The 72,089-nt window shown below is 40.8% G+C and overlaps 1 protein-coding gene and 1 long non-coding RNA gene across 7 annotated transcripts; one reads left to right on the top strand and one right to left on the bottom strand.

Moving 5' to 3' along the window:
• Positions 1–24,448: 24,448 nt before the first annotated feature.
• LOC123370820 lies at positions 24,449–28,022 on the bottom strand. The gene is made up of 4 exons (XR_006579574.1): positions 27,751–28,022; positions 26,347–26,441; positions 24,769–24,825; positions 24,449–24,500 (listed from the first exon to the last, which is right to left on the bottom strand). It is a non-coding gene; the product is annotated as an uncharacterized LOC123370820 (long non-coding RNA).
• A 174-nt stretch (positions 28,023–28,196) lies between these two features.
• Positions 28,197–53,935, top strand: MAP9 (microtubule associated protein 9). Of its 6 annotated transcripts, none has more exons than XM_045019219.1 (15): positions 28,197–28,376; positions 28,622–28,787; positions 30,755–30,839; positions 32,763–33,071; positions 35,246–35,478; positions 37,743–37,854; positions 41,784–42,043; positions 42,964–43,022; positions 44,432–44,597; positions 46,047–46,136; positions 47,021–47,188; positions 47,661–47,806; positions 48,700–48,832; positions 49,140–49,214; positions 53,208–53,935. In XM_045019219.1, exons 1-15 carry the CDS (start codon positions 28,270–28,272, stop codon positions 53,328–53,330), a joined length of 2,232 nt encoding a protein of 743 aa, XP_044875154.1. In that variant the 5' UTR covers positions 28,197–28,269; the 3' UTR covers positions 53,331–53,935. The 6 variants fall into 6 exon arrangements, with proteins under 6 accessions (XP_044875154.1, XP_044875149.1, XP_044875148.1 ...); XM_045019214.1 differs by having other exon boundaries at positions 32,688–33,071; positions 47,021–47,185; XM_045019213.1 differs by having other exon boundaries at positions 32,688–33,071.
• Positions 53,936–72,089: the final 18,154 nt, after the last annotated feature.

Here is a 72,089-nt window from a genome sequence, read left to right as displayed (position 1 = left end):
CCACAAGAGTCCACAGTCTTAGGCCTTGTCTACACTACCAAGTTTTGTTGACAAAAGTGATGTCAGCATAATCAAAATCTGAATGCCATATTCACACTTGCTCCCTCTGTCAGCAGACACATCCGCCATTGGGGCACTATCATCGACAGTGTATGCAATGCACTCTGGGTATCTATCCCACAGTCCAGCTTGAAACCTTCTGTCACTAAGTGTCATGGGAAGGCGGAGCAGATCATGCTGCATTTTGGGACTGGGCTTAATGTCCCATGATGCATTGCTTTCTGTCCCAGCACTCCATGGGTTTCTTTTGTGGCATTTTTCAATGGCCCTTCTTTGTGAAAAGGGATGGATCTCACACTACTCTCCTATGCTCTGTTAACTGTCATGAAGACATCACAGATGGCAGTGTAGTTAATCACAAAGTTCCTAACTGAAGAAGACTCCCAGTTGCTGGAATGCTGTGTGATATGGATAGGAGCAACTTTAGATTGCTTTTGGCATTCACAGAACAGCTGCAAAGGGTAGACCGTCGCTTTGGGGCTCAGCACTGAATGGTGGGATTGTATCATCATGCAGGTGTGGGATGATGAGCAGTGGCTACAGAATCTTCAGATGTGGAAAGTCACCTTCTTGGAACTGTGTGCAGAGCTCACCACAGCACTGTAGTGCAAGGACACCAGAATGAGAGCTGCCCTATTTGTAGAGAAGCATGTGGCAATTGCTGTGTGGAAGCTAGCGACTCCAGACTGCTACTGGTCAGTTGTGAATCAATTTGGAGTTGGGAAGTCGACCGTTGGAACTGCATTAATGCAAGCGTGCAGGGCAATTAATCACATCCTGCTATGAAGGACCGTGACTCTGGGAAATGTGCGTGAAATCGTGGACTGTTTTGCAGAAATGGGTTTCCCCAATGGCCGGGCGATAGATGGCACACATATTCCAATTTTGTCACCAGACCACTTTGCGACGGAGTACATCAATAGGAAGGGGTACTTCTCCATGGTGTTGCAGGTGCTTGTGGATCACCATGGGCATTTCACTGACATCAGTGCAGGGTCCAGGAAGGTGCATGACGCCTGCATCTTTAGGAACACCGGCCTGCATAGAAAGCTACAAGTGGGGACTTTCTTTCCAAACCAGAAGATTACAGTGGGTGATGTTGAAATGCCCATAGTGATCCTGGGAGACCCGGCGTACTCCTTACAGCCATGGCTCATGAAACCTTACATGGGAAACCTGGACAGCAGTAAGGAGCGGATCAACAACAGGCTGAGTAGGTGCTGGATGACAGCGGAATGTGCCTTTGGCAGATTAAAGGTGCACTGGCAATGCCTTTATGGCAGGTTAGACCTTAATGAGGATAATATTCCCATGGTCATAGCTGTGTGTTGTACTTTGCATAATATTTGTGAAGCTAAAGGTGAAAGGTTTGCTCAGGGATGGAGTGTTGAGGCAGACTGCTTGGCTGCTGATTTTGAGCAGCCAGATATCAGGGCTATCAGAGGAGCCCAGAGAGAGGCAGTTCAAATCAGGGAGGCTTTGAGGCAACACTCTGAAAATGAGAACCAGTAATGTATATCTCTGTAATTTGTGCTGCAATGTTACATTACATGTTTTCCTAGGAAGTAATGATGACATTGGGGGCCTTACATTCCAGCAAGCACATGAATAAACTGCCTGTGTATGTATTGGTAGTGCCTGCTATCTCAATTTGTAGAAAACAAATAAAGATGTTATCATTCAAAAACTTTGCTTTTATTGCACAAGAAACAAAGATGGTTGGCAGGAAAGGAGGAATCAGGGAAGGGCAGACTTTCACAACTGTGTGTAGGTCCAGCTATCATTATGAAAGTTTTCTGAAGGGGTGGAGTGAAGGGGAAACTGAAAAGTCCCAGAAATTGCAAAGGACTGTGTGTGCAGAGTTTGGGGGGAGCATGGAAAAGAGTTCTGAATGTGCTGCAGAGGAGGGCGGGCATATATCTGCTCAGAATGCAGCTTTATTAAGGACTTTAGCATCTGCATTTGCTCCTCCATGACTTTAATCATCAGCCCAGTAGTGTCCTTAATAAACTCCTGATTTTCTTTTCTGTTCTGCCTTTCGGCTTCCCACCAGTCCTTGTGTTCCCCTTTTCTCTGCATTGGAGTGCAGTACCTCACAGAACATGTCTTTGCTTTCTTATCTGGTGGAGACACTGGGGTGGTGTGTGTAGGGTGTTCCTAAAGGCCACATCTGCCGAAGCACAAGGAACAATGCACAGAAGCATGATTGTTAAATTAATGAACAGCATTGAAACATTTCAGTAAAATACACCTTTTGAAAGATAGCAATCACTTTCTCACTGACCCTTGGCAAGGGCACATCTCTGCAAACCCCAAAGCATGATGAGTGTTGGTGGGTGTGTGTGTGCTCTACATGGGGTAAAGAGCACTCACTCTGCAACAGTTGTGGTGCAGCTAACTAGGGAAAAAATTCTAAACTTCACCCACACTTTCCCACAGGTGGAGCTAATTCTAGCAGACATCTGACTGCTAAAGGTAAGCAGAGAAACAAGGGTATATCTACTACATGCTTCTGGCTTCCGCCCTGCTCCCCATGCTGCTTGCCTGTGTGCCACTTTGATCCCTGCACAAGTGATTGCCGAATAGTGCGGAAAAGTTTCCTACAATGGGGGAAGGAACAAAGCTGCTGTGCCAAAGAACCTTTGGCAGAGGATTACCAAGTACCTTCAGGAAACTTTCCTGGAGATCTCTCCGGAGGATTCCTGTGAGATCTCGGTGTGCACCAACACCCTGTTCCGCCATACTGATTAGCTACACAGAGAAATGTCCAGCTCACAGAAACACAGCCAGCCTTCTACATTTCTATACCCTGAACCCACCTCCACACTACACAAACCACGGCCACTTACCAGGCGTCTCCTCTCCTGTTTCTTGCTCACCGGAGAGCAACTGCTGGGACGGGTTAAACACCTCTGGAGTAATGAACAGTTCCTGGCTGCCTGCCCAACTGGGCAACCATGCCAGGATCTCCTCATCATCGTCTAATTCCACCTCTTCATCAATGACTTCGTCCTCTGGGTTAGGCTCTCTTTCCACTGCCTCCAGTCCTGCCAAAGTATCCACGGGTCTCTTGGCGGTGGAGGTGGGGTCACCATGAGAATAGCGTCCAACTCCTTATAGAACTGGAAGATCTTAGGTGCAGAACCGGAGTGACAGTTTGCCTCCCTCACCTTATGGTATGCCTGCCTCAGCACCTTTATGTTCACTCTGCACTGCAGCATGTCCTGATCATAGCCCTTTTCACACAAGCCTCGAGAAATGTGCCTGTAGGTATCCCAATTCCTACAGCTCAAGCGCAGCTGGGACTGCACAGCCTCCTCTCCCCATATACTGATCAGATGCAACAGCTCCACAGTGGTCGAGCGGGAGAGCATTTGCTGCGATAACCTACCATGGTCACCGCAGCAATGAGACCTTTCCATGCCGAGCCAACAGGAAATGGAATTTTGAAAATTCCTGGGGCTTCTAAGGAGGAGGGGCGGATGGTTGTTTACCTGGCTGCAGGGCAGTGGAGTTCAAATTGCTCACCAGAGCAGTCATGATGGACATTGTGGAACACCTCCTGGAGGCCAATCAAGCGTGGTGTCTATACTGGCACTTTGTTGACAAAAAAAGTATGTCTCTCATCGGGGTGGTTGTATTTTGTCTCAAAAACAGGGCATTTTTGCTACCAAAAGTGGTATTGCAGTGTGTATGCATTCCAGCTTTTGTCAACAAAAGTCAGCTTTTGTCGACAAAACGTAATGTAGACAAGGCCTTAGGCTATTTCTGCTCTCTTTGAAGTCAATGGTAAAACTCCTAGTGAGTTCAATGGTAACAGAGTTCGTCCAATACAAATGCTTTTGAAAATCCCACTCATACTTTATATGCAGATACTGTCTACATGACTTATGATTTATATATTGAATATATGAAATCATATAGGGACTCCTTTTGTATATTATAGTCTGTACACTGAAGTATCATATACAAAAATATATAAGATACTAGATGCATATATAAAATATGCAAATAGGACCTTTCCAAATAAGAAATGTTAAAATCCTCACATAGCTGGTGATCTGTGTAAAATGCACACATACAGCACACCCAAGAAGCCAGTTCATACAGATGTTACAATCCAATAACTGCACATACAGATGGCTGTTTAGATGAGCAAACTATGATGGTGGTCAAATGCAAAGATAGGGTTACATCATGGGAGTGCGTGACTCATCCACTGCTCTGGGCTTTGAAAACTGAGCACATGTGATGGAGTGACTACCCCATACTCCCCTGCAGGATTTAATGCAGGCCAGATGGGCCGATTAACCCATTAGGCAGCTGATTAAGGAGGATCAGCTGGGCAGGAGTAGGCAAGGCCTATAAAGCCTAGGAGAAAGGGAGGCATGAGTGCAGATTGCAATCACCCCTTGGGAAGAGGAAGGAGGCTTTGGGAACTGTAGGCCCAGGAAGAGAAGGGGGAACCAGTGGTAGGAAGAAGCCCAGGTATAGAGCAGTGAGGCCAGAGAGAGAAGGTCCAGACTGCTGAGCTGAGGATCCCTGGGCTGGAACCCAGAGAAGAGGGTGGGCATAGAGGCATTGTGCAGGAAGACTGCCTAGGATTATTGAGGAGCTAAACCTTCCCCTGGAAGGAACATGGACAGTGAAACAGCTGGAGGGCCGAACCATGAAGAGGATGCTGCAGTTCCTGAGGCTGAGAGAGGTGCTACAGGCAAACAGCAGAGACAGAGTGACAGTGTGTAAGCCATGGATTGCAGGGAGGGACTGTCAGCCTCAAGTTAATCCTCAGAGTACGAGGAGGAGGCACCAGTCTGGCGGTGAGTGGTGTGCTCCATGATAGGACAAAACCAAGATCTTTTCTGTTTGTCACTAGTATCTCTTTCATGTGAAAGACTGTCACACTAAAACAGATCCTAATATCCAAGGCTGTGTTTAAACTATTGGTAAGATATTGGTGTGTAAACTATTGGTATAGCTTTCCATAATCCTACACTGGTGCTGTACTACCAATATCTAATTCAGTGTTTTAGGAAGGCCTTTGAGATATAGCTGAATTTTTGAATCTTAAAAGTTGGATAATACTTACATATTATAAATTCACATGGGTGCTTGCAAGATTAATTACTTAATGGCTGTACTGTACTTTTAATATGTGAAGTGCTCTATAATTTTCTAAATACCACTATTACAGGGGGAGAGAAAGAGAAACACACCATATACAACTAAATCAAATGGCAGCTACTTCTCCTCTTCCTGACTTGGGGAACTAGCATTCGGCCACAGCTCAACCTTCTCCTTAGTTGCTTCACTCTACTTCCCTCCCTCTTGTTTCAGTCTACTTTAACCACTGTATAGGCTAACAGTAAATCACTACCCTTGAGGAGTAAGGAGAAAGTAGGGCGGCATAGTGACTCTGAGGAGTGTTTCTAGTCACATTGTTTCCCAGGGCTACTCCTGAGTTCATGCAGCTCAGGCATTACTCCTTGTTCAGGGATGTGCTTAAAGACAATATAACAGTTACTCTCTGCACTGGAAATCTACTGCTAAAAGTTATGCTCATCCAGTTATGGAACAAAAATAGACTATGCGATTTAAGTGACCAATCCAAACAACTGAAATATTGAATACTCATAATGAAGTCTCATCAGCAATCTAGTCTAAGAATTACTTGCCAAAATTAATTAGGGCTCAGTTCTGTCCCACTTACACACACTAAGTAGTACTTTGTTCTATCAGTACTCCCACTGAGATTAAAGGGGCTACTGGTAAAGTAAGGTGGCAGAATATGATATTTGGTGAATAAAGTCAATATAATCATGTTCATGGACAATGCATGAATGAAAGAGATGCAGTTTCTTGAATGAATTATTCATTACAGTGTATGTAACCTGCTCTAGTGCAATCTGATAGTCACAGATAAACCAGTAGGAACCCCAAACATCTAAATAGCATTGCCTCACTGGGATAAATGTATAGGGTGGGATTTTCAAAAGCTCTCAACATTGGCCTAACTATCCTGGCATTAAAGTCAACTGGAGTTATTCCATTGATTTTAATAGGTGCTGAGTTAGGCTAATATTGAGCACTTCTGAACATCCCACCTGTAATGTGCTGGCTGGCTTATATTTGAATCACTGAACTTTGCTAGATGGAATTAGAATTTCTTAAGCATGTGTCTTAAGCCCTAATGTTGCTGGCACAGAAGGGTTTTCTGCTCTTTTGAAAGACGATGGACCCTGACTGGAGCCTGTGACCCTTTATAAGCATCTTTCTGTTTGTTTGGTAGAGAGAATCTGCAGTGAGTCTCAGAGCCCAGGTCTACAGACTCTGGCTTACAGGCCTTGTGCTATGACTCTAAAAACAGCAGTACGCACACTGTGGCTCAGGCTGTAAATCAGGCTCTGAAGACCACCCTTCTCCCTAGGCTTCAGAGCTCATTATCCAGCCTGAGCCCAAACATCTACACAGCTGTTTTTAACACCATAATATGAGTCTGGGTTTGTAGACCTAGGCTCCGAGACTCGCTGCCACAGGTTTCAAAACAATGTATATGTACCCTAAATCTGTATAGATCCAGTGAGTCTATGGATGTCCAGTAGAACCCTGGAGGCTTGGAGAAGCCAAATTAATGAAATTTGCAGAGAGTATTAGAGAAAACTACATTGGATCTTAATAAATCCTCAACTGGTATAAATCAGCAAAGTTCCACAGACTCAGTGCCTCCCAGCGTACCCCGTAGGACAGTATGGGATGGCTCTGCTTCTTAGCACTGGCTGTGCTTAACAGGCACAATTTTGCACCAGATGACTGAGGAGACAGACAAGCAAACAAAAAACAGCACATTGACTTAAAATAATGCAGTAAATAGATGTATGCAAAGAAGAAAATAGTAACAAGAACTGAGGAGAAAGAGAGCCAGTATTTTTTATCTAAAACATACAGTGCATAATCCATTTAGCAATTTTACTGCGGTGCAAATGAGTCGCTCATACCATTAGCAAAAAGATTTCTTGGGAAACATTGAAATGTACCACAAAATTGATTAGCATGTTATTACTACCTCATCTCGATCTGCTTTCCATTATTTTTATTTCACAAAGCAAAGCATGTTTTTATACAAGCCAAAATATTTCCCAGCTATATTTTGCTGAGAGCTCCCAGCTCTACTAGCAGAAATAGAATCTCAGTGGCTGGATAAATTCATGGTGTTTTGCTTATCCTGTGTAGTAATTTTAGCATCTAAACCCCGACAATTTCATAGTTCTGTAAAGCTCTCAAAAATATTGGCTGTGTTGAGAGAAGCTGCTATACTATGGATAATTCAAAGGCAGAAGATGCAATGGGAAAGGCCATGCTCATTCCTACTCTTGAAGTAGTTATAGGAGCTGGTCTCATCAAAAAGAGGCCAGTGACTTTAAAAAAAACAAATATTACATCTACTTACAATCAAGTGGCTGCTGCCTCTAAACATCAGGCTGCAAGTAAACTTTAAAAGTCTCATTTTAAATAGTAAACTTCTGCCACAAGTACTTCAAAGGCAGATTCACTTGAACATGGAAAGAATCTGAAAATAATGGTTTCAGGTCACGCTAGAGATTAATTTGGGTCTTTAAATTTACAAGCACCCATTTTTAAGTATAAATCCATGTTTTGAGACCCCAACACATGGGATTTGCACATATATTGGACCATTAGAGTCCAGCCACCAAACTGGCACATAGATTTATAGATTTTTAAAACCAAAAGGGACCATTATGATCATCCATTCTGACCTCCATAACACAAGCCAAAGAATGTCACCCAGCAATTCCTGTTTGAAACAGAGCATCTTGTAAAAAGACATTCAAACTTCAGGTAATGAAGAATCCAAGGTAATTTGTTTCATTTGTCAATGACTCTCACTGTATTGCACCTTATTTCTAGGCTGAATTTGTCTAGTCTCAGCTTCGAACTATGGGGTCACATTATGCCTTTTTCTGCTCGTTTAAAGAGCCATTTACTATCACACAACCCTTCTTCATGTAAGTACTCTTAGACTGTGATCAAGTCACCTCTTAATGGAGTGAGCTTCTTTTGTCCCTCTATAAGGCAAGTTTTCCAGACCCTAAATCATTCTTGTAGCTTTTCTCTGAACTCTTTCTAATTTGGCCAACATCCTTTTGGAAGTGTGGACACCAGACTAATGTCTTATGCAGAGGTAATACCCAGATCTGGTTGTGACAAATATTGCAACTCCATCTATCTTTGTAGACCACTGTATTAAATTTATGACTAGATTATGTTCTACTCCATGGGATAATTTGGTCAAGAGAAATTGAGGCAGATTGTTCAGTTACACTGGTGTCAATTCAGAATAACTCAGTGACTTCACCAAACTTACTCTTGATGTACTCCACTGTAAATGAGAGTTTATGGGGAAGGGTTACTATAGCACTTCCAGGAACCCAAAAATAGTAGCGGGGTGATTAAGGTGAGTCACTGAGACTAAACAACTCCCAAGAGGTACTACCCCCTGGAGAGGTTTGCCTAGCCTGATTCAAATTGAGTTTTTCCAGAGACTCAAAGAAAGCACTTTTGGTATGAAAAGGCTGAGTATGAACGGGCCCTAGGAGTTTAAACGGGCACAGGGCCTTCTTTGATTCAGCAAACAAGAGGCCCCGGTCCTACTGATAGATTGGAAGAACTTTGGCCTAGTAGTGCCCCATAAGACTGAGGGGCAATGTCTGGCATGTTTAAAGTATGTTTAAATCTGTTTATTTCTCTGTTATGCTTTACCTTAAGAATAATTGTGCTTGATAAAAAAAGCTGTATGGTAACTTGTAACTGCTGGCAATACTGTTCATAGCCCTTGGAGAGAAAGCAATGCATGGGCACTGGTCATTGGATAGACTGGCTTGCTGGAGATATCAACGAGCATGGCACTGGGCTGTGCAGCCTTATGATCCCTGGTTATAAGGGAGTGGTACAAGGGTCCCTGCCCAGAGACTAGTGATGGCTACAGACCTGAGACCTGACTAGGCACTCCTGAAGTGGGCCACAGAGGGAAATACAGGTGCAGTTACCCTGAAACTGTGACAATATGGTGGCAATGTGTATGGGATCTATGACAGTGTGACTGCCATAAGAGTCAACAGCAGTGAACACAGGTATCAGAGATGGAAAGGCACAGAGAAAAGGGGGTCTTGTAGTATTTTGGGGAACAGAATAGTGAAAAGAGAGACTGAAACATGAATTAGGGACCACTGAAGAAAGAGTAGCTGTTGAACTTGTATGAGCAGCAAGATTTGTTTGCTACTGATCTGGAAAAATTGGAAGTGGTAGCCACACTCTGCTCAGATGATCTGAGATGGGTGATGTACCTCCCCCAGATGGGGTCAGGAGAGTTCCCTTTTCCTCCTACTGGGTGTGCAGGGACCAAGGAGATGGTGCCACAGATGGTCCAGCAGAGGTTGCAGTGATGACAAGAGATGGACTTTAAGGCCAGAAGGGACCATCATGATCATCTAGTCTGACCTCCAGCACATTGCAGGCCACAGATGCTCACCCACCTACTCCAGTAATAGACTCCTAACCTCTGGCTAAGTTACTGAAGTCCTCAAATCATGGTTTAAAGACTTCAAGTTACAGAGAATCCACCATTTACACTAGTTTAAACCTGTAAGTGATCGATGCCCCATGCTGCAGAGGAAGGCATAACACCCACTCCACCCCACGCCCAGATCTCTGCCAATCTGACCCAGGGGAAAATTCCTTCTCAAAGCCAAATATGGCAGGCAGTTGGACTCTGAGCATTTTGGCAAGACCCGCCAGCCAGACACATGGGAAAGAATTATCTGTAGTAACTCAGAGCCCTCCCCATCTAGTATCCCATCACCAGCCATTGGGGGTAGCCTGAGATGTGGAGTTAAGAGTGGAACTGAATTACTGTGCAGGAGAGAGGACTGGAGCTGGAGTCAGCACTGGAGTGACACAAGCTTGCTGACCAGGACAAATGCCACCAGCTCAAACAGGAGAAGAGGGTCAAGTCACATCCATGGGACCCAGGAGGAGGAACACAAGGGGTTCAATATTCTTCCTCCTTCCCCCAAGAAGCTGAGATTATGCTGTGCCCCAACTTCCCAGGATGTGGGACAGAGAAAGGAACTGGGCTTTGGGGAAGAATGTTTTTGTTATGTGAATTATTGTAATTTAAAATTATAGAAGGTATTGTCTGCTATACCACCCCGCATAGATGACTTGTGCCTCCCCATACTGCAGGGGCACAATCTAAAGGACATGTGACCACCCCATGTGTCTCCTCTGGCCAGTGACTCCCCCCAGTGCTGTGCCAGCTCAGGGCTGCTGTTCTCTCCCTGCCCCATACTGCCTGCAGGGGGACTCTGTCCTTCTCCCACTACACCTCCCTCTCAGGGTGCTTGGCAGCTCTCCCTGGCAGCTGGGCTTGGGCGGGGAATGGAAGTTGTGGAACGGAGACACTTCTCATGCAGCTCAAGTTGGCTGCTCTGGGATGCTACTCTAGGCAGTACAGCAGCTGCCTAAGAGAGCCTGGCAGGGGCATCAGCAGCTAGCCACCCTTCCCCCCTCTTCACCTCCCCCAACCCCTGCCTGACCTGGCTGCCACAGACAGGGGCCAAGCAAGCTGGAATCATGTTGGAGGGTGGGGGGTGAAGTGACCCTAGCTTCTTTACAGGAAAGAGGTGAAAGATATTGCAACTGCATGCAGTAACTTCAGGGACCACTGTATTAAATTTATGTATGGTATATGTATGATTGTGTTCTACTCCATGGGAGAATTTGGTCCAGAGACAGTGAGGCAAATTGTTCACTGTTACTCTGGATTGACACTAGTGTAACTCCAGTGGCTTCAGCAGATTTACTTGTGATGTACTCCACTATAAATGAGAGTATCATCTGGTCCTCATGTAGCATCAAAAGATTAAGAATATGCAGGCTGCAAAACTACAGAAGCTTTGAGAATTAAGGCCTGATTCTCAAAGAAGCCATGCGCTTCTCATAAGCGCACTCAGAACCTCAGAGGATCAGGCCCTTATTATCTGTTGAACATACTACTTTAGCATATTGGACTGCAGTTAGTTGAAAATGTCACACTGTTTTGTTTATTGACTAGAGCTCAATTTGGCCACTACAATCAGCATTATCTTTCCATGAGAGTTAAATAAACAAACACTACAAATCATTAAGCATTGCCATTTGGGCATTTTTGATTTATGAAGAAGATGGAATTTTGCCTCTAAAACCTGGTCATGCAGTTTTATAGATTATATTTTGATTTTTTTTCCTTCCTATAATATACATCTTTATTCAACTCTTATACAGACTGTAGAGAACTGATGTAAAGACAACCTCTGGTAATCTCAAAACAAATCATCTAGAAAGAACCAGCAGGTGAAATGAAAGATTCAATTAAACAAGGACAGGATAACATTTTCAGCTTAATCTAAACTGAAGTTGATCCAATTAGACAGCTGCAAAACTTCAGATCAGTCAGTGGAGCTATAAGCTTAATTACAAGATGGAAGGAAGGAATCACATTAAAACATGGAAGACCAGGAATGATGAACTCCTAAGCTTCTTTTGCAAATACTGAATTGGACTTAATGTTTAAGATTCTTTACTTAGATTATTTACTTTCAAAGTGCTTGGGGATAATTGTTTTTTTGTATAATGAATCCGATTGGAAACTTGTTTCCATGACCTTTTAAGCGGTGATGACAACACAGTGAGGATAATAATAATGGAGGAAGTCAACATACTTCTCAATCTGAGGAAAAAATCATCCTGTGGGATGATCCTTGTAAAAAATTACACAAAATCCAGGTCATGGAAGCCTCTCAAGTGTTACCATTTTAGGGCACCATCCTGCAATCCTTACAGAGTGAGTTATGTTACCCTTTAGTAGCTAGCCCACAAAAAAGAGAAGGATCTGCAAATACCATCAATTAAAATGGTTCTTTAGAACCAGGCTTGTAAAGTTCTCTCCCCATCTGTATGATTTGTTATAATTATGTGTAGTGTTTGAGGCTTATGCAGGAAAAAGTCCCATTGACCTTAATAGAAGCATTGCCTGAATAAGCACTACGTGCTTGGGCCTTTAGTAGGTCCTTGCCTAGGTTAGTGAGGTGTCTTGAGATATTATTTTTGTTGTTGTGTGGTAGCCTTACCAGCCACTGGGCCAATGGCTACAATGCCTCTAAATTCCAGCTTTTCTATAGTTTCTCTATTGTATAGGGGGAGAGGCATCAAAAGTGATTTTTAGTCACTGAAAAATGCTACTGTTTGAAATAGCAAAAAAAGTCAAAAGGCTGCATGTATTGCTTTTCAAAAAACAGTAATAGTTAATACTAATGTCTAGAATAGTATTCTAGCAACCTCACACATACAAAACAATTCATATTCCTAGAATACAATACATGTAAAATTCAATCATACCAGTGCATCAAAAGCTTTGTCAAATAAGCCCTGAATTCTGGCTGGTGGTCCATATATACACACGCCAGAAAACTAATAGCTGGCATCAGGAACATGGGCAGAAGTTGTCCATTCACAATCTGCCTTCCAGATGTTGCAGAGTTGCCACACTATGAGTCTCCATAATAGAAGCTGAGAAAGGGTTATTTGGTGTGATAAGAAATGATTGTACAAGGCATGTGAAAGGGATGCCGTGTGTGACTGCTCATAGATTCATGATCCAGCTCCTATCGAAGTACATGGGATTGCAATGGGAGCTGGATCAGGCACCAAACAGAATGCTGTAGTGTATTAATAAGTAAGAAGGGCAGTGTGGCCTAGTCAATAGCATGCTGCACAGGGACTAAGAAAATCTGGATTCTATTCCCAGGTCTGCAACTGGCCTCAATAGTCTCTTGCTCTGAAGGACTAATCCATGTGCGCACACACGCATGCATAAACAAAAATGTGTGGTCAAATTCTAACGTGTGTGTGTGTGTGTGTGTGTGCGCGTGCGCACATAGGTCTAGTCCTTCACAGCAAGAAAATATTGAGGTACAATTGCTCAACAGAAATATTGGTGAATGGGAATACTATGAGAATTTTAATTTGAACCCCTAAAGATCCATTTAGGCATTTATTATGCTCCTTATACTGTTCTATCTGAGCATTTCCAAATTCATTTTAAATAGTAGCAGCAGCCTCAGACTCCTGGTGATGAATATGAATAATTGTCTCGCATTGTAAAAGTGCAGATATACTGACAAGGAATACATTTCACCTGTTCGTTTTTCTCCTTGGCTTTAAATTTTGTCATGCAGGTTTGTGTCAAGCGCCGACAACAGTGATATATGATGCATGGTAGTAGGAACTAAGAAAGGTAATTAAGAATGAGAAACCCACGTAGTGAAGTGTTTCCATAAAACAAGATTCATAGTGGGAAATGTTTTTGCTCTTGCCCTTGAAATGGAACTCAAAAGTATCAAACACTCAGATCCATGTAGTTCTACTCAGATATCTTTACAGTTTTCAGCAAGGTTTCTTTCTAATTTGAGTCTACTCTTTTTTTTTTTTTGTTAAGATAAAAATTAAGCAAAAGAAAATAAGTGCATCTGCTTGGTCAGGGTTGGATATTTTGCCATTTCTACAGCAGACAAAATCCTATCGACATTTGCAGCTGGGATTCGAGCTTCAAGAACCTGTGTGCATCATTGCTAGCTAATTTATTCATTGTACGGACATATGTCACCTCATTCATACTAGAGTTGTGATAATGGAAAACAGAGGAAAACAGAAACACAAAATGATGTAGCTAAACAACAAAAAAGCTCTGTTAAAAATCTAAAAGGAACATCAGTTGGTACAGTATTTAAAATGAAGTTACCTTTTGTATTTAGAATATCTTACAGTAATCATAATTCAAGGTAATAAAAATATTTTACAGAAGACTCTTAATTTTCAAATTATTTTAATTAAATTGACCATGTAATGCCGTGACACAAGTACTTATCAGACCATCTAGATAGAGAGAAGGATGGCGCAGTGGCTAAGCTGTTGGCCTATGTCTTGAGAGGTCTGGGGTCAGGTCTCTGCTCTGCTACACATTTCTTGTATGATGTTGGGCAAGTTACTTACCCTTTCTGTACTTTAATTCCCAACTGTAAAACAGGGATAATGGCACTTCCCTTCTTCACAGGAAGGTGGTGAGGATAAATACATTAAAATTAGGGGGTGCTCAATAATACTTATATGCCCACCCACACACCACCCCGTATCATGATCAGTTACTTCAACAAACAAGTGGTGTTTATGATCAATACTTGATTTTACCCATTATGGGCCCAGCTGTGCCACCTTTACTCAAGTTGAGTAGTTAGTCTCACTGAGTAAGGTATTATCTGCAATGTAAAGTACTACTCAATATGAGTAAGGCAAAAATCACATCCTGCATGCAAATCTAATTTTAAATCTTCTATTCTAGTGTAGCCATAATAGCAAGGAAGATTTAGAAGAGAAGTAAGGACTGATTATATGACAAGCAGAGGCAAACATCACTATAATCAGGGAGCATTAGTCGGTCAACCTTTTTTACCATAAATCCATTTAAATTGGCTTTGTTTGTCATATACTTTGTTTAATATACTGGATTAATTTTAATGGCTCTCTCCTTAGAGCTAGAAGGTTGTGGAAAACTGTCCATATCTTTAATCTGAGGTCCTGTTTATGCCTCTCTGGTGATTCTGCAGGTGAAAATTTGTGGTACCACAGCACTTCTGAAAAGTGTAGGTGACAATCTGACATTCTCCCTGAGTGAAACACACTGTAATGTTAAGATTTATTGCTCAGTATTTAATGGTTGATGTGTTTCCCCAGCATTATTTAGCTCATTATTTTATAGTGCACTTAGAGATGCTTTGAGTATGCAAGATGTTTATGAAATTGTTAGGCTTGTCTGTGGTTTCCCTGCTGGCCAAAAGGTATTGGGCCATCTTAAGTCCCGTTCTGCAACCCTTTACTCATGGGAGGAAACTGTGTATATATAAATGGTACTAGTCACGAGACACTTGTCTATAAAGGGACTCCATAGATGAGCAAGGGCTTGCAGGACTGGACACTTTAGCAACACTTACAGAAAGTCTTTTCTGCTGTCACAAACTGACTAGTTTAAAAGTGCCTATTACTGTGACTGATGGAAGTCATTTCTTATAAAATGCATTACTTAAATCACATCGTGTACTCTTAAGAAAAAACTGCAGCCTGAAGAAATATAGCCTTAAAGTATGGGGGGGGAAAACCTAAATTAGACAAACATGAAAAACCTTCCAGTTCTTTCCTTCAATATATCTGACTGCTGACAGCATATACAATTCTAGTTTAATGATCTTATTCATAAAAATTTCTCAAAATCTTTACTTAGATTTTCTTTACCTGTTTACAAATGATAAATATGTAAGAGCAGGAAGAGCACCATAATGCTAGCACAGCTATTATATTTGATGCATGTAGACTCTTCTCCACAGATCCCCATGATACCACATTATCATGCTGATATCATGGTTAATTAATCTGTGCATACATTCACTGATTTTGCTGCTCTGCACTAGAAACATGGTGATGAAAACCCCGGAAATAGTTTCTGTCACATAGAAAAGTCAGGAATTAAGTTTTTCCACCAAGAGAATCACTACAGGAACGACTGAAGATAAAGTTCAATTTAAAGTTGTTGTTTTTGAATTTGACATCTTTCCTTAGTTTTGTTTTCAGATATGCCTGAACATTTTTGTGCCCACCAGCCTACCTTCATGCCTCCAGCTTCCATCCCACACACACCACACGATCCATCATCTACAGCCAAGCACTGAGGTATAACCACATTTGCTCCAACCCCTCAGACAGAGACCAACACCTACAAGATCTTCACCAAGCATTCTCAAAACTACGATACCCGCACGAGGAAATATGGAAACAAATCAACAGAGCCAGACGTGTACCCAGAAGCCTCCTGCTGCAAGACAAGCCCAAGAAAGAAACCAGCAGAACTCTACTAGCCATCACTTACAGTCCTCAGCTTAAACCTCTCCAAAGCATCATCAGTGATCTACAACCCATCCTGGACAATGATCCCTCGCTTTCACAGGCCTTGGGAGGCAGGCCAGTCCTCACCCACAGACAACCTGCCAACCTTAAGCATATTCTCATCAGCAACCACACACTGCACCATAGTAACTAACCCAGGAACCAATCCATACAACAAACCTCGATGCCAACTCTGCCCACATATTTACACCAGCAACACCATCACAGGACCTAACCAGATCAGCCACAACATCACCGGTTCATTCACTTGCATGTCCACCAATGTAATATATGCCATCATGTGCCACCAATGTCCCTCTGCTATGTACATCGGCCAAACTGGACAGTCCCTACGTAAAAGGATAAATGGACACAAGTCAGATATTAGGAATGGCAATATACAAAAACCTGTAGGAGAACACTTCAACCTCCCTGGACACACAATAGCAGATTTAAAGGTAGCCATCCTGCAGCGCAAAAAAAGAAACTGCTGAACTTGAGTTCATTTGCAAATTTTACACCATCAGCTCAGGATTAATCAAAGATTGTGAATGGCTAGCCAACTACAAAAGCAGTTTCTCCTCCCTAGATGTTCACACCTTAACTGCTAGAAGAGGACCACATCCTCCCTGATTGAACTAAGTTGTTATCTTTAGACTGATTCTTGCCTGCATATTTATATCTGCCTCTGGAAATTTCCACCACATGTGTCTGAGGAAGTGGGTATTCACCCACGAAAGCTTATGCTCCAATACTTCTGTTAGTCTATAAGGTGCCACAGGACTCTGTAGCTTTTATCTAGGTCAGTCATTAAATACTGCTTATAGTCTGGACAAACCTTTCTTTGAGAATGAATGACATTTACTCAAAATAACTGAAGAATAAAAGGATACAGTATTATTGCTTCTGGAATTCTGTGATAGAAAAAGGAAGAGATAATAATTCACTCAAAATGCCATTTTGTAATTCAACTAAATTTTGACATGGATCTCACCTCAGAAAAGGATTATTAAGGAAACTAGGACAGAGTGCAGGGAGTTAGCACCTATTGGGAAGCTGGGGATGGGTGAGCGCAAGCCTGTCCACAGCTAACGGCTCCCTGACCCAGATCCCAAACAATTCTAGGGGACAACTAATGAGAAAACAGAGATGGGTGTGAGGGTCACAGGGTGAAAATCAGGGATCCATAGGGGTTCACCAAACAGAGAACCTCAGAGAAGGGAGTTAACACCTAGGTATCGCTGAAGGGACTTCATTACTGGTTCAAATGGAGACTGGATCCTGTTTCATACTCAAGACTCTCCTGTTATATTTTCACACCTAAACTCCCACTCAGGTAAATAGATGCCTAAAGAATCAGAATCAAGCTAATGCTTAGCTACCTCATGAAAATTATAAAGCTTAAAACATACTAAGACACAAGTTTCAGTACAAACACAAAGTATTACAATAACACAGACATGAGATTATGTGCAGTTCTATTTAATATACTACACAAATATTTGTCTTCAGGAAGGATGCTGCAATGTTTTTATACACCAAATGAAAAGGAAGGTAACTAAGTGTAATATATCAAGGTTATATATATTCTGCGAGAATGAATTTCCAAAATCTGATGTGTTATAGAGGAAGGGTTATTTTATATGATGCAGGAAGAGGAGGGAGAGAGAGTGTAATGCTGTATATTTGATTGTCATGAAAAAAATTACTGAGTGTGAATAGGATTTAGGGATTTAAATTTTATTTATATTTGAAAAAAAATAGTTGGATAATTGGGTATGGAATTACAAAGTTAAATCAGTATATCTTTAAGATTCAAGTCATGCAACAACAAAAATCACTTTATACAGTTAGAAATATGCAGCTACTTAAACAGTTTATGTATCTTAAATCTCATTTCCGGTTAACTTTCACCATAAGGAAATAATATACCAAAGCAAATTAAACACTGCTCTGTCCAACACACATATATATTGTTTGAATTATGATATAAGAAGTGAAAAGTTACAATTTGTGTATCATTGTTCTGACAAAATACTGGATCTGATCCTGCAATTCTTATGCACATAAGTAACTCTTTCACAAGTAGCTGTATTTAATTACACGAGCAAGAGTGGAGGGATCAGAATCTCTAAGTAGTCAATACACATCTAAAAATAATCATCACAGCAAATTGCATTCTGGTTGTAACACTCTTTTGCAGATTTGAATTATATTGTATTGATGATGCATCACTGTATTATTTTTTCTGGCCTTAAAAGGTTCTCTTTTTCTGCTATCAGACATCGATGGTGATTCACAAATGTTTGAGCAACATAATTCCTAAATATTTCAGGTCTGTTTATTTTAGTTTCATCAGTGTAGTTTCTGGAATCACCTGGAACAGTTTTTTGCCAATGATCCATGTAAAAACACCTGATTAACTTGAGAGAGAAGAATCCCAATTACTTTGGTATAGTGTCACAAGTCTCAGGACTCAAGCCATTGTTCAACTCCTAATTTTAAAGTATTCACTATCTAGTAATGAAGCTGACATGCCTCCATTATGCTTCTGCATTTAGTTTCCATTGTGTTTCTGTAATTTAAAAATAAGCAAGAGCTTTAAAATACATTTACATTTGTGTTTGGATCCTGCAGTCTTTAGGCAAAAATCCTATTCATCTCAATGTAATTTACATATATCGATGGGAGTTTTGCCTGAGTAACGAATGCAGTTCTGGAACTAACAACTACTACTTTATGCTTTGACAGACACATTTTCAATCCCTCAGTCCTGGGAATTCTGAACTTTATATTCAAATATCTCCTACGTAAATTATATAGATTTTTTTATACTAGTCCCACAGAGGCCTGAAATCGAAGTATTTTTAAAAAATAAAGTCTTCTCTCTTCTTTTTAGAATATGAAAACACCGAGAACTGATATTAACATGCATTTCAGGTAAAGCTTAGACAGCAGTGATAATGTAAAAGAAACATGAACAATATAGACAACTGGCAAGCAAGGAAATGATTTTGTCCCTTTCAAATCATTTGCTGCCACCTTCTGGAGTTTAAGAACAGTGTCATTCTTGGGTTTTGTGTGGGGGTTGTATTTTATTTTATATTTTAGCACTATAACATATTTTTGTCTTTAGTAACAATTGCTGGCATTAGTACAGACAAACAATACATACATTCTCTACTTCAATATTTTTGCCATTTTAAACATGCATGCACAGATTTTTATGTTCCATTGAGAGATGGGATAGTGCAAATCCAGGATTTTAGGTTGTTACATGTTTATAAAATAATTAAATAAGATGTAGATATTTATCTTTATCAATTAAAACAGACTTAGTACATGAGGCATCAGAACTCTCTCATCACTGCTGTACAGTGTTGACTGCTGTCAATGTAGAGCCCTGTACTAATACCATCCATTTTGAAGGGTAAACTATTCCAGTGTATTTGAGTAGGGAGCACTAACTAACCTTTATCAATATAATTTATTTCTTCTATATAAAGGTATCAGTAGAAACTAAAGATTGTGAGCTCACATAATTGAAAAATACAAGCAATATTCTCTCTGAGAAGGTTTGGAACTATGGGCTCTTAAATCTTTTAAGTATTCTCTCAACATTTGAATAACAAATGAAATATTACTCATCACCACACTGAAGATTCAGATGGAGATGAATTGTACCAATATTTTACTACAGTATAAACCCAATCCTGCAGTCCCAGTTCAGGCAAGCCTCCCATTGACTTCAAAAAGCTTAATACTGGAACTAAAGAGACTCTAGTGCAAGATAACTTTTTATTAGATATTAATGGCATCACTGATTTTGCATCTTAAAATTAAAGCGCACAGTGCCCCAACTTCATTCCTTATGACCCCTTCTGTTCTCTATCGGCCTCAATGCCCATTACTTTTAAAAGGTTCTAGGTGGCTAGTAAATGCTGCACAGGCCTCAAAATGAGGATTCCTGAAGCACAGCTAGTTTAGAGCTCTTATAGTCAACAGGCAATTCAGCCTGACAAGAAAACTGCTGCAGATAAAGAAACAAGCCCGTAGATTTTTCTCCCTCAGACACAAATAAAATTGAACAAAGAGCTGGAATCCAGATTGATGGAAGGAATGCTCATCTTTGCTTTAGAGGAGCCTGTCTTCCAGGGCCTCAGACTTGTAAATTGTAAATCTACTGCAGCAGCTCAGCAACACGAGTGAGTTGCAGCACACAGTTTCATTAAAATTGTACTTCAAGCCCAGGCAGATGCTCTACAGTGAAGCAGAAGGAGACAGAGGGAGAGGAGATATAGAGATATCTTTTTCTTATTCTAAAAATAATTCTTGTTCACTACTACAGGAAGGCAATCCTTTCTGAAATGCTTTACCATTCACAAATGACAGAGATTGTCCTGGAATTGTTCCATTTTTCCCAGGGGGGTCTAAATAGGGAAGTCATTCCAAACAACTCTGCGGCCTAGGGAGGTGAGCAAACTGTCAAAAGAATCAGCCTTTTTGGAGCACAGGCACTAGTAAGCTCATTTACATAAGTTTTTTCTCTCCCCGGCAACTCCATAACTGCTTGCCACACAGTTGGAGGGTTTGTTTTATGTTTGCTTCAGCTGCACAATAGCCAGTCTACTGCATAGGTAAGCCTGCTGTGAAGCTAGCATCTGTGACTTTCTATGGCTACGCAGTAGCACAGGTTGAGTATAGTTTCTACAGGATTGCCTTTTGAAATGATTCTGAATTTGTAAGACTCCATCCAAGTTAAAAAGTAAACCAGGAAGCTTCTGATCTCCAAGTGCTAGCTTTGCTTATTAAAGAAGAGCTAAACCAGATTTCATATAAACAACTCAAATAAAATGTGACCATTCCAGATTTGGATAAGCAATCACAAATTCAGGGAGAAAAAATGCTAATCTGCCCATATTGGAATGCCCATTAAGAATTAATATTCAGGATTTGGATATACCTGAAATTTGGGTAAGAAAATAAACCAGCATATAGCAAGTAGAGTGCCAGGTGTCTGGTTGATAAGGGGACCTGACAGTGTCTGGTCAGATCTACTGACACCCAAAGTCTGTTTACTGCAGATGGGGGAATCAGGGAAGCACTGGGCCATCACTCGTGCCAGCCCCTACTCAGCTGGGCCCGCCTCCTACCTGTGTCAGGCAGCTACAGCCAAGCCCCTCCCAAGCAAGGCAGAGGGGAGTGTCCAGGGAGATTGAAGTGTTCTCCTAATAGGAAAGGCAATATACAAAAACCTGTAGGAGAACACTTCAATCTCCCTGGACACACAATAGCAGATCTAAAGGTAGCCATCCTGCAGCAAAAAACCTTCAGGACCAAACTTCAAAGAGAAACTGAGCTTCAGTTCATCTGCAAATTTTACACCATTAGCTCAGGATTAATCAAAGACTGTGAATGGCTAGCCAACTACAAAAGCAGTTTCTCCTCCCTTGGTTTTCACACCTCAACTGCTAGAAGAGTGCCTCATCCTCCCTGATTGAACTAACCTCCTTATCTCTAGCCTGCTTCTTGCTTGCATATATATACCTGCCCCTGGAAATTTCCACTACATGCATCCGACGAAGTGGGTATTCACCCACGAAAGCTCATGCTCCAATACATCTGTTAGTCTATAAGGTGCCACAGGACTCTTTGCTGCTTTTACAGATCCAGACTAACACAGCTACCCCTCTTATATCAGAAAATGAATGACTGTTTGATTATTTCATTTACCAAAGGTAATTGAAGCAGATATTTATGAAGTCATTAGGAGGTAAACTATCTCCAGTTCAACAGGTTAATCATTAATATTTGGAGGATTTTCTTGCCATGCTGTATTAGGAGGAGAACATCACCAGACAGACATTTAAATTGTCTTATTTAACTAAAATAACAATGTTAAGTATTCTGGATTTTTTTCTTGAACAGCAAACATATAATATTTTAACAAAACAAGCATATGAATTTTTGAATTTAGTTAAACATTCAAGTTCTTTACAATCAGGTTTGTTTTTGTTAAAATTATTTTTAACTAAAATAGTTAAATATTTTATTTTTTTTTAAATATTTCAAATTGACTATGTCAGCCAGGTCAACATGAGAAACTTAAAATATTAGCTTCTGCAGCTAAGCCTTCATTTCCCTGTTTGTTCATAATCTGGAAAAGAAAAGGAAGCATTCCTGCTTTTTCAGGTCCCAAATGATTTCTCAGATTGGAATGAATTAGTCCAAAGGAAAAAAATATTCTTTCTACACCGGCAGAAGAAGCTACTGCTGTTAAAAGTGAGATTATCACTTCAACAATCTCTGAATCCAAGTGCTTAAGTGACTTCCACCAGTTCACTGGTGTGATTTTCTTTAAAACATCATCAGCAAACATATATTTCTTGAATGGTTCACCCTTAGCTCTGAAGTTTATTATAGTTGGTATTATGGAGGGATGATTGCTGGATGTCCATGTCATAGCCAACTCCTCTTTTTCAGCATTTAAGGGTTGACCCTGGTACCAAATATTGAGAATATTGTCAAGAAAATGAGCTGAAGATAGTGCTTGTCTCATTTGTTTTTTTAACTCTGTCATTGCATATTTCTCTTTTTAAGATCTCATTCAGTTGCTTTCAAATTTCAACAGCATCAGCAATAAAATAGCTATTTCCCTGCATTTTTTTCAAGGCTACAGAAATAGGCTTCAGGATAATCAGATATGTTCAACATTTCTCTTAAACCCAATACTGAGAACTTTGGCTGTGATAGTGCCATCTATTTTTTCATGATTTTGTTCACAAACTGTCATCAGATTAGCCCAGTTCTTGATATAGTGCTCAAAACAGTCCACTACTGAGTTCCATCACATGTCTTGTGGGAGAGTTAGCTTGGTTCCTCCCACTTTTTTCAGAGCAGCTGCTGTAAAGTGGTTGTTAGGGAAGTATTTTGCAATTTCAACAACATTAGCCTTTATTTCTGGAACAATTAAGTCTTTGGCTAGGAGGTGCATCAGATGAGCACTGCAACTGTTATTAGCTTGGGATTCTCTTCCCTCTCTTCTAAATAATTTCTTCTCATCTTGGATACATTTGCAGCATTGTCTGTGACCAAACTGCGTACTAGACATTTGAAATTGTTTTTCATAGTTTGTTGTAGCTTTTACTGCTACTTCTTGTAAGTATTCTACTGTCTGTGCATTTCCTGATGTATCAATTGTTTCTGTAAGAAAGACATTCCCTTCTTCTGTTGTCACACAAGCACATACAACAGGATTGTAGTGGGGTGGCTACCCGCTCCTGCCCTTCAGGGCTTAAAACAGCCCAGGAGAGGGCTGTGGCTGTGGCTGGGGCAAGAAGCCTGGGCTGCTGGAGGGAAAGCAGGCTCAGCTGTGGCCAGGTCCCAATCAGGTGCAGCTGGCCCCTATAAGAGGCAGTGAGCCAGAAGCCCAGTCAGTCTCTCTCTGCATTCAGAGAGAGAAGGGCCTGGTTGCAGGGAGCTAGAGACAGAGTACCTGAGTGGAGCAGAGCTGAGTAAAGGCAAAGGGACCTGGGGAGCTCTGGCCGAAAGCCTCAGGCTGTTGCCTAGCAGAAGGCAACTAGGTCCTGGGGGTTGCAGAGGGCAACCCAGGAGTAGCCTAAGGCAGCAGGTCCAAACCCAACCTTGCCAGTGATGAGTAGGCTGATATTGCAGTCTGCCCCAGGGTGTGGGGGCTAGATGATGACTGGCAGTAACCTGATACTGAGGTGAGGTGGGAATAGTGGGTGGGGGTTCCCTGGGGAGGGGAGACCCTAAGACTGAAGGGTTCCTGCCAGGGGGCAGCACCAAGAGAAAGGGGCACTGGGGTCCTGGGAGGGCTATGGGGCCAGAGGACAGGTGGATCACCAGCCTGCAGAGGGTGCTCTGGATGCTGGGAGAGCTAATTCCCTGAGGATGATGAGCAGGAGGTGCTGTAGGGGTGAGTCTGCATACCTACAAGGATCATTGTGGACATTGCTCCATACATCAAGACTCGGGTTAACAATTTCACCCTCTAGACCTTTAGCACACTGCTCAATTTCTCTTTATCCAGCAATTTGCCTGCGACATCTGCTCTGTTGGGTGGACTGCATCCTGGTCTTAATGACTGAACCATGTTAATAAAGTGTGGGTTCTCAATCATACGGAAAGGAGAGTTTGTTGCATAAACAAACCGGACAATTTTTTTTATCAATTACCTCTTTTTGTAATCTGCTGGGTTTTATTACAAATTTATCTATGGTTGTTTCTGGATGATGGAGACTTTTTTTTTTCTTTTTGCTATAGGTGATATACATGATGTGACTGAAACACTATCATTGGCAGATAACTCTGAAACTATAGAAGATGATGGTGATCTTGAAGGTGGATAGTCTTCAGAATCCTGGATTCTCCTAAACAAAATAAGTCAATGCAGTTATTTATTATTACCATATTGCTCATTGCATTCACTGACACTCAGTACTACTTTAAAGGTGAAATTGTAGAAGGAAGTTCTACCTATTTCAGCTATCTATTTTTTTATCATAACTGCATCTAAAATGATAGTATCATAGAGTAACAACTATATTTTTTGCTCAAACATGAGAATTTAAGAGTAGTCCAGAAGGAAGACAGGCAGTCCTTAAGAAAGGAGTATGAAATAAAAAAAAGTTTACCAACCTGAAGATACTGCATGTCCAGACATCTTCCTTTCATCATGTTCAGTGCAGCTTCCTCCTGAGAAGGAACACATCTCATGATGTTGTTTCATTTGGGCAATCAGGCCTTGCATTTCTTTTGTTGTATTGTTTACATTTTGCATGCATGCCCGTCTTACCCACAGGTAGAGGAATTCCATTAAAATATTCCCAAACTGAGTCTCTTTTATGGCCTGCTTCCATTATAGATTTTTCCCTTCTAGTGAGAGAATGGTATGAGCTCTCAAATCAGTGAAGGCTACATTCAGAAAGACCTCAAGACTTCTGGAATATGCTGCTCAAACAGTTTAACTTTGTTTCTACTACCTGTCCCTCCCTTCTCACACTTATCTCCAGACTACTTCTCCTTGTCCAGATCTATTCCACCCCCAACAATCTTCTAGTCATTGAACTTAAGGGCATAAGATACAGAGAGGGACAATAGGGTTGAGATGTGTTATTTCTCACCTCTGTATATTTATTTAAAAACATTTTTGCTGTTAACAAGCATGTTATTTCTGGAGAGACAAATCCACAGTTTGAGAACTGCAAACCTAACCATCTCTGATAGTATCTTCTAGACTGAGCACTGAGTCCCATGGGGTAGATAGATTAACCTAAATAATCTTTCTATGCAGATGCCCCTAGAACCCCATAAAATTGGATCCCTAATCCATGAACTATTGGAACTCATTCATAAAACTTTTCTTAAACATTACATGACTATATTCTCACACTATAGAATTAGATTTTATAATCTCTATTCCATTATGAGATCTGAGTTGTTTTAATTGATACATTATCTTTAGATTGCTTTTTTCTCAAAGCATTTTATCAAAAAATCCAATTTAAATAAAAAAAAATTTAACTTGATTTTTTTTAAAAAAAAATTGATTTTTATTCACCCTTGTCTGCACTTGGAATTAGCCTCTATTTCACATGTGAACTTAAGTGCATTGATGTAAACCTCTCATGTAGACAAGCAAAGCAACAGTTTGCACCAGTAGAATTTACCCCTGCTTCTATTGGTGCAAAAGGCAGCTTTCCTTCTTTATACTATGGTTTATGCTCATTCAGCTATTATCAAAGACTGAAACTGGGACTAATTCCCAAAAAGACAGGGCATAAGATACAGAGATCTGCATGTTATCATATTAAGTAGAGCAATGAAAATTCTTCAAAATTACCTGCAAATATTTATTTGAATTAAAGATGGAAGTTACTTAGACTTTGTTGAGCCCCTTGTTGTTCGCTTCCTGTGAATAGTCTAGCAAATTAGTTTACTGAATGTTTGCAGAAGCATTACGTTTTAAGTGAATATAGAAGTACATTGGCAGAAACCAAATGTTCAACTTGGAGATATGCTTGTTTGCACTAGAAACCTTCATTCCAATTGTTGTTCTAATTAAAGGAAAAGAAACAGAGTTTTGAGTATCAAGCATTATTACCTACACATTATGAGTAATCTACAACCAAAAATTATTCTATGATTTCAAATAACTAAACTTGGCAACTTTGTAAACTGCTCAGACCATGCACAAACATAGATTAAATTACTCACAATATTAATCTTTAGAGTTCCATTTCCGCTCCAAACCTTTTCCTTGGCAATCACGCACTAGCACAACGGAGTTGCTTTCAAAACTTCACTCTGTACTAATAAACAAGAAAAAAAACCCTAAAACTGGGGGTTCTGTCCAATTCATTATTTAATTAGATTTTCTTCCTACAAAATATGTATATGCAGTTTGTTTAGGGAAGATTAATATATGCAAATATAATACAAATGTCTTTTAACAATATTAAAAATGTCAGGTTGCTATTAAGATGACTGAAGCTCTGGAATGATTAAAGACAGGCTTATTCCAGAGAGAGAAGAAATCACAAACATTTAATCTGGAGGGAGAAAATGTGAGTATAATAGATTTAATAAAAAGAGAATGATCAGTATCAACATGTTTGTAGTTTTAAATTAAATGGTTTAAAGTGAAGTGCAATGTTTTCTTCAAATATAGATGACTTAAGTATTGCTGCAGCATTCTGAGAATTTGCCTTCTTGCAATCATAAATCTGCTCATACAGTAGATTAGCTACGCTCACAACAGACAGCCCTAGAAGAATTAATGCTCCTTTGCAAATTGACCACTCATTCAGGCATGAATTGTTTTTAGCAAAGGTTGCACTACTACCGTTTTAGAGAAAACGGAAGCTGAATACTTAGGGGTTTGAGTTCCAAATAATTCAATTACATGTACCCATGCTTTCCATCAGCCCTAAGAAAGGGAGGAGTTAGGTTCTGCCTTAAAGTCAGTCCTGACAAATCCCATTGACTTCCCCTGGCTTGTACAAAACATCAGTTAGGGTGAAGTTTGGTCCAAGCAAGGCCTGTGCCCAGCTGCAGCAGACCAAACAGCTTAAGAACCAAATGATCAAAAACAGAGGTCCAAGTGTCATGGGCAAAAATGTATTTGCAACTACATGTTGGCTGTTGTGTGAACAATTATGAAATTCACATAGGTGAACAGCTAGGTGTTTAAATGGCACTTGCATGCACAAACACCAACTTTGCCCCTACACTGGTTATAATTTCCAGTGCAAATAGAGACACAACTGTTTGTTCATTTTTCTATAGAAGCGTTGGGTCTCCTGCTGGAAATTTGGGTTTTGAGATAAAGGAGCAGCAAAGAGTTCTGTGGCACCTTATAGACTAACAGACATATTGGAGCATGAGCTTTCACCCACGAAAGCTCATGCTGCAAAACGTCTGTTAGTCTATAAGGTGCCACAGGACTCTTTGCTGCTTTTACAGATCCTGACTAACACGGCTATCCCTCTGAAACGTGAGATAAATGAGGGTCGTTGTAATTAACAAAAGCTGTAGTGCAGTTGACGTTTAGTTTAATGAAGTTGCACGGGCAGTGGGAGCACACAGGCCTTGCAGAACGTGTGAGGCGCCAGGACTCACTTGGAGAAGGGGAAACGCACTTGGTAAGCGTAAATGGTTAAGACTGATGCAAAATGGGGCGTGTGAAGGCGCAGCCAGTCATTCTGCTCAGCTACATTCACGGCCAGCTCAGCCCAGGGCCTGACGTGTCCCGATCGCCTCCGTTCTCTGCAGCCCTGAAGACACTGACTGTTAAACAAACCCGGCAAATCCGCTGCAGAGGCGGGGCCCTGGGGCTGCCCCACTCCCCGCGCATCCTCCTCGCACCAGCCCTCGCCCTCCCGCCCGGCTCCGGTTCGGTTCTAAGCGGGGCGGGGCGGGGCGGGGTGGGGGGGGAGGAACTGTCGGGGTCCCGGATTCTAGGAAACAGAGCAGACACGTGACCGTAGCCCCTTCCCGACTGGCAGGGGAGGGGGCGGGGCTTTGTCCCCCTAGTAGCAGGGGCTCGGTCTGTGCGGTCACTTCCTGTGTTGGTGGGTTGCTAGGTAACGTGTATGGCCGCGAGGGCCGGCTGGGGCTCAGTCTCCGCCCCTCCGGTCAATGCAGCTGCGACGACGACGGCAGGAGCGGAGCGGCCGCTGCGCAGCGCCTAGAGCGAGCCCCCCTCGGACGGGCCCGCGCAGGCACGGGACAGGCAGTCACGGGAGGTGGGACCCGTCTGTGGAGGGGCGGCTGCAGGGGAGGGGCGGCTGCAGGGGAGGGGGCGCTGCCTCCGGGCGGGCCGGCCCCGGGGCTGGGTTTCCCTGGGTCAGAGCTCGTGTGCGCCCTGCAGCGCAGACCTGCCCGGGGCGGCGTGTCCCGGTTCCGCCTCCTGCAGCGCCCCGGGCAGCCCGAGCGGAGGGTCAGACAGATCCTCGCTTTAATCACTCTGCTCCATTGTTTAAACCCTCAGGAGAGATTTGAGCTCACTGGAGCAGCGAGCTGAGGGCGTGAAAACGAGGAGAACCTGCATAAGAGTCATTTCTCCAGACCTTTTCCCCACCATGTCTGATGAAGATATTGGCACCACTTTAGCGTATACCAAGAGCCCCAAGGTCTCCAGAAGAACCACTTTTCAGGTAAACTATTTTACCCCCACCTTATCTGATTAAAAATCAGCCAACTCTATGCTAGCTAAACTGGCAAACCTCCTAGTGTACAGCTTATCCTAGTAAAAAAAACAACGTGCTTTTATCAGGATACTCTATACCAGTTTGGCAAGTGAAGTAAAAGCACTTTTATGCAGGTACATATACAGTAGAGTTTTTGCCAGTGTAGATATGTCACCAAAAAATCACACCCCTAAACAACATTACTATACTGTCTAAAGTTTCTACTGTAGACCTGGCCTTTGTGTTACTAAGGTTAGCAACAAAAACAACTCTGCTGTCAATATGGCAGAAAAGCAAAAACTTCAATGCATACCCTTTCCTATCTTAAAAGTGGAATTGACATTCTCATTTAGTTTCTGTGTTCTTCTTTAGAAAGATCATACTGAGGTTTTCTTGATCTCCTAAATGTACACAATAATTGTCCTTGATTAAAGTAAAACATCTATTTTAAACCAATTAAAAGCAAGGAACTTCAGACTACAAATCCTGGGTGGGTAACTTTTGCATGCAGCCAGTTTGATACCAATAGCTTTGTATTGGTCATGAAAAGATTTTAGTACATGCTTAACTTCTAAGTCAATGAGATTTGCTATATGCTTGAAGATAAGCACATGCATAAATCTTTGCACGATCAGGGTTTAAGTTTTGAAGGTTGGAGGTGATGTTTCTAGAAGATGCTTCCTGTCTAGTAACAAACTACACAGCAGGTGACTGAGGTTTAGGAGATATACACACACCTAACAGGAGATCTTAAAAGCACCACAAAATGTCTTCAAGACAAAGTTTTTCTTTTCCTCAGTCACCTGCTGTGTAGTTTGTGTAGTGTATATTTATTTGTTTCTTACTTACCCATCATCAGATCCTTTATTTTTGGTGGTAGATGATGTTGGTATTTTCTAGCTAGATTCTATAGGACCTGAAAAGATCTATGTGGCCTCTTTGTGAAAGCACATTAATGAAGATTATATGCACTTTATTGGAGGTTCTAACTGCTTCCATGTTGCTAGTGGCTGGTAATTTTTGAGCAAGAAAACACTCTCTCTACTATTGACTAGCTTAGGAGGGAGCTGCCTAATATGCTTGCTTTTGTGGATCCCATTCTTAAATGCTTATCTCTCTCCATTCATTGTATAGGGAGCCTAGGTACCTAACTCAGGCTTTGTGGATTCCAGTGCTTTCCAAGGCACCTAAAAGTAAGGCCTTGTGACAGCACTGTAGCTCCTAAGTCCCTTTGGATCTGGGCTGAAGTGACTTACCCCATGTCACACAGTAGGCAATATCAGAAACAGGCCATGTCTTCTGACTCCCAGTCAAGCGACTTGTTAACTAGGCAGGTATTTTCCAAAGAGTGGGTAAACCCACTGGGGAAGAGGGAGCACAAAGTTCAAAGGGTCTGGAGGTGTTACTCGAAAGATATACAAATTAAGGCCTGGTCTACACTGGGGAGGATTGATCTAAGATACACAGCCTCAGCTACGAGAATAGCATAGCTGAAGCCGACGTATCTTAGATCAAATTAAAATTACTTACTTTGCATCTTTGTGGTGCGCCGCGGCTCCCCCATCGACTTTGCTTCCGCCTCTCACCGAGCTGGAGTTCAGCAGTCGGCAGGAGAGCAATCAGGGATCGATTTATCGCGTAGCGTAGATGTACCCTAAGATGCATAGACTTTTATTAGTAGTTGGCAAGGATAAGGGGCGGGGGTGGTGGTGAGGGTGTGTCCAATTGGTGGTGTTTTCCTGAAAGGTGCATCATCTTTCAAAATGTTGGGAAACACTGTATTACACCAGTTTGCTCACCCACTCCCCCTCACCCCCAAAGATTCAGATCTATTACTGTCCCAAAACATTTTTTGTTAGTGGGAAGAATGAGAGTTGAACTTGAAGTAATGGATCTTTCCTTCTGAATAAAAGTTATCTATTAAAATATTTCAGAATGAGCTACAAGAAGCAATTTCTGCTCGTGCAGCAAGACAGCAAACTGCTGAATACTCAGATGACTTTGACAGTGATGAAGATGGTATGTTAAATAGCAGCGGTTTTGTTTGTGTTCTCCCCCTCCCACCCTTCGCTGATAGATCACTAAAGATCCTTTGGAGCTAATACTGTTTAATGTACCAAGATTCCACATTACAACTACTCCTAAATTATGTACCCTGTCCTGCTCAATAAAGTTAGAACCAGAATTCCCATTGACATCAGAAGGTGCAAGATTGGACCTTTGTTTTTCCTCAGTCTAGGGTCTATATAATTTTAAAGGATTTTTTTACTTTTTTCTACAGACAAAGCCCTAATGAATCAGTTGCCTCCCTGCTTGGGGTCCTGTCTCTTTAAAGGAAGTTTGGCCTTTTAAATGTCATAAGTTACATTACAATGTAATTTTAAGACACTTCATCCATGTGATACTTGGTTTTTACTCACCACATCTGCCAGATCTTTTAGATTAAACTGATGTGCAAAGGCCCAGACTTTTTCCTTTACAGACAGATTTCACAGCAGGTCCCTTTCTGCATTTGACACGTTACTTTGATACTTCTGTGTTCTTTAGTGCCCCCCCACACACACACTTTTTTTTTTTTAACCTGAAACAACTCAGATCAAACAGTAATAACAGGCAGGGTTCTATAAAACAGCGTTCTTAATCAAAACTATACTTCGGGACAGGGCTGGCACTCTGGGCAAACTTGTATTTTGGTCTCCCTGGCCCGCATGGGCACGGTTACCCCCCATTGCCTCTGGACCCTGTTAGTGGCCCCCATTGCCCTGGGCCCTGTGGGCTCCCCGGGCTCCCCACCCCCCTCTGCACCTCTAACCCCTGCACTGTGCACCCTTTGACTCTAACCCCTGCACCTCCCTCCTAGACCCACATGGAGAAACTGAGGTGGATGCACGGAGCAGCAGGCATTGCTGCTTGCTCCCCCAAATGCTGTTCCTCCATGTACTCCTAGGGGGCTGTGATGTGGGGACCAAGGAGTGATGTCAGGGCTCTGTGCATCCAGGTCAAACTTTCCCTATCTGGGCTGAGTAAGGAGAAGGAGAGTAGCAGCTCCTGATGCTCGCTTCACAGCACAGCCCAGGTGGGGAAAGTTTGACCTGGATGCACGGAGCGCTTAGTATTGCTGCTTGCTCCCCTCCTCACAGCCCCTTAGGGGGACGTGGAGGAACATTGGGCGGAGGAGGGGCAAGCAGTATCCATGCATCACCGCTTCCTCACCCACCCAGGTTCCTACGCCAGGAGTAAGAAGGGAGAAATCTGGGAGCCCCCGCCACGCATCGCTCTGCTGCCAGCCAGGAGCAGTTTCTGACTTTACGCCAGCAGCACACAGCTCTCTGTGCCTGGGTGGTCTACCCCTAAGGCCGTCTCTGCTTCGGGATGTTGTACAGAATAGGGCAGAGACCATGTCTTATTTGCGAAGTTTACAATGTAAATTTCTAGTGGACACAACTAGTGAGTGTAACATAGAGGGGCGTGAGGAATCACAAAAGTTCCAGTGATAAGATCCCATGCTTGCTCATTTTATAGTATATGTTCATCTTTATGCTTCTGCTTGGAGAAGTAGGTTTTTAGAAGGAACTTGAATCTGGTGATGGCAGGAATTAACTAATGAAGACTGGGAGGGCATTCTGTGCATAGAGTTCAGAATAGAAAAAGGCAGGAGACAGGACCGGGAAAAAGAAGCAAAGTAAATCAAGATCAGTGAAATTGGGGCAAGATAATAGGAGTTAAGGTCAGAGATGTTGGCCAGAGCAGAACTGTACAAAGAATTTTCGTATGGTATAAAATATGAGATTGTTGTATCCCTTTTATACATCAAATACAAATCTAATATAGAAGTTGATGAAAATACATTGTTTTTGGGTATTATAGAAGAACGTCCTGAAAATAATTCAGCTGTTGAAAACACAAATAAGAAATCAGTTGCCTTTGATATTACCCTCTCAGATGATGAGACTACTCAGAAAAAGGCCCTTTTGAAAAGTGAAATTGCTGATCACTTGACTTCACTATTATATGAAGAGAAACTTCAACAGATGACAATTTTGAAAAGCCAAAACTTGAGTGGTGACAGAGAAGATGAAACAGAATGTTTATTCATTGAAAAATTAACTTGTCATGGTAATGAAGGTGACCACTGTAATGAATCACATATGGCTGTACTGCAAAATGAAAGAGAAGAAATTACTCAACATGAATTTGAAAACAAACCAGTACCAAAGCTAAGGGAGCAAAGAATCAAAAATATATCTTCAGGTAAAAAGAAGGCACTTGAATATTGTTGCTGCTATTTTTGTATTTGTAGTTTTATAATTTTAAATGAATCTAATGTTGGAAATGAAAATAATGTTAGAATTGTTTAGACTTCAGTATAGGGTGTGGTTTTAATATCTTTAATATCAAAGAGGATCAGAGTTTTTAACTAATTTTTTAAGTGCTCCTTTTAATATTCTGCAACTGCCTGCCATAAGTAACTAGATAAACTGGGATTCTAGGCAAATAGAAGATTGCTGAAATCACATGATAGACTATGTCAGAAAGAGAGAACAGAGAGTAGTATATAGTAAGCTGCACTCTGGGATTTTACGCTGTAGCAATGTCCACAGGTGACATTACTGTGTGGCAAGCTTGTGCGCTGTTGATTCAGACCGTGGTTTGCCATGCAGTAACTTGCCACATATCAATGATATTTTATCTTGAGATAAATCCATGGCCCATTTACTATTAATGATGGGAAAACACAAACTGCAATGAGTGCTGCGTGATGAACAGTAGCAAACATTTTGTAATTCCCCACTTCCACACACACGGTGGCAGCAAAGCTTCAGGTACTTTAATCTGAAAATCTTTCTTTGGACAGAGAGAAGTTCAGACGTCCTTTATCTAAAAAGCAAGCACACAGACACCTGCTTCTCCTCTCCAACAGGCAACCAATTTTAAATTATCTCATGTTTAGACAATTTGATCTAATCTCTGGTCAGTGACTTCCACTAATGAAGATTAAGCTTGGCCTCTTTCTTTGATATTGTAATGGCTTATTGAAGACAAATTCACTTTATTTATTTGGAAGTCATTCCTCCCACTAAGAGTTTAATTAGTGTTTAAACAGTGTGGATGGCCTTGATGAGCCCTGTGCACTGAGATGAATTTCACCCTTGTTTGCACTATAGGGTTTATGAAATGATATTTTACAAAACGGCACTAAGCACACCCATTGTACTTGCACACATATTGTACTTAGGGTGACCAGATGTCCCGATTTTATAGGGACAGTCCCGGTTTTTGGGTCTTTTTTTTTATATAGGCTCCTATTTACCCCCCCGCCAACCCGATTTTTCACACTTGCTGTCTGGTCACCCTAATTGTACTGTTACTTCCTAATGCTCAGACACAAATACTTCCATGGCTAGCTCTGGGTTTGGAAGTTATTTTGGATATGGGTTAGTATGCAGAGAAGCACACCAAGTAACACATTTCAGTGTTCCCTCTGTTCTGAATGAATCTGCTCCTTATGAAAGATGTCAGGCAGGATAGCTGTACTGCCACTGGCTGCTTGGGGATAGCTGTGGATTGGGGAAAATGAGTTTTTGCTTGAAAAAAGGCATTAATTTAGCACCTCTTTGTAAGGCTCTGTAGCTTGTCTGGGAAAATGCTGACTGTAGTGGCTGTTCCCAGGTTCCTCCACCCTGTTCCTTGACAGCACACTTTATTTCTTTGTGACTGCTGAGCCCTGAACTTTTTACAAAAGGGACGATAGATGCATAGAAGGGGGCAAATATCCCAGTAGTCACCTGGCTCCTCTCACCACCCTTCTCACTGCATTTATTTTTTCCCCACAAATTTTATCTATTCTGCCCTGCGCAGAGGGAAGCACATGGGTTCATGTAATAAGTCTAGTGGACTTATAAAAAGAATAGAGAAGGATCACAATGGAAGGTCTTCCCACAGCAGTCCTGCATTAGACAGATGCTGTTTTTGCTGCCTTTATTAGGTTTATCCAGTCTATTAGGTTTGTCTTCCTGGCCCCAGATAAACACCCAAGTATAATACTCAAAGTGTATATCTAAATATGTACAGAGAACATAATAAATTGAAAGATGTACTTCTGGCCTGTGTCTTTACATTGCATTCAAAGCTTCAAAACTTTGGTTAAAATTTCTGAAGACATGTTTTTTAACTCCCTCTTCATATAGTTGGCTGCATTTGTTCTGGTTTTGTTGTTTTCCTCTTCATTGCCGTAAGAGCCTCAGAACATGTCATTCTTTTAAAATAATATATCCTGGTAATTGACCTGCTGTGACTGCTGCTTATTTACTGAAGATAGGGATTCATCTGAAAATGTTAGTTAAACCTAAACTGACAAAATAATATTCCAAACTGAATAAAGTATCTTTAGTGGATGATGTTGAAATAACAACATTTATTGTCAGCTGAGAATGTCAGCATTTCTGCACTGGATGATCGTTATAAACCATCACCTCAACCAAGAAGTGTCTTAAGAAAGAGCAGCCATGTAGAAGACAAAGATGTTGCCAGGGCAGAAGATAAGGCTTCTTCTAGTTACAGATTATCTTCATTTTCTGCACCATCCTCCCTAACTAGGCTGAGTGACAGAATAACAACATCTGAGAAAAGGGCACTTGCTGAAAGCCCTAGTCCTGAGGTAAGAGAATTATTGTAGTATCTATTATATTTGTGCATAGTTATCTATTTTTTTCTTCTACGTATGTTTTGCCTATTCTAGACTGTGGAATAACATAATCTGCATTAGAGGCTTTTTTCCAAACATCCTCTTTATTCACCTGTGATTGTGATACCATTTTCCATAACAAAAAAAATAGGGGGTGGGGAGAGGGTGAAAGAAGTATATTTAATCAAGTTTTCAAGCAGCATTGCTCCTTGGATTGAGAAAGTGGAGCTTCTGTGGGAAATAGTCTCCTACATCTGCAACTTTGAGCATTCTGTTGCTTTGGAAAGGTTCAGAAAAGGGCAACTAAAATGATTAGGGGTTTGGAGAGGGTCCCATACGAGGAAAGATTAAAGAGGCTAGGACACTTCAGCTTGGAAAAGAGAAGACTAAGGGGGGACATGATAGAGGTCTATAAAATCATGAGTGATGTTGAGAAAGTGGATAAGGAAAAGTTATTTACTTATTCCCATAATACAAGAACTAGGGGTCACCAAATGAAATTAATAGGCAGCAGGTTTAAAACAAATAAAAGGAAGTTCTTCATCACGCAGCACACAGTCAACTTGTGGAACTCCTTACCTGAGGAGGTTGTGAAGGCTAGGACTATAACAATGTTTAAAAGGGAACTGGATAAATTCATGGTGGCTAAGTCCATAAATGGCTATTAGCTAGGATGGGTAAGAATGGTGTCCCTAGCCTCTGTTCGTCAGAGGATGGAGATGGATGGCAGGAGAGAGATCACTTGATCATTGCCTGTTAGGTTCACGCCCTCTGGGGCACCTGGCATTGGCCACTGTCGGTAGACAGATACTGGGCTAGATGGACCTTTGGTCTGACCCGGTACGGCCGTTCTTATGTTCTTTTGCTGTATCTCTTTATTGATCTACAAGGAAGTAGTTCTCAACTATAGGTCATTAGTATTGGCAGAATTTGATCTTTATTTTTTATAATTTCAATGGATAATATCAGTGTTTATTTTAAAGCGTTTTTCCAATTTTTATTGATTTTAGTTTTTCATGGTTTTGCAAAATTATGGGTTTTAAGCAATTTTTTGTATTTAGCTATTTAAATTTTCACTGTTGCAGGAAATTATGGATGGAGCCAGACAATGTGGTTGGCGGTCAGACAGTAATTATTTGACAGTAGACCTTAAGGTTCAGAAAGTTAAAGCTTTATAGCCATTAAAACATAAATTGTCAACATCATATGTCTAAATATACAAAACAAATAACAGCAGTGCTTGTTTGTTTTTTTTACTTTACATATCTGTAAATTTTTATTATTATTGATGTAAATATTTTTAGTGGATTTGTGTGTGTAAAGTGAAATTGACATTTACCAGTAAAAATCTAATCTTTCCAAGCCTAGAGGTATGTTGTTATAAAAAAGTTCTATCCCTTTTCATGCGCATTTTTCTTCACCAATGTAACATGACTAAGTTGTATGTAAAGATTTCTTTATGCTGTGAACAGAGACCTAAAGATGACTGCATTAATTTTGTTTTCTCAAAATTGGTGGATGATGGTGTGGAAAGAAGGTCAGAGGGGACAGGATCCTTCCTCCATAAGATAGAAAAATGCTCTAGGCAGTACACCTAGGCAGTTATCATGTCATGCAGAACCTTTCCACAGAGGAAGGGTAGTGGCCTATGTTGAGTCTCAAACTGACTAGTATATATGCTACTTATCAGCAGTATTCAGAGGAACAGCAGCAGGTTGAACACTACTCCTTGTTTTTGTGTCCTGCCACTGGAAAAGTGCCTAATTGTGCCTGCAGGACTCTTATGGCAGAAGGTACAGCTGACAGCATCTTTGCTCTTCTTTGGCCATGTCTACTGCTCCACATTTGGGACGAAGGGGGTGTGACTAGCAATGCGCACCAAAGTCCTGTTCTGTTTCTCCCCTGTGTGAATGTTGCAGGCACAACTAAAAGGTTCCTAGTTTGCATTAACATCACTTTTTTTGACACCCCTATAGTCCAAACTGTGGGGCAGTATAGACAAGCCATCGACTTCATTATTAAGGGCAGGATTTGACCTTAATGTGTGGTGAGTTTACACTCTTTTTAAAATCCGTTTGTTTACCGTTACATCTCCTTTAATTTAAACAGTAGCCATATTTTTCTTAAGGAACTTTAAATAAATATTGCATAGAAAAACTATGTTTTAAAGCAAGTTAACTGATTTTGATTTGGTGTGAATTGTTCATGTTCCTTATGCTGTCACTTTCTGCTTGAAGGGTCCATGGCTAACAAGCTCTCCACCACCATTCCCTATTCATTTTCATTCAGCTGATGAAATATCTGGAGACTCCAGTTTGTTAATGTGTGGCGAAGGCTCTCCTTCAAAAGGTAGAAATCAATATACTTCATATAGAAGCATTATACTTGAATATGTGCAACCAGTGAAATAATGGAATTGCTTAGTATAAGTAACTTTTAAGGGCCTGATACTGCTGTCCATGATGTCAGTGTAGTCTGTTTCCCTTGATAGAGGTGGATCCAACCCCAAGTTTATTTTAGAAATCTGAGACTAGCTACAATATGCATCTCCCCTGTATTATGTATTATTGGTGTCAGTTTGTTGCAGAGGAGTAATCAATAAGGTTACATCTACACTACACACTGCTTTTGGTGGCCTATAGTATACATACCCATGTAGCCCCACCCTAATATAAATAGTAGTGTAGCCAGTGGGGCATGACTTAGGCGAGTAAAGACATACCGAAAGGATGTGGGTGGTATGTGAATACATACCCTACACATTTTCTACTTGCCCAAGTTGAGCCTTCCTATCTACATTATTATTTTTAGTAGCGTAGTGTCCTGCTGCCTTCCTGCTTTGAAGCCTTTTCCCCTTCATGGAAAGACTCCCCCCCAGTGGGGGGAAGGTTCTGGCAGCGGGGAGGCATCAGGATTTACCAGCTGCCTCCCTCTTGCAAGAGCCTTTCACTGACGTGTAGCTACACACCTCAGTGTGGGCACAGCCTACTTTTTCCTGGAGTGTGTAGCTACATGTACACTTCACACTGCTGAAAGTGGTGTGTAGTGTTGACATAACCTAAGGTGGCTTCTGGAAGTTTACTATAGTTACATTAACAAATTGAAATCATAATTGATGTTGTTTGCAGGTTCTTTGTTACAAGCAATTCTGAATAGTGTCAGAAAGCATGATACGTAAGAACTAGATAAACATTCTTTTTAGGGAGACAGACTAAAGTTTGAGAAATGAGCTCCTACCTTTGCTCATATTCTGTGTACTTAACACTGTCTAAACATCTTTGAGACTTGCTTAAACTACTGCTCCTGAATTTCCCTCACCATTCCAACCTAGTCACTTTCTTCAATTAATAATCTCCATTTGCCTTCAAATCTCCCTCATCCTCCTTCACCCCTTCCAGGCACAGATCTATTTTACCAACTGACTAGATAAACTGTTGGTCACCATTTCATGTATAATGGGAGGATGGTCTTGTGGAAATTACAATGTCTGCATTCTGTGCCTGATTTTGTGAACTTGCTCAAGTTACTTATCCTTTCTGTATTTTTGTTTACTATTGCTTAAATATTACTTTGTTTCCTCATTGTACAAGACACAAACATACCGAGAATCCATGCCCCAAAGAATTTACAATCTGTAAGACTGACACAGATAGATAAGATGCACAGGCGGACTCATAGAAGAAATTAATAGAGTTTAAATGGGGCCCCGCTATGCTGTGTGTTATAGAATGTGTATAAAAGGTAGTCGTCCTTGCCCTGAAAAGTTTACAATGTAGACAAGATGGACAAAGGGTGGAAAAAAGGATATAACATATAAACTGAGGGATGACTGGTAAGTGTCATGTAATATCTATATTTTAATTTGTTCTCTTGGGTTGAAGAATACATTTGATGTGAGTTAATGCTTGTGGGCATTATGGTGAAGCAAGTCTTTTGGACAGCTTTGAACATGGAGAGGATGGTGAGCCCTGTTGTGCTTGATTGGAGAGGTTTTCCGTGCATGGAAGGAAGAGATGAAGTAATGAAGATGAGGGCATCTGTGGAACAAAGGAAGAAGGACAGTTATGACAGACAAACAATACTGAGATTTAGTCTGGGGCAGACTTGTTCAGAGCATTGAAAGAGAAAATGAGAAATGTAAACTTGATACTGTAGTCTGTAGATAAGGGAACAAGTGGAATGGTTCTAAGAGGGAGTGCTATAGTCTGATCTAGCAAGGAAGATATCACAATAATGGTTGTCTTATAGCATTTTTCAACTAGAGATCTCAAAGCACTATGGGAAGATAGTACTGTAATCTCCATCTTCCAAACTGAGGCACAGAAGTAAAGTGATTTGTCCAAAGTCAGTGGCAGAGCTAGCAATAGAACCAGGTGTCCCAGCTTGCAGTCCAGTGCCCTGTCCACTAACTCCATAGGACAATGGCAAGTGTTGCAGTTTAATTTTTGTAAACTCGTTTAATACCTATAATTGGAAATTATATGCAAATAAAATATGCAAACTTAACCACAGAAGACAGAAACTTGTTTATATAATAATGCAGAAATTGTGCACAATTAGAGTTCTCTTTAGTAAGCTGGACTTTCCAGTGACATAGCTTTCACACCTTCAAATTAGAACTTGTCCAAATGTTACCCTATAGAAGCCTTATAGGATACAGAGATCTCCAATTCTTTGTCTTTAGATCACGCTCTCCAAATTGTAGGCCCAGCCCACCTTCCATAGCTGCAGTGATCTCGTAGCTAATTCCCTGTCACTTCCTCCCTTTCAGAATTCCACCAAAAATGTGCACAGGAATGTAACTTGAGAGTTACTATGGCTTCTCTTGATATTTGTTGTTGTCAGAGTGCTACCGGTGTGGTGCTCTGCTTTCTCCAGTGTTGATATCCCTCGGCTGCGTGCGTGTGTTCCCTCTGTGTGCCGTCCCAGCTCTTCGAAGATAGCTGACACAGCAGACCCGAAGAGAACCCCCAATAACCACAGAGTCTAGTAAGATGCAAAGTCACGTCGGCTAGGTTTATTGCGATCTTGGACACCATTGCAGTTCCCTGTAGATTTCTTAGTCTAATTCAGGGCATACTACGAGAAAGTGCCTCTTGGCAATGGACCTGGCTCAGTCAGTGGCGGGACTTTCCACTGCCCCCTTGGCCGGACAAAGACACTACCCCAGGGATGCATTCTTATACACAGGTACAAACAAGTTACACATCACTCCTGACGTATTGAGGTGCAACCCTTCTATGTAGCAAGGTATAACCCCTCTACGTAGTAAGGTGCCGCCTCTCACCTTGTGCATGTTGGTTTGAACAAAACAACTCTATCCATCCTATTACCCTTTTGGCCCTGTCATTGGGATGGGTCAGCCTGTTCCTTGTTGTTTGTGTGGAATGTACAAGTATGTCAATGTTCGGCTATCTAGTGTTCAGTACCTTTTAGGTACGTATCTTCTTGCAGCATCAGCCCTTTCCTTGCCAGCTTCTGTGAGCAGGGCCTGCCTCTGGCTCACAGCTTAACTTTGCTTTATGTTAGCAAAGTCTTGACCATTACTTTAATTTAGGCCTCAGGCCTCATACCGGGCCTCTGATACCAAGGTTTATATCTTAGGGCCTCCTCTTACTACATTTGTCTTTGTGTTTTACAGGTATAGAAATCCTATATTTATCACAGTGTAAATTACATTAGGAATACTCGTTTAAAGCCTTTTTAAAATGAATGATAATTAATGATTATTCCAGTTAGGCATACACTTAATCTTTGATTTGTATTTATGATGGCATAAAAAACCGCCATCAACTACTTAGCAAAATTTTCCTGTTCCAAAGGGGAAAATTTGTATATGAGTCAGAAATAGCATACAAAGTGTTTTCTGCCATTGTTTTGCAAAAACCTCCGTAATACTTCAGTGAACACCAGAGTAGCTCTTGATGTGATCCAAATGTTTCTTGCTGTTACTTTGTATGTTAGAAACTTGTCTGGATCTGATCAGGTGACTAGTAGTTTACAGTTTTGCTGAACTGTTTTATCTCAAAACTGCTGCTACTTGCCTTAAAATAAAAAAAATACATTTGTTGCATCAGTAATATTAACTTGTAATATGATTTTTATGTATACTTTTGTAAGTCATTAAAGTATACAGAAGATAATTTGTCTTGTATCAAGCTTAATAAGCTTTTTCATACATGAATATTCTAAGTACCCTATAGAAATTTTTTCTTAAAAATTACATCTCTTGATGTCTCATTTCTCATCTCCCATATTGGTTTTTTGACTTGCTTTAGGCCAGGATCAAACAGAAGATGATGACTGCAGGGATTTGAAATTGGAGAATAATGGCAGAAAATCCCCATCTGTGATAGAACTAATGATGACTACAGTGTATGAGAAAACTAAGAAACTACAGAAGTCAAGTGATTACCAGCTTGAAGAAAATTTGCAAACATTGGAAGAGAAATTCATTGCTGATGGCATAAAGGAAATGTCACTGAATGATAAATCTGAAGACATGGCAGAAGTGAGCACTTCAGAGGACTCGGACAAGGTATCTTTTAAACATATAATTTCGTATCATAATTTATAACAACGTCCTGGAAGCTTCAGTGAAAAGTTATCATATGAAACTTGTTGGTTCCATCTTGTATATGTACAGATATTATTTTATAATAGAATCAATATTTGAAGCCACCCATTACTGCCTGGTTTCTGGTATTGATTCTGTTATAAAATAGCATCAATTTTGAGAAGATGAGGGGAACATACATTCAATGAATATTTAAAAACAAATAAAAGGTACCAAACTTAGGGCTTGCTGGCCTTATTTAAATCCACATCTAGAATTTAAAATAAACCGGGTCAGATCTTTAGGGGGTATAAACTGGCTTAGATCAGTTGAGGTTAATATATCAGCGGAAGGTCTAATTTACGATGTTTTCAGTGCTGTTCACACCAGTGATTTGTATAATGCATATAGTAAGTGTTAGCTATAGTACAAGGCAAAAAGAGAACATATTTATACTTAGATTGAAAGCTTTTTAGGGCTGGGACTGTCTTTTTGTTCTATTTTAGCCCAGCATGCTGGGGTCCTGGTCCATAACTTGGACTGTTCAGCACTCTGGTAATACAAGTAATGAATAATAACTGTATACTATCTACTTTCTCTTTCTATATTAAGACACTTTTAAAATGTAATCCCGACTAAATACTGATGTTTCTGTGTAAAGTACTATCATGGAGATTATGGTATACTTTATTTTGATCTTTATTTATAAGATCATGCTGGACTTCATGTTGGCTACATTTTGTTGATTATAATAAGCACAAAGAATGGCAGAAAATACTTGTTCACCTTCCTTGCATTCATATTTTGCACTCCTGTATTTTATGAAGCCTCTGATACAGCATTTCTAGAGTATATGCTGCAGAACTGTATAATAATTTTATTTTTCCTTTTCGGTTTCTTAGAAAGAATTTGAATATAAGGAGACACTTTCACAAAAAGTGAGACCTTCTTCATCAAGCAGGTAAGTAAACGATATTTATATGTCAATGTTTACAATCTGATCCCATCTGATATGATCTCTTCCGAAAGGTAAGATACACATGATCGACACACACTGGCCACTCATTCATCACACCCATCATCGCCCCGTCACCAACATCTGGCCTTCTGTGGAAGGGTGCTGGAGGAGGGGAGATGCAGATTTTTTGCAGGGTGACAAAAAGGTGACTTCCTCTTCCCCTGCACAGCGTCCGGAGACCCCAGATTTCTCCCCAGCTGCAGGAATCTCTGCAAACTCTTCACCCCCTCTGCTTCTTGCACCCATCGCTCCTCAGCTGCAGGGGGAGGGATCCTTGTACAGGGAGCTGGTCCCCCATCCACTCAACCCCCGTGCATCCAGACCCCCTCATACCCAATCCCTCCAACCGAGTATCCCCCACCCCTGCTCCTTTACCACCCCAATGAGCCACCTGGATCCCCACCCCACTGAGCCCCAACCAGCTGCGCCTGGATCCCCACCCCACTGAGCCCCACTCCCCCAGCATGTAAACCCCCCCCACTGACCTCCCACGCCCAACCGCCCCCGCCAAGCTCTATCTCCCCACACCCAGATACATACCCCAGCTGAGCCCCAACCACTTCACCTGGACACTGTTGCACCCGGAAACCCCGAACAAGCCCCTGTGCATCCAGATTCCCCCCCTGTCCCCCCACTGAGCTACCCGCACCCAGATTGCCCCACACAGAACCCTCTCAACCCACACCTGGATCCCTCCACACTTGGATCTTACATTGCTGAGCCTGCCTGCCCACACCTGGTGCATCTGGCACAGAGGGGCCGGGCCCTGGGGTGTTTCTGGGGCAGGTCCGGTCCTTGCTCTGTATCAGGGTTGGATGCAGCCTCATCGCTGAGTCCGTATCCCAGGGGGGAGCTGCACAGTGATCTCCCACCTCTGTGCAGCCAGTGGCCTGTGCTCCCCAATCCCATGCTAGAGCCTCCACATTTATTTGATAAATAACATTTGCAGCATTTTTAATTTTTGGCACAGAATGCCCTCAGGAGTAACAGTTTGTACCTGTCTCAACATGTTCTTGTTAGATTAAAGTATATAGGGCTTCTAATACTTTTGAACTGAAATTATTGTGTTTGTGGAGTTCACATTCTCTACTGGGTTGGCTAGCAGATTTTTTGTAGGTCTTGCAGGTTGTTTTAGTAGTGATAAAATCCATGTGAAAGCAGAAATGGACAATTCAGGCTGTCTCCTCCTCTTCCCCCCCCCCCTTCTCCCCCCCCCCGAAAGATATAAGCTTGTGAAAACAGGATTATAAGCAATATCTTGATGTAACTTCAATGAGAAGGCGCTCTGCTTGGCATCCACTATAAGAAACTGAAAGCTTATTTTGATATATTTATGAATTGATGCTTCACAGGTCTCTGTCCTCTACATACTTGAAGAAAGCTGGGAAAACCATCCCTCCATCTACAACTACATCTTCTCAATACTTGGGAACATTAAAGGTCTTGGACAATAAACACTTACAAAAATATAGTGCTGAGCTTGACAAAGCAGATAGTCTACGAGCAGCTGTTTATCAGGTAAATTTTGGCATATCAAAAGCCTGCATGAAAAGATCCTACCAATAAGAATAAAAGCCTGTTAATTGTACTCAATATCTGTATGCACCTTTCTTAAATCAAGACTTTTTTTTTTTATTCTTAAATAATTATGCTTCACTACAAAGGGTGGATTCAGATGAGAAAGAAACAAACTTATCTCTCTTACTGTTGTGGCAAAATGTTTTTAAACACAATAGATGGTCTCCATTATTATATTTGTTGTTTTTTATTTTAAATATGTATCCTATACATTCTTTTCTCTGTATTTTCTGTTCCAAAGGCACATTTAATGGGAAAGGTAAAAAGAACTTGATGTCAGATCTTAAATTTTTCCCTCGAGCAGCATAATCTATCTGAATTCTGCTGCCCTCTATAGTAAAAATGAGCATAAATCTCAACTGTGGTCATAGCCGTCTATTGATCATAAGTTATTTCCGCATAAGGAAAATCATATTCACTTAACTTAACAGTTTAATGGTTCTAAATGTCATGCTGTCTCAAGTATTTTGTGTTCATTGACTCATACCCACTTTCTAAAGTCAAATAGTCTTCATTAAGATATTTTAGCTTCTCAGTACAGCATACTAAACACATGAACAAATGTACAAAATTTGACCCTGATCCTGAAAACACTCCCCCACTTCTAAAACTTTGTGGATGTCTATATTCTTTGAAGTCAATGGGTTGAGGACTTTTCATTGCAGATATTTCTGAATTAAACATATAATAGGTTAGAGTTTTTTAGTAAATTTTGGGATCTTATAGATCCTAAATGGCTAAAACGTATTCTGTACTTTTAAAACAAAAATCACCCAGGGGAAACCTAAAATAGTGGTTGTAGATATTTTGTATTAAAAGGTTTAGTAGCTGCAGCTCATTCTTGTACATGTATAAATGGGGATGCTTCCTTTGCTCCCCAATAACTATTTTTCTGATGCCCTATTGAAGATTTTGAGACGTAGTGTTATGTCATTTTGTATTGCTCTGCTCTCCCATCTCTCCACCCCCCAAGATTTTAACATTAGAGGTAAATCAACCAGTTAGCTCCTCCTTCTTTCCTGCCCTTCCATGCTCACATTCTCTTTCTTTTATTTCCATACTAAAATCTTTTTGTTAAAATAGAGTTATTAATTTCTTAAGTTTTATTCTTAAAAGTTGAAACCTTTTATCAGAATATTTTTTGTGCTGCAGATCCTCAGAATGTGATTTAAATGACACCTCACTCCTCCAAATGGGCTTATTGCTATAGTAATAGTTTGCATATATAAAATGATGATGATTGTTATATATGAAAACAGAAATACTGTCAGCATTGCATATGGTCATTACACCAGATGTTGCTTTATCAATAATACTCAGTTACTTTTTGGTACAAGATCTAGTTACTGCTTAAAACTCTTCAGCTACAGCTTTTCCTTAATCTTATAGGATTGGTTGGAAAAGAAAAGAGTCTTTCTACTGGAACTGCAGAGAATTAAAAGGAACAAAGCAGAAAATTTAAAGAACGCAAATGAAAAGGTTTGTGTAAATTTAAATATTTGATTAAATGGGAGCTAGCCAACTGCCACTCTGTAAAGTAATGTCATTACAATATTTGTTGTGGTGTATTTTAAAAAGGAAAGAAATACAGAAATGAAATAGTGGAAATCCCCTTCATTGGGGCCACTTTGCAACCACTCAACCATCAACAAGCATCTCTAAATCCATCATAGCGAGCCACAAGAAGATTGCTCCAGTTTATGTGGAATGGAGCTGATGTAATAGCTCTTATGTGTCCTGATCCTTGTGGCTGCCACAGGGAGTGTGGCTAGGGAAAAGAGGGGTGTAGCTGGTGCTTCCCTGAACCCTTAGAATTCTTGGATGCCATATAAATTAAAGCTATCTTTGCAGCTCCCTTCATGTTTTACTTTGTGCTTCTTGACTGCAGCCAACAGCCTGGGTCCATATTTGTATTTTTATTATGATGATTATGGGATAGTCTGTATTTCAGCAATGAAATTTAAAAAGTCATGTGTCTGAAGATTTTCATGCTGTCTTGGTTCTTCTATATTCAGCTGTACGTAAGCATCTACATTTAAAGCAACATGTATGCAATTATATTATATTCATTTTCCTTAGGAAAAAATGAAGAGAATTTATTATTTAAGAACAAAGTTTTTTATACACAGTCTTCAGAAGTGAATCATAGTAGTTTTTATATCTATCAGTCTTGTAGAAAACAGCCTCATATTATAGGTCACAAAAATTGGTCATGCTTGAGCAGCAGTTCAAATCACAACTGAACCACTGATTTAGAATGTCTTCTGCAAGTCAGTTTTCTTTCTTTTATTTCTTTGGCTAACACTACATTTGAGAGTTTAGGAAATGCAACATTTTCTGAAGTATAAACTTTTCTTATGTAGAAAGAAGCTACCAAGAAAGAAGAAGCAATTGCATCTTTTGAAGCCTGGAAGGCAATGAAAGAAAAAGAAGCAAAAAAGAAACTAGCTGAAAAAAAGAAGCTTGAGGAGTTGAAGAAACGGAGAGCAGCAGAACAGAATGAAGAGAAAAAAGAAGAAGCTCAAAAGGCAGTGAGAAATCTATACCTGACAGACACTTAGCTCAAGAGAGTCCTTAGTAAAAATGTAGTTAACAACAAGAGATGGACCCAAACTATACCCCTAGAGCTGGATATCCCAATCTTTGGGAGAATTTATGTCTAGACTGTCTTCTTTGTAGCAGGGGCTAATCTCTCATCCTATGCACATACACACATTTTATCTATTGACATTTAGGTTTTTTTAATGTGAAACACTTTGTTCCATATACATAAAATAGTTAATCAACGGAGTAACATGTTGGCAGCAGAAAGGCTTTTCTAATGAGCTGGGAGTAGTAAATTCTTCTTGCTCCTTGTAGCAGTATCTTTTGTGGAGCTAAAACCCTGTGAATGAGCAATCCAAAGGGGGATGGGTAGGAAAGAAAAAAAAATCTATAACGTAAGGGAAGTTTTGGAACAAAGATGTTATGCAACTTTGCTAATGAACTTGAGGTCTTCTTTAGGCATTTGAAAAATGGAAAGAAAAGAAAGCAGAATATTTAAGAGAGCAAAGTAGAAAGGAAAAACGAGCTGAAAGAATCAAGAAGAAGAAAGAAGAGGAAGCTAGTGCAGAAAAGAAACGAGACAGCATGTCTGCCGTTGATAAATGGTACTGCTACAGAGGATTTAGTTACATAACTGTGAATGAGCCAGCACCTATGTCTAATCATTTTGCAGGGAATATTTGGCCTGAGGGTCTTAATCTGCAAGGGGCTGAAGATCCTCAATTCTCACGGAAACCAGTGGGAGGGAAGGGTGCTTAGCACCTCACAGGGTCAGGCCTATTGTTCCCAAATGTGAGTGTGGTAGCTTTTCGTTCTCATTTGTCCACTTTATAAAACTTGCCATACAGCTTCTATTCAATCGGCTAAATTGAAAGTCTCTTCTCAAGAAAGGCCAATGATTTGAAAAGTATGAATGTTGCAAATCAAAAGTGAGGTACATTGGATAGTATGGAACCTTGTACTACCAATCCTATGCTTAATTAGTAACCCAGGATTAAAAAAGCAGGAACTACAATTTGGGGTTTTATATAGTCTGTTGTGTTTCTTGGAAATCTAATGAATGTCTGGACAAACCAGGTATATTCACTAGTACATGAGATACATGTCTGCTGGATAGATTTTTTTTCTAATGTCACCAAGAAGTGTGCTTTGTACTTTACAGAGACTGATTCCTGAAGAGGTTATAGTCTAATTTTAGAGATGACACAAATGTGAGGAAAGAGAGTAGGAAGAACAAGGATTTCAGTAACACTAAGGGGCAATGCAGCTTATACATGTGTATATCTTGATGGTTCAGAGGATTTGTGCATGTGTGGGTGGCCTTTGAAGATTTTTTTTAAGCTTTGTTTGTAGTTTATCCTCAAACCATGTTATCAAATTTGTCAGTAGACATAAATGTCAATTCTTGGCACTGTTCACAATGTTTGATTAACCAGTCACATTTGCAGCATTTTTTTTAATTCAGTGAATAGTATCTTATATTTCTCTCCATATTTAGGAATGAGAAAAAGGAAGAATTTGTAAAACAAAAGAAGACAGAAAAAATCCAAGAGAAAAGACATCAAGAAATAGAACAGGTTGAAAGAGAAGAAAAAGATAAAAGGGCTATGGAGGAATATGAAAGATGGCTGGTAAACATATTTTTTCTCACTTTAATACATTTATCCTTGTGGGTTTTTAAACAAATAATGCGTGTGAATAACTTTTGAATTATAATCTTCAATGTTTTTCATCATGTTACGAAAGTGGCCAGGTGATGGCAGTAGTATACCTTTTTATGCAGTTCCTCTGAGGGTTATTTTAGCAAATCACTTAAAAGTGCAGTGTATACGGCATCTGGCATACACGGGATATAGTTTCCCTGTCTGTGTGCCATAGAGTTCTTTGCATTGTACAGTCAGTGAAAGTACAGTCTTCTCTTCTCCCATTCACTGTCAGGAAGAGCCACCTCTGAAGGGCCAACTCAGCACAGCACAGAACCAGCAAAGGCTAGAAGCAGCGCCAGCTGCAAAAGTGAGTGCATTTAGATTCAAGGAAACAGCTTTAAATATGGGGAGCTGTATAAAGCAAAATCAATAAGAACAGTTACATTGAAGATTGCCTCCATTTGATAGGAAGAGATGACCTCTGATGTGCTATTGTGGGAAAAAGTCATTAGGAGCCTTTCCAGTCCCACAAAAACCAACAAGTCAAGATTGCTTTACTACCACTCAGGGGAACCCTACGAGACAGATGCTAATGCACAGGAACATACCCTGTGCTCTCAAAGGGTATGATTTGCTGATTAGGAGAATGTCTACCTTCTTCTGCCCCATCCCCACCACCACCTGTGGTGATGCTGTTGGCAGCACACTGAGGCATCAATCCTGCAAACAGATAGTCCCACTAAAGTGAAGCACCTACTTACATGCTTAAAGCTGAGTATGTGCAAGTGTTTGCAGGATCGGGTCCTAACTGGCATGCTTGTTGCTGCTCTTCTGAACGGGAGCAGATTGTACCCCACATCACATCTCCTCTGTCCATTTTCTGAAATCTTGCCCTTGGCTGTGGCTCAAGTCTCTGTATTTTGGAGGTCACATCAGCCAATGTTTCTGTTCATCCTTGCTCTGCTGGCCAGAGCAGTATTTAGGCTTATATAAAAACAATGAGAATGTAAAACTTTCACTTTTTTTATAAATTTAGGGAAAGAACACTTGTGTGACTCAAGTTGTCAATTTATTATCTAGGTAACTAGGAGGATTTTTGTATGTACCCAGATTATTGGTGTCAGTAGTTGTAAGAAGGTAAATAAGTAAAAAAGCATTCTATTAGAAGACAAGGAACGTCATGAAAATCTATTAATTCTTCCCACTAGCAATCAGTAAGGGAAAATAGTTTTGCGAATTAATTAAATCTTTCAGCTCATGGAGCAAATGGCATCCTTTATGGATAGCACAAAACAGGAATTTAAAAGTCCTCTCTAAATACTTCTAAAACATCAAAATAGAATAGAACAGGGAATTCTGTTGTTAATGAAGTGTCATACTGTGACATAGAGTTCACTGATTGTGTGCATGCTTATCTCAAGGGAAGGGTGTGGACAGGACATTTTCCATCCTGGAATTTAAAACTCTAGAAATGGAGATGCTGACTTTTTGTTATTAACACTTTTAAAACTCTAACATGAAAAAGATAACTTTAATTTTCCCCTACAGTTAGTCCAGTAATTAAAATTCTGTTTTTGTGATATTATTTACCTCTTAGCTACTCAATTTAATAGCAATAGTGGTTTGATTTCCATTTTGTTATACCATGGAGTCTTCTCAATACCTGAAATAGATTAAGAGATGCATGTAGGCATATTACAATATTTGCAAGCATATATACTGAGATCACACCTGGTTCTAGCTGGTGAGTAGTGAGATTTCAAGTAAGCACTCTTTCAAAACTACAGCTCTTGGAGATAGTATAGCCAGTTTACATATCCTCTAAGAAGCTTGGCCCTTATTCTGAGGGTTAGCACTGCTAAACACCCAGTTTTTAACATTATTCATCTCATGATGCACCTTATACGTTTATATACTCTAGGAGTTGTGGCAAATTGAATTAGATGGGTTTTACAGATTTGTTATTTTTTGTGTTGGAAATAACTCGGGTGATTTTACAGATTTTTGAGGCTTGTTTTGAAAAATTTAATCTGTTGGAAAACTAGCCCAGTAGTGGTGTAGTAGTGCTCAGCAATGTTGAAACATGGGCTTTACTACTATTCCTTTTATTTTTCTCCCTAATGCTTCATTAACTGTGTAAAACAAAATCATTATGTTGCAACCACACTGCCATGGGATATGGTCTTGTCAGATGTTGTAAATGAAGAAAAGTTGCACTGACTCAGTTCTGTTGAAGCAAGTGTGCAAAAACAGCAATGTGAACATTGAGCCTCAGCCAGCAGCTCAGATTCTCAAGTCCAGTCAGCCCCCTGGACTGCAGCTTGGGTGACTAGGCCAAGTCTCCTCTGGACATGCAGTATCCCTACTGCTATTTTTAGCATTCTAGCTCGAGCCCTGCTAGCGCAAGTCTGTCTGCCAGGCTCGGAGTCTCGCTCGCAGCTGCAGTTTAAACCTACCCCGAAACAGGGTCCTTGAAACAAATATTATTTAATATATGGCTGGCTGCTGCTGCTATTTTGTTTCTTGCTGTATCGGTTCCATAATTCTGAGTATGCTTCCCACAACACCTGTGTGCACACAACCCTCTTATTTATTATTTGGAGAGGAGGAAGGTTTTTGGTAAGTTATTTCTCATGCGGTTGTGAGTAGTGCTGAGGACTATTTGTGCAAATGGCCGTGTTCGAAGGGTGGGAGAGATGATAGCAGAAGGGCTCTCTTGGCAGGAATTGCTTATCAAATTCTCTCTTTAAAAACCAGCCAAACAAAAACAAGAACACTCAAACTATAAAAAAAATTCATTAATGCAAATTAAGGTTAGGAACTGAAACATCAAGAAATTCTTAATTAGCTGCCCAGACCAGCTTTAATGCTCATCCTGGAGTATATGCTGTGCAATTGGGTTTTTCCTTAAACAAACAATACAGATTCCAGAGTGACTGCAATTAAGTTAATTCTGAAATTCATCTGCAGTATGTGTGAATATATTCCAAACAGTGTGCACTAATCATATATTTATTCCATTTTAGAGTATGTACCCATCCTAAACTCGTATGCAGCTCACTATTTCAACAAGAATATAAAATTTTGCCTTGACCGTACAAACTCTTTCCTCCTCAAACCACTACAGCGTTCCCTTAGAAAATCCTAAAGAAGTAACTTGCAGCTTGACTGAAGGTCAAAAAGCTCAGGCTTTGTCAGTCAAGTGAAGGTTTGCATTGGAGTGGGGAGAAGAGAGCAGCGGCAGCTTGTAGAGGCAAAAGTTAAGTCAACTAGTCTGGAACCTCAAAGCTTATATTATCACTTGGGCCCAAGTTATTCCTTGCATCTCTCCATTGATTTCAGTGGAATAATTAGTTGTGAATCTGGCCCAACCAAACTGCCCATCCCTAATTCAAAAAGCATTTTAGAAGGAGTCAGAGTTTGGGAGTTCATTGACTGCCCATTTTGAAACTTCTGTTGAAAACCAAAGTTCTCTGCAGAATGAATTATAAATATTTTGCAAAGGAACAAATTAAAAATTTCACATAACGTGAAATTATTTTTGCAAACATGCTGCTCAACGTCATTGTTCTAATTTCCCAATGCTATGTTTGAAACGATAAAAAAAAAGTCATTAGAACCTTATGACACTGTTAGCATGACATTAAAACGATAGAGATTTGTTATAGCTAAACTGTTAAAAACATGTTTTATTACAGCATAGTGCCCAAGTAATTTAGAAAGCACTGAAAGGTATAGACATCAAATGCCATCCTTTTTTATTGAAAACAGTATTTAATATTGGAATTCAAGAGTCCTGTATTTGAGGCATTAAGATGCGAATAGTCAATTGAAGATAAATACAGAAATTAGCTTGCTGTGCCTTATATGTCATGCTCCGTGTTTGGGTAGTGCACAGCATAGCTCAGCTCCAAGCACCCACCTGAACCTGGGAGAAACGTAAGTCTGTAGCATAGATGTTGCACTGCTCATGCTGTGTAGCTGTATTTCTATAAGGGATGCTAGGATGAGCTTCCAACCACAACTCCCTATTGCACATTAACATTACCTCTGTATCTTCTGTATAATACGATTCCAGGATTGTCGCTCAGACTTTGTGTCACTATGAAGTGTACACGGTCTGAGTCAGGGTGAAGAGAGCACTTTTGGTTTAAAATATCTCCAGGTTCAATCATCGCTGGGATTTGCAGTCTGTTATGAGCCATTGTTTAAGTTCTCAGCCATTTTGATCTTTTTTTACAATTTCTGAATTGTACCCATGAAACATCATGGACTTTCAACTAATATCTTTTGTAAAATAGTAATTATTTAATTTTTCTTTGACACAGTACTTCTCTGACACAACTGCCTCTAATTTCAGGAAAAGAAAGAGAGGAGAGACCAGATTGAGAAAAAACAAAAGAAGCTCCAGGTTATCCTTGAGGATGAAACCCCTCCTCCATGGAGCCCACCTGGCAAAGCTGTGTCCTCAAGGAACTACTGAGATGTCCATTGTCCTTTGTGAGGAAAGTTCATGTCCGAAGTTCTGACATTGTCTAATCATCAATATTTCACAACTGACTTTAAAGTGAATTGATACTGGCTCTTGCATCCTTTCTTTTTTTTAGGGTGATTATTTTTAGACTCCTCAGTTGGAACAACTGGGTGTATGTGCTAAATAGCTCAATTGTTCTTCTCCATTACATTTCACCAAAAGATTAATTTGTGTAATTTTTTTGCATTTAATTTCTTGGTTAAACTTTGTGTCAGTTGGCCCCTTTTGGTAAAAATTCATGTTCAGGACACACAGGGCCAGACTCTAACACACCCTTCTGCATACGAGTAGCACTTTACCCCACAAATGGTGCCATTGAAGTCAGTGGGCCTGCCTGTGGATTCAGCCTGAGTAAGGATGCCAGAATCTGGCCCAAAATGAGTGGTCAAGCAAATGCTAGGTATGTTCCCATACAAAGTGCAGGGTGAAGAAGTAGAAAATATTTTAAACCATCATTCAAACATAGCTTCAGAGGCAAATTATTTACAAACTGCTAAACAATACCTGAAGATTGGCAGGGGGAATAAATACACTAAGCAAAAGGAACTTAAAAACACAAGGCTTTTACTGTATGATGAGACTTGCAATGTGCGGTTGTACAGAATGCAAGGGTAACTTAGACTTTTGCAACCACACAAATATCTTATGTTTTTTTTCAGTTCGAGTTTAAAAGACTAATAATGCTAGCCCCAGAAAAGGATCATTCAGAATTGTCCTGACTGTATTTAACTGAAGTAAACTTTGTCCGTGTTGAATCAATGGTGCCAGGTCTACTCTGTGAAGAGGGCCAAAGTATATTTTTATGATCCATGGGCCTAGCCTATAATATTAGGGCTATATGCTACCTTGAGCCGCAGTAGAGCTTCTACTGATGTGCAAAGATTGATGCTAAGGTATGAGCCTTTTGTACTAACTAAACTTTTTAAGGCCAAATTCCATTCTCAGATACACTCAAGTATGTGCACAGTAATTTCATTAACTGTCAGGATAACTGGATTTATTCCAGAGAATGAGAACAGAATTTGCAACCTCTCATAGCTGTTTTAGACTGTCACAGACTCAGAGTGACAACTTGGTAATGGTAATACCCCCTCGTGCACCCCAAGCCCCTGCCCCAGCCCAGAGCCCCCTCCCAGAGCCAGCCCCCAATACCTCCTCCTGCACCCCAGAGCCAGCCCCTCATACTCCCTCCTGGAGACAGCACCTCATACCCCCTCCTGCACCTGAACACTGGAGTCCTGTCCTGCACCCAAACTCCCTCCCAGAGCTTGCACCCCTCATCCTCTCCTGCACCCCAAGCTCCAGCCCTGAGCCCCCTCCCAGAGCCAGCCCCCAATACCTCTTCCTGCACCCCAAGCAATATTACCAATAACAGTAATATTACCATATCAACCAACAAAGAACTCAGAGTGTTCAACTGGCTGTGTCGGGTATGTGTTTAACCGTCGGTGTCGGATTGATGTGGCTCTCACATAGAAGGTTTTTTTTCCCAAAGTGGTGCCCTCTTCAAAAATAGTGAAGAGGAGTGGCCTAGATGATATGGTCATGTTATGATTTGGACTATGTGGAGCACATAGGAGTAAGTGGACACTGCATCCGCTACTCCCCATAGTGGAACAAGTGGGTGGGGAGGTAAGGGAACACTCTGGCTAGCGCAGCTGAGTAGTTGTTGGGGCATTATCATCTCATGCTGGTATAGACCGCAAGAAATTACTGCCTCTCATTCCAGAGTAAAGAGGCAACTGTACTTTGGAGGGATGTCCCTGAGGGTGCCTCTTTGGTCTACTTCTTGATGGTGCATTTTATGCTCTCACTACTTGCTCAAGACTGTGCCTAAAACCATAATCTAGTCCAGCGGTCCTCAACCTTTTCGTCCGGCGGGCGCCAGACGAAGGACCGTGGCGGTGGTCGAGCATCCACCGAAATGCCAGTGAATTTCGGTGGCATTTCGGCGGCGACGCCTCTCGATGACGCTGCTTGTCAGCGGCGAGAGGTGGCGACGCCAAAATGCCGGTGAATTTCGTCGGCATTTTGGCAGATGCTTGACCGCCAGCCAGGACACGGGCACATTTAGATGCCTCCATGGGCGCCATGGCGCCCGCGGGCACCGCGTTGGGGACTGCTGATCTAGTCTGTATGAGCAGGATTTCAACGAGAAAAGAGTTCTAATTCCTTTTGCTTGATTAGTCTTGACTAATTTGTAAACTCTTCAGAATTAAGGAGCTGATATTTGTTAAAATTGCTGTCTTCTATGTAAAATGTAAAGAGATGATTGAAGATTGTAAAGAGCTTTAAATAGAAATATTCTTTCATGTTAGTCTTGGAGAGATTATGGTGCAGCAATAATAGTGAAGGTTGCACTACAGAGTTCAATTTAAAACAAGTGGATATTAAACCTTTATTTTGTAAAAATCTTACTGAAATAGCAAAAACCAGAACATAAAATTTAAGCTTTGAGCACTGTTTTAATTTTTCATGGTGGTTTGATGGAAATGGATTGATACAGAAAGATTTAAGAGTTTAAAATTCTTCCCTCTTGGTGATTTTTCCCCTCCCTGCTGAATTGTCTCTTTTCTTTGTTCCTCTTTGCAAGAAATCTAAAATACTCTGAGCCATGCCCTTTGGCTACATTGTTACTCCTCATACGCTGACTCCAGAATACATACATAGGCTGTATTTGAGAAAGACGCACACACTGTTGATAATGCACTTTAGCACTCCATAAAACTTTTTCTTCCATCTCCAGATACCAAAAAGTAATGCATACCCCAGCTTCATTAGACTTCCACCTTAGTACAAAATCTTAATAGTGACCCTAGCAGTGTTAAGGCAGAATAACTTTATAAATGTGTGGAATATGTAATGATCAGATGTGCTGATCTGTTTATGTAAAAGTATAGGCGGTCACTGTTAAGAGTTTATATTAGAAGGGCTGTATGTCTTGCTTTTGGGTATCTGCTGGAGAGGGAAGTGAAAGCCTCATGGAACATTGGAGTGCATTATCAATAGCTTTGGAGGCAATATAAAGGTGGAAAGGACTATCTTGTTATGTTTTTATTTCCTTGCTCATGTTTTGGTTGGCTGGAGCGTGTCCTGTTACATCCTTAATTGTCACTAAATATAGTTTTGTTTGGTAATTTTTATATTGGAGGACAGTTTTAAAATACAGCATACTATGAAAGGAAGGATAAGTATCTTTCATATTTGATTGTACGCTCTGTCTATTTTTCCCTTCCTCTACATATTTTGTGTGATTTCTAATTTTCTAAATGTATTAGAAGATTGTTTTGCAGTCCATAGGTTCAAAATCAATGTGTGCTTTCCTCGGGAATTTGGCAAATAAATATCTGGCTACAGTTAGTTGTTATTACATATGGAAATATGGGGAGGAGTTTAACCGTAATACCCATTTTTTTAACTGAATAATTAAGGAAGTAAAACACAGAAATCCTATAATATGCAATTTATATAAGATTCAGTGCTGTCTGGGAGAATATACTCAGGTGAATTGTATGTATAATGACCTATTGATTCCCTCAAGAACAAGATTTGCTGATCTTGGGAATAAACTTCACAGTGAGCAACATTTAGGAAAATGAAAAATATACAGGGAGCAGGGTTGATACATGACCAAATCAAGATCAGAAGAATTTGAAGTAAATAATGCACAAACTAGACTAGCACCTGACATTTGGGATGCTGGCTTATCTAACTAGTTTTGTGGTGTTCAGAAGCATACTGGGCACTTAACAGAGTAAGAAAGATAGCTCCCTGCCCCATATGTCTTATTTTTTTTTTATTATAGACATGACCGTACAACTGAGGATAATAACACAAGGAGCAGAAACATGAAAAATTTATGGTGGTATCACATGGTATTCAGTTTAGGCAGGTGCACGTCTTTATTTCTGTTTTGTTCTTTTAATAAGTCTTGTAGGTGATGTGATGGTGGAGAGTTTTTAGGGGCGATTTAAGTAGGAAGGTATAATGGCTGATCGCTCAAGAATAACAAAACATACTTGCAACTTGCATATGTTCCCAGCACTTCAAAAACCAAAGGATAACAATGTGAGGTAAAAAAAACCCATAGCATCATGGCTATGTTACCTCAAAAATTGGCTTTGGGGTGCCCATCGCCCCCTTAATCTGTCCTTTTCGAGGTATGGGTCTCCAGGATAATTAAGGAAACTGTTTGGAGGACATGGGTAAAACCTTCTGATAAAGTGCTTGACACAGGCAGTATTCTTTCCAAATCAAAGTATCTTTATTTAATATAACTAATAATCTCTACTACAGTGTAATCTAAAAACATGAATTAGACACAAATCCCTTGTTGCAAGTTAAAGGGCACTCAAAGTGCAATAGGAAACACTGTAAATGATTCTAAGCGGTGTGCTCTGCTACCGATGGTCAGACTGTAACAGATTGCTAACAACAGTTATTAAATTGTACTCCAGGTTTTACATAGGAAAATTACAATTAACAGACGCACATCTCAAACATGCACATACGAAAACTGTCCTGTATTATACTATAATTAAAAACTAGCAGGCTTACACTATCCATTGATTCCAGCTGTTTGTCTGCTGTTGTTGCTGCTCTGGCCAGTCAGCTCTGCTTGATCTTTCAGCTTTTCACTTCTTTCCAGTAGTTCTTCTCACTGGCTCCTGACTTCCAATCTTTGTCTACTGGTTGTCTGCTTTTTATACTGTCAGACCTCTATTGAGAATGCTCACAATCTAACATTCTCATTCCTGTTTATTGAGCATACTCACTACTAAACATTACCTCATTCTTAGCTACTGGACAAAGCTGCTCCAAACCATCCCAGGCTGGAGCTGTTTGACCTCTCCCTACCCTTATACTGCTGAGGCTCATTGCCAAGAATTGTCTCATTCTGCACATACTCACTTGTGTTGTTTTACTTCAGAGCCATGATTACCTCACTTGACCTTACTTCCCATGCTCCAATTCTCCATTACTTTGTGGCCATACCTCATTTAGTAACCACAAAAACAATGAGGAGTCCGGTGGCACCTTAAAGACTAACAGATTTATTTGGGCATAAGCTTTTATGGATAAAAAACCCACTTCTTCAGATGCAACATTTTGTAACATACATTCTACTGGGCATGCTCAGCCCAGAAATACTTTGTGGCCATACCTCATTCTACTTGCAGCACTGGTCATGTGACCCAAAGCATCCAATGGTATGTGACCTGCACCTTCTCAGTGGTGAAGTGACTCCTGCTTATTCAAGAAGGAAGCTAGGAATACAAAATGGAGATTAGGAATCCAAAGTGGAATCTGGGGAATTTCTCCAGTATCCACTATAGAGAGCACACTTCTGCCATTGATGAAAGAGAAGTATTATAGACATACAAAGGCATCTATAGTCTGTCAAGTTCAGTGTTTCAAATACTGAATAGTTGTGAGACTTGTATAATTTATCTTCTAAGTGCTCGGTCAAGTTATAGGTTGACACGTACTTGGCAAGAAAAATCTGATAAAAGTATAAATAAATGTACTTTAACCTGTATAAAATCTTCTCAGTTTACCTTAGTTAGGCAAATATTGTAAATATATTTATTGTTGTACATAGTAGGGGAAAATATTTTGACATTAAATTTTGTTTTGATATAGTGGAATCAGTGGTTTCATTTCAAATTAATTTATGAAATCTTACTAGAAACTTTATATGTATTTAAATCAGCTGAGCAGTTTCAATGAACACAAACCATTCTTTCACGATTGCTGATATTACAAATAGAACAGAGGGACAAATCCAGGCCTCAGATTTGGAGGCAGAACTCCCCTTTCATTCCATCCTTTATGCTAGGAGTCTAGGGTTGTTTGGCTCATTGAGTCTACCTTCTGTTACTTCTGTTCCAATACAGAGAAACTGCTGTGGAACACCAGTGTTTCAAAGTTATGCACCTGGCATATGAGCAGCATCTGACTTATATTTTCCCCCAGGTATATTATTCATCAGTTAAGCTTCTAAATTGATCCATTAAAAGTAGAAATGAATGACCAAGTTAAACTATAAATGCTTTCCAAGCCACAGCAACCAGAGAACATCATGGTATGCTGGCTCTGTGTCCCTTCTAGTGCAAAGGGAAGGACAGACGTTCCCCACCCTTTTTGCTCCAGAACTGGGGATCTGCTCAGCAAAGGAAAGTTTATTAAAATCAACAAGTGCAATGAAGGATAGAGCAGTGCCTGAGACAACCTCCTTTTTTTGTTTAAGACCATGGATTCTAAACATGCATTTTTATCCAAAACCCCCATTCTGGGTACGGAAGATACTGTACTGACACTTTTCCATCTTTCCCCTAAACTCTCCATAGATTTCATAGCATTTAAGCCCAGAAAAAAATCACTAGGTCATCTACTCTGGCCTTCTGTATATTACAGCCCATTAAATTTCAGTCTACCCGTTTTGAGCCCAGTAACTTGTGTTTGACTAAAGTACATTTGTTCCCTTCACTATTCTGCCAAGCAATAGCTCTAGCTACACTGGTGTGATGTGTTTTTCTAGAAAAATCTATGATTAGCCTCAGCAAGGACGGCTGAGCAAACTGCAACTAGTACTAATAAAGCTGTGTCATTTTTTGTAGGCCCACAAATTATATATAATCCATAAAATGTGATTTCTTGGGTCTCCTAAGTACCATAATAATGCTTTCAAATGCTGGTGAACTGAAGAGTGGGGGCTACTGGATGGCATCAGCTTGTGCTGTTCTCAGTTGGGGAGGATCACATGAGTAGTTATGGGGTTTCCTGCTATATTTTTAATCAGGGCTTCAACTGCTGGTGGCAGGACTGACTTACCAAAGAAGCAAAACAGATGGTAGCAAAATTTTTATTAATTTCTGCCAGTGTGAATGTGGGCTGATAGGATGGACAGCTTAGGGTCAACAGAACCCCAAGAGCTACCTCCAGCGTGTGATCGAATGCTGCCTTTGGCCTTCCATCAAATACTTTTGATGCAGCAACATCTCCGCCTTTGTGGACTTAACAGTTTAAATACAATCTTTTTTCAAGGAGTGGAAGAAAGTGTTCATGAAAGTCTTCTAGAGCTAGAGCATGAGGGGTTGCCATAATGATGGATGTTAGCCAGCAAGCACCATTTACATAATGCAGAAGAAAAAAATTGACTTGAAAAGGTTCAGTTTTAAGTTTTTAGAGGGTTGGTAATAAACATGTAAAAAGTAAATAAGAGATAAATTCACATCTCTCTGAGCTGTTAACACTTTCTGGGTCATATCATTTTTCCTGTACAATCTCCACTTTCAAACTAGCTGAAAATTGCAGGTAGTGCAGAATGCAATTGCCTGTGCTTTTTAAGAATGGATTTGAACTCCCGAAGCATTGTCTCAGCCCAGACAGGTGTAGAAGAAAACACACTTCTGTCAAAAAGAGGAAAAAATGAAGCTGAGAAAAGACAGGTGACTGCAGAAAATAGAAGGTGTGAAGCTGGCCAGAGAGAAGCAAAAAGCCGAGGCAAAGCGGAAAGCGACACCGGTGGTGGGAGACATGCAGCCTTTGATGGAAGCCCTGCCCGAACTCTCTGAACTGACCGTGGCCAGCAAGGCCAGAAGGCAGCCCAAGAGCCACGCGAGAGCGAAGGCAGAACCCACCGACTTCAACCAAATGAAGCCAGCCCAGAAGCGCAAGCTCCTGCAGGAGGAAGTGGCCAGGTTTCACGAGGTCATCGCAAACCCCATGTACAAAGCCAATCCCCTGGCAGCCATCGGTGAGTATCTGTGCAAGTGACTGAAAGAGGAGGCAGGAAACACTGTCTGACAATTCAGTGAGGACTGGATGAGCCTGGTGCAAACGAGTCCAGCTAGTCACCACCAGCGGCTCCTTGAAAACAGTCCAGCAGGTGATGAAATCCAGCGGTCCTGTTCTCTGTCAGCAGGACTAATGTGATGCGCTCTGGACAGTGGCAGCTGTTTCTTGGTCAGGAGCCCACAGAAGGCAGCGTGTGTTACGAGTATCTGTGTGCCCACGTCACACACGGTGAAATCTGGACAGCTTCTCCCTCCCTGTTTAAAAGGCACCTTTACGTTTTATGTTGCGTCTACTCTCAAGAGGTGTTGAACCTGCTTTTTGCTACTTCCCGTTGTGATCACCCTTAATAAAGAGTTCCTCCAGTAACCTGCAGTGATGGTCCAAACGGCACGGCACGGGATACTGGAACTGCAGCGTGCCGACCATTTGTGTAGAGATTTATATAAAGATCAGCGCCGCTGTTTAAAGAGACACTTAGTATGTTATTAACTTGGAAATAAAACCACTTTGACATTGGTTTAAAAAAAAAAAAGAATGATAGAATGAAGAGACCTATGCTCAGTGTATTGGCTAACAATTGAGTTCTGATTTTAAAATATTCATTTTGATCTGCGAAGTCCTAAGTAGTCTGGATCTTGTCTGACTGAGTGACCACCCCTTTCCCTGTGGGATACCTGAGGCATCTGTGATCATCCAAAATTGCTCGAGATAATAGACCTCAATTTAAATAAGAGAATTTGGCAAATCTGGCAGGAGGCTTTTCTTTTAAGACTGCCAAAAGAGCAAATATTATGGGTCAAATCTTTTGAAGTTCAGTTTCCCAAATCATTGTAACCAGGGGCATCCTTTTCAAATTCTGTCTTCATTATGAATAACTGCACATTTTTGCTCAATTTTTTTATTTTCATTGAGTCCATACTAGCTTTTTAAAAAAAGTTTGTAAGTTTGGGGGGGGGGTTAAGTAAGATTTTAGTGCCCACATTTTTCTTTAATGGGAGCTAGTGATTGCTTAACTGTTATCTCGTTGATTCAGCATCATATTACCAGTGAATTCAAGTCACTGTTTACTTGCTCATAGCACCAGTGAATTCAAATGAGTACAATACATTTGCTGCATAGCACCAAGGGTTACAGGTTTTGGGCCTTGCTCTTGCAGCAGGGAAGAATAAGTATTGATGAAACGTCCTGGTACTGCAAAGTATATTTCTTCATTGTGATTTGCTCATTGATGAATGAGTTGCTTGTGTGATCCTTTATTTCTGGGTAGATTCTGACTGGAATGCTTAAAACATAGCCACATCTATAAATCTTCTCTGCTCTTTAGAAAAGAAATGTCATGTGCGGTACCTTGCTTTTCCATCACATTCCCATTATAGGCTAATCACATTTTTCATTAAAATAAACTTACCTGTCCAGCCTTTAGATGACAACACATGACTTGGATGCCGAAGTTACTTCCAAGCACCACTGCTCTCCAGAAGCCTGCTTGGACTACAAATAGATCATTGCATTGCTTAACTGTTTCAGTGCCTTTGTATGCTGTCAACATTCACCATTGCTACCATGTGGGATTACATTTCCCTTTTCCATTTAGATCTGTACCACTGCATTACAGAAAAAGGCCCTGGGCTGTGTGTTTCTTTTGAGCAAAGGGGTCATGAGAAAAACAGGAAGAACTAACTTGTTAGATACTAAAATATTCCAAAATATCCTCCAGTCAGTTTCATCCTCTACAAGTAAATACTACAGGATTCTGAATTGTCTCTTTGGAACAAACTTCCTTAGCTGCACTGAGTGCCTGTAAGCTTCTTAATAGGTGCCCTGTAAATGGAAAGTGTAATTGCAGATAATGCACAGAAGGCTGTTTAGAATCCATTTATATATGTCTGGTCATAAATCTTTGCAGTTGGATAGACTGATTAGCTCTATTTTGAAGTGGCTCTAGGAGACACAGGGGATCCAAATTCATTCTTTTCCCCTGGTGCAACCACACTGACTATTTCTTTCCCATAACAAAAGCATCTCTTTACTGACAATTGCGGGCAAAATAGTGGCAAGACTTATTCTCAACCAGCTGCTCTATGTCATGGACACCTCGCTTCTCCCCATGTTTTTTATCTAGGTATAGCACTGCTGGGATGATTTTTTGCTGCTCAGCAAGGACTTGATCTAGCACCACTGTAGGCGGGAGTTTTGCCATTGGTTTCAATGGAAGGTAGCTAGGACCTCAACTGCAGAAGTCCAGGAGCAAAATGAAAATACTTTCAGTGTCTCAGGTTAGGCTAAAGTTGTCCTAGTCTAAGAGGGTGAGGCAAGTTTAAATGCATGGATGCCCTTACAAGTAGATCAATACTATTATAGTTGTATTGCAGTATAGCCTAAGAGGCCGAGTCCTGGAGATTGTGCTAGGTACTGTACAAACCTGAACAATAAGTCACTTCCCCAAAGAGATTGCAATCTAAGTATAAGTCAAGTACTGGATAGACAGAGAGATGGGGAGCGCAAGGAAACAATGAGGTGATACTGAGCTGCATGATAGGCAATGGTCTTAGTGCTGCAGCTCTGTTGTGCACAAAGCTCTCTCCATCTTGGTTTAGGTGGTCACAGCAATTAGTCGTCTTGACTACCATCTCACCCCCCACAAAACACAGCCTCTGAGATCACCTTCCCTGCCCCTTGTTTTGACTGTGTTCCCAAGCTCTCCCTTTCAATACCTCTACTGGTTTCCCCTTCTCTAGTGCCTCAAGATTCTTATCCTTTCCTCTAACTTTACATCAGTATTATCCAACAACTTTGTATTAGATCCTTCTGTTCAAGGACACCTAGTATTTGTCCTTGGTATTATATTAAAAATACACCTCTGCCTTGATATAATGCTGTCCTCAGGAGCCAAAAAATCTTACTGCCTAATAGGTGAAACTGTGTTATATCGAACTTGCTTTGATCCACCAGAGTGCACAGCCCCACCCCCCTGGAGCGCTGCTTTACCGCATTATATCCAAATTCGTGTTATATCGGGTCACGTTATATTGAGGTAGAGGTGTAGTATTAAATAGCTATGCAAAATCAATTCATTATTTAGGCTTTTCTTTACAGTGGTGGTAGATGAAACAATTTGTTACCTTTCTCTGGCAGCAAAGATTAGCTTCTGCTCTGGAAAAGTTTGTCTTGTTCCTGTGCATCAACAAAAATGTTGGAATCTCTCATTAAAGAACTACTCTTTGCAAATGGCTGTGAACTCGTAACCTGCTCAGAGCAAGACCAGCAATCTATAAACTTTGGCTTGCTTGACAAGTAGCATTTCAAAGGTGAGGTTATGTGAAAATAACACCCTGCCAACAGTAAGTGGAAACATCAGGATTAATAGTACAGTGCTAAACGTAGCAAAGTGCATGTTAAGTGTTTTCAGAAAGCCTACACACAGATTTGCAAGTTAAATTTATTTCATGTTACAAACTCTCAAAGTTTTTTTATGATTCATTTTCATCTTTCCACCCCAGATCTTCAATAACTCTATGTACTGGTTAGAATAGTCGTAAGAGTATAAGGATCTGTGATATATAGTGAATTCTTCTTGTTGGTCCAGCAGTAGCTACGTATTTAACAAATATCCTCAGTGCTGTAAGACAATCATTTCTGTGACCTCTGCTATCTACAATCTACATATATAAACAAGACCATTAAATGGGCAAAAAAAAATGAATATGGAATTTCACTGACTGATAAAAGAATTCTGAGGCATGACTATAATACTCAAAAATAATTGTCCTGAATTTAAGACATTCAGAACAATGCACTGGACTGATTACAGTAATTTCTGGGAACCTCTTAGTTGTATCACGTAGGAATACAATTCCCTACCACCACCCCATATTGTGCAAGGATGTCCTGCTCAGGTGGAGGTTACAGGGTTGGAATAACATGCACAACCATCATGCTTCCCTTCTACTGGGGCGGGGGGCACCAGGACAGGGAGAGGAGAAAAAGAAAATGGCCGGTGGATTTGAACATGGTCCCTCTGCCTATCTATTATTCTCCAAGAGTTCCCTGCATGTTGGGGAACTCAGCGCTACAGCATTCTGGGGTCCTTGAAATGCTGCCCTCCTGCAGTAGAACTACACTGGTTTCCCTGAGGGCAGAGCCCTCCTTGACTGTGGAGAGAAGTGGCTGGGGTTTGCCTTTAATGACCATTAATATTTTACAAAGAGGAATATTTTGTTGTCACAATAAAATGCTCTACAGGCAATAACTGTGCATTACTCATGCCTAGTTGCATTGGCAATACCTGCAGCATGAATTAGCCCACACCGGTTCACCTGTTCTTATATAAAACTGCTTAAATATGTTACTGAATATTCTCGCAAATGCTTGGAAAAAGCAGGATTTATGGTTGTAGCTGCATTTGAAAGTTAAATAGCTCAGGGCCAAATCCTTCCTGCCCTGAGAAACCTGAGCTCCACCCTGCTGAGTTTCCCACAGCATACCCTCTTCAACGGGAGGGCTTAAGGGGTTGCAAGGTTTGCAGTAGGCAGTTCCTCCTAACCCTACAGAACCCGGCAATCTGCTGGGAGGGAATTCATAATCTGTACAAGCAGAAGCCAACTACATGGACTTCTACTCATGCATATGGGAAACAGGAATTGAAACACTGCATCAGATCTAATCCAATATCCCACAGGGCCGGTGGGCAGCTCCACACTCCCACCGTGCTGAGTGGCCAAGCAGCCAGGAACCTGAACCCGAACCCCTTGTGGCCCAGCAGAAAACAAACCTGAAATGAGAGGGAGTAAAATTTTAAAGAACAAAATAAATGATTTACCTGATGTGAATTGTTATAAACGGGCATCCTACTTAAGAAACTGGAGTAAGGTCCCTGTGAAACCAATCTAGTGAACAACAGTGGATACTCCATTGCTTCTCACATGGAAAAATAAGCTTGGAACATGCAGCATCATGTTTTACTCAATTGAAAATCATTTTGGACAATTTTTTATGATTGATTTATATGATAAAATCTTTTGTCAGTGTGTTTTTGGCTACATGGTATTTTGTGGAGTTCATTGTGAAACTTACAAATAAGGAAAATCAAGAATAAGAATAATTTTAAAAAATGTTAAATTCATGGGTAGTCAAGGGATAGGTATGGGGCCTAATGACATGCCCTAGGAGAAGTTAAATTCACTAACCTTTTCCTCTAACTTCACATAACCCACATGTGGGAATATAAACTGTTCAAAAGGAGTGGAAATAGCAAAATGATGGAATATATTATCTCAGCATAATTTGTTTTGAGTCTTTTTTATATAGATGATTAAAAGTGGGGAAAGAACTAAAGGGATTAATTAAGAACATAAGAACATAGTGCTGGAAGGGACCTCTGGGTCAATAAGTCCAGCCCCCTACTACCACAGGTACCCACGTCATATACTCCTGTTCATAACTTTATCAAGTTAAACATATGTATAAGTGTTGCAGCATTGGGTCTCTGCACAGGAGATAGGAGATAAAAGGCCTGATATAATGCCCACTGGAAAGATGCCATTAAATTCAGGGGCTTTGAATCAGGCCTGATGTGGCTAGCTGGACAGGTGAGTACTGGAAGTGAAGGGAAGCGACAGCAAAGGGAAGTATTTTAGGAAAGGGCTAAACTAGAGACTGAACAGAGTAAACTAGGAAAAACAATGGGGTCCCGAGATTAGAGAGAAGCAAATAATTGTCTGAGAGAGAGATCAAAAGTTATAGGTAAGCACATGTCCTCTGTATCTGAATACTCCTGAACATATTTTCTTTTTAAGCCCATTACTCAGGAAGCTCTGACAAGTAGGACACCTTCTGAGCTTATTTATGTGCAATGTTTTCCTACTATTGAATGCCAAGGTCCCTCCAATGAAGAAAAATTACCCTGGAAGAGCATCCACAGTTAAAACCTGCATTGCTTTTAAAAGCTCTGTCATGACCAGATTTATGTTTCAGTGCTTCCTATGACGCCTTCCACATGCCATCCAATGGACAGGTTGCTAGGAACAGATTCTTCATCCGAGTACTGGGTTTATGTTAAAATGACCTGGAAGGGAAAGGGTTATAAATGGAACCAGATTATAGAGCATTTTAATCGTTCTCCACACTACGTTTTACTTTCTAGATCTCTACTGCTGAAGTAGGATGCACTGCAAATACTCAGCTACCACTTTCTTTCCAGCCCTATTCCAGCCCCTAGCCATCCTCCTCCCTACCAATAGCCAGCTGTTGTTCTCCTACCCTGTTCCTGCCCCTCTCCCTCATCCTCACCTGGTTCCAGGCAGCATGGGACAGAAATGGGACTGCTGTGTATGTTTTATGAGTATTATATATGTCTGATTGTTGTAAGGAGTTTTATGGATTTAATTCAAGAAGAAACTGACTGCACATAGTCAGGGAAAAGTACAATGGCTTCAGATAGGCATCCATCTACTCACCAACAAGATGATAAGGATGATGTTCTAACTCCAGCCTCCTGCTGAGCTGATTGGACCAGTTTGTCAAGGGGGAGCACCAACCCTGGGAAACTGAGAAGACAAAGGACTTTTGTCTGAATGAAAAGTATCTTTCTAGGGAAGAGAGGCAGTTGTGGCCTTTCCTAGAAAGAAGGGAAGCTGTTCTCACACACACAGAGTCTCATTGGCGGGTCTGACGAATCACAGAAATATAGAACATATTCAGTCCCCTGCAGTGAATTTGGACTAAGTATTATCTAGACCACCTCTGTCAGGTGTTTGTCCAACCTGCTCTTAAAACCCTCCAGTGACTGAGAGCCCCAATTTCCCTAGGTCATTTGTTCCAGTGCTTTGCTTCACTTACAGTCCAGAAGTTTCTCTAACGTCTAATCTAAATCTCCCTTGCTGCAATTTAAGCCCATTAGTTCTTGTCCCATCCTTAGTGGATAAGGAGAACAGTTTATCATCCTGTTCTTTATAACAGTCTTTTACGTACTTGAAGTCTGTTATCATGTCCCCCTAGGAAGCTAGGCCTTCCTAGGCTCCCATCACAAGGTGGAAGAGCTGAGGTAAGCCAGATATGTGTAGTCCCTTTGTTGTTTTAAAATCCTTTTTCTCTTATGCTTTGTTCCTACTGTTAAGATTAAACAATACTTTGATTTTAAAAAGGCTGTATGGCCACTGCTGAAGGGAAGAACCGCAGGTGCCAAATGCAGTTGGACCTGCTGGGGTAAGCACAGTCAATACACAAGATACTGTATCCAAGCACCCAGTCTAAGAATGAGAGAATCATGTGATTCTGCCCCAGGAGAAGTAAAGACACAAGGACTGGCACCTGAAGGTGTGCACTTAGGCTACTCAGGAGTCAGAGGTGCAGCTAGCCCTGCAACATGACACACCTCACCTCCTTACTCCCTGCCCATGCCCATCTACTGGTGCCTCCATGCTAGGTCTCCTTCCTCTTAACACCTATTCATTGCTGCATCCTTCCCACTCCCTATTCCTCTTCTCTCTCCACTATGCTCTCGACTATTTCCCTCCCACTTTCTCTTTCCCAACCTGCATCTTCACCTCTTCTGTGCCCTTGCCCTGTGCCCTTCTCCCCATTGCTGCTACATGTCAGCTCTCCCAAATGCCATCCCTTCATCCACTGCTTTTCTACTGATCCTTCTGTCTCCCGGCTACCGCCTGTTCCTGCCTCTTCCTCTCTTTCTTGGCTCCCTTTCTATTTACCAGAGCTGCCAGTCATGGAGGAAGAGTCCTGTGACATCTGTTAAAGCTAGAGGAAATAAAAAAGGAGGTGTCCTATGTTATCTGTCTCAGAGAACAGAAGGAGAATCTCTCTTCCTCCTACATGGTAGGAAATTGGAGGCTCCTGCATCCAAAGTCCTGACTGTAGTTGCTGGGGAAGAGATGCGGAAACTATCTCATCATTGTCTGGGAAAACTGTACTGAGGCTGAATTTGGGGAATGATTGGTTATTAGAAACTCCTGTTGCTTTTAGGCTAGGGCTTAGCTAAAGGAAGTTATATGCTCTTGCCCTTTTACTTGATCTTGGCTGAATGAAGCCAAATTATGTATGTTTCTGATGGACTATAACTATTGGAAGTCCTGTTGTAGCTGAGTTTTAGCCCGAGGGACAGAGCAGACTCTAGGCCATGCATACAGCTCAGGAGGGATTGTCCTTTGCACTCCCTTGATGCTGGGCTGGTTGTGTGCCACTTAGAGCTGTTTGTCAATTTTTGATGGAAAATATAGTTTCTTCATCAGGAAACAGAATTAAAATATTTCATTTTTGGTTGATTTGACCCAAATGGGTCATTGTCTTTTGAACTGACTTGCAATGTTTTGTTCTTCAAATCAGTTCAACAAAACATTAAACTGCTTTTCCCTTGTGGTGTGTTGCCTTATGGGTAATTCAGGTCCCCATTCTCTCCTGGACTGCCCTGGAGGACTACATCTCCCATAACTCAATGTGGTTTTTTGCTTTGGCCAAGCTGTAGTCCAACAGGGGAGAATAGGGGCAACTGGGTGCCTTATGGGAGAGGTCATTCTGGAATGTATCACTAGGGAGAATGCAGATTAACCTACTTGAAACAAGAGTTTCGGGTCAGTTCAATCAACTGAAATGGAAGGTTTTGATTTTTGGGACTGTCAGTATTTTGTCTTGATCAAAAATGTCAAATTGAAACTTTGGAATTGCATGACTGTAGTGAGGTGGCTGCCCCCTCCTGGAGACAGGGTTAAAAACAGCCAGGCTAGGCTGTTTGGGGAAGCAGCCACAGCTGGGGACACGCCCCAATCAGGCCACAGCTGGCCCTATAAAAGGGCTGTGAGCCAGGCGGGAGAAGGACCTGGCTGCCTGGGAGCTTAGGGTACAGGGAAGGGAGCAAGGCCAGGGAAAGGCAAGAGGCACTGGGGAGCTCCAGCCTGGTAAATCCCCAGGCTACAGGCCTTGTTAAAAGGCCAGGTACTGGGGTTGCAGAGGCTGCAGCCTGGGCTTAGACAGAGGCAGCTGGTCCGAACCCCTTGCTAATGATGAGTGGCCATTATAGACTGCAGTCTGCCCCAGTGAGCGGGGGCTGGATGATGACTGGCAGTAGGTACTGAGGCAAGGTGGGTTTAGAGGGTTGAGGTTCCCCTGGGAGGGGAGACCCATAGAGTGGGGGTACTGCTGGGGCAGAACCTGGAGGTAAACTGCACCTCCCTGGACACTCTTTTACAGATTTTAGTAATGGATCAGTGAAAAATGAGCCCAAAATCTGAACATTATTCTGGCTTGTGTGCTAAGTATCAAATAACTAGTAAAGCAGGTGATATTGCAAGCTTACCCAACTCAAAACTTGTAAGAGAACTAGTTTTCAAAGGGATCAGCCTTCCATTACTAGGTTATAACTATATTTGATGGCTATGAAAAACTTACACTTCTGGTGACAATAGTATCTGGACCCAATTCTGCTAGTCCCCCTCATTATCAGCTCCCAGTGAAGTCATTCAGCATTCTTCACTCAGAGAACTTACAAAAAATCAGACCGTGATCTGCAATGAACTGGCAAACAAAGTAGCAGCAAAGTCTTCCATAAGCGTTTAAGCAAATGTGATGGTTACACTGGAAATCTTAATTTTTTTATAACAAATTTACTAGTTTAAGCAAAAAAACCACTAACTGACAGATGTAGAGCTGATTTTATGTTTATTTTAAAAGTATACTATGCTCAATCTTGTAGTATCCAAGCACCTCTCTTTCACTGTTGTTTCTTAATTCCCTGAAACATTAAAATACCCATGAAAAATGAAGAGAAAAGAGAACTCAGTACAAATACTAGCTAGCCCTCACTTCTTGAGCCTGTTCCAAGTTAAGCACAAAAATCTTAAGTTCTGCATATATAAGTCATCTCTGACCACTGGAGGGTGAGGTTGTTTGTTTGTTTCCCCCCTCACAAAATGCTTTTTTTTTTTCCACCTAGGAATTCAGTGTATGGACTGATGGCAGGATATAACCCCTAATAGATGCACTTGCCATATGTTACCTAAGAAGAAACATTCTTAAAAGAAATCCAATATCTTGAATAGAGTGTTTTGTTTCATCTCTGCTTATTAAATTGGTTAACTCTTTACCTGGAGGGTTTCAATATAGTAGCTTGTTTCTATGGGCATTGTCATAATACCCTTTCTCAAACCATGTTTTACACCTTCTAGCAGTAGTTGTTTGGATGGCAGGTATAGGAGTGTTGCTGTACTTACATTTGGTATCTCAAGTCTTTCTCTACCTGTGTGTCACTTCTCAGATAATTTGTGTCCTAGAATAGGACACTGGGCTGTTCACACATTTTTTAAACCTAAAGGATTCTGATTTCACCCTACTTACTTAATTAAAAAAAAAAAGGATTCCATCCTCAGCCAAAGAATATGTTTACATTGTATTCTCCCTACCTTGTGTGCATTCCAAAAAGTAGCATGTACTGTCAAATAAAATCAGATTTATTGGAGAATCATTAACTTTTCATAGGCTTGGCGATGTACCCTTTACACTTGAAAAACAGACGGTATGCTAAAAATACACAGCGCTCCAAAAACCATTCTCCCTCACATGCTTCTGCACCACCACCTAAGACACTATGTGCACCTTCCTAACCTGCCACTTATAGTATGCATCAAATGGAGGCAAAGGCCAAAGAACATCATTCTTCCTAATGTCTTCTGTAGCTTTTTTATGCCCATTTAAAATAGGGATGTGGAGGGGAAATCTTGTCAATACTTTAAAACTCAGAGAAAATAACTTCTCTGAATGCCCAACATATTTCAGAGTTTGAGGGGCAGTTCATCTCAAGCTAGTTTGCCACTGCAATTCCATCAAAGCTAATACAAGTCATTTCATCCTGGCTCTAAAATACTTTCTAATGCCTCTCCACGTCACATCAGGCAGCACAGCAAT

Source organism: Mauremys mutica, chromosome 5 (genome assembly GCF_020497125.1).
Source record: "Mauremys mutica isolate MM-2020 ecotype Southern chromosome 5, ASM2049712v1, whole genome shotgun sequence".
Classification (NCBI taxonomy): Eukaryota; Metazoa; Chordata; order Testudines; family Geoemydidae; genus Mauremys; species Mauremys mutica.
The sequence above is the reverse complement of the archived record's forward strand: the minus strand, read 5'-3'. Positions and strand labels throughout refer to the sequence as shown.

Coding starts and splice junctions, on each gene's coding strand:
- MAP9 (XM_045019213.1), top strand. CDS start 28,270: ATGCAGCTGCGACGACGACGGCAGGAGCGGAGCGGCCGCTGCGCAGCG. Junction 33,072..35,245: donor AATCAAAAATATATCTTCAG/GTAAAAAGAAGG, acceptor ATTTATTGTCAG/CTGAGAATGTCAGCATTTCT. Junction 37,855..41,783: donor CGAAGGCTCTCCTTCAAAAG/GTAGAAATCAAT, acceptor GACTTGCTTTAG/GCCAGGATCAAACAGAAGAT.